The sequence below is a fragment of the Nicotiana tomentosiformis genome, chromosome 10, assembly GCF_000390325.3.
Source record: "Nicotiana tomentosiformis chromosome 10, ASM39032v3, whole genome shotgun sequence".
NCBI classification, from domain to species: domain Eukaryota; kingdom Viridiplantae; phylum Streptophyta; class Magnoliopsida; order Solanales; family Solanaceae; genus Nicotiana; species Nicotiana tomentosiformis.
In genome coordinates, this window is record NC_090821.1 from 24,915,579 (window position 1) to 24,987,667 (window position 72,089).

A 72,089-nucleotide genomic window follows, 5' to 3' on the forward strand; every position below is an offset into this window, starting at 1 on the left:
ACTCATTCGACATTCACCAGCAGTAGAACAAGATCGACTCTCAACTGACAGCAGCTACTAACTCCCAAAGTTGTTTATCCTAAAAATCGAGTAACAATTAAACTTATATTGTGGTTTTAAGAATATGTGATTTAACCTAGTACCAATTGATAAACAACGAATTAAATAAATAAATTGGACAATAAAATAAATCAAACCGGTCTGCAAACAATGCCTCGACCTCGATTCGAGATAGTCTCAAGATTAGTTAATAAGAACAGTAGAGGATAGAACAAACAGCGATGAATAATGATGAACAAAGAAAACATTGTATATGTATATTCTTATCAATGAATAATGATCCCCCTTACAAGTGAATGGGATCCCTCTTTATATAACAGAGGAATCCTAAATAAGTGACAACTCTAATAACGGAAGTAGATCCCATGATTGATACTAATAACCGCTTTGATTTGATCTGTTCCAGGATTTTCGCCGTGAATTTCGATCGGACACTGATATCTCGCCATTCTGTTATTATGCCTTACTCAAAGTCAGTCATGCTTGATCTCGATTGTTGCTGGCCTCGATCTCAATGAACACTTCGATCTCCAAGCGTGATGTTCTATCTTTGAGCTCGAGCTCGAGCCCGATCTATTATGAGGTTACCCTCGAGGCAACTCCCCTGCCAATGAAATTGGGTATGCCAGATTTTTGACCGTATACAGATAGTCCCCTCATTTTTTGGAGTGTAACGAGAAGAAACGAATTTGATACTTTGATTTAAAACCTCGATCAATTATGACGTCAACATCGTGACGTAAGCGATATAAGCGTCGTGTCTGAACAGTTCCCAAGGTCATTAATTAATGCCAGTTGATGGTCGGCCACCATTGCTTTCAAACCATCAAAGTGGCTATTATAAATAGACCACCTTCATAATCTTCTCAAACTTTAATTTCAAACTTCTTCCAATCTTCAAAAGCTCTTCTATTCTCTTCAAGTTCATCAACTTTGCTTGCTTCCGTTTTCCAATCCCTTATTAAAACATAAATTTCGCCTTCTTCTTCCTTAAACATTATATAGCAATGGCAAAAACATCAAAGACCGTTCCTCAAGAAGAAAAGGCCTACTCATCGCGGTCGGCCGGTGATAAAACACCGGTGGAGCCACGTATCGAAGAGTGCATCCCCGGGCCATGTGAACTTACTTCTGACTTTAAAGTCAAAAAATCCTCTTCGGTTCCTGGCCGATGCGAGCTCATGTCTAGGTACATATGTTCGATGTCCGAAGGCGATCTCGAGTAGGTGAAAAAAGACTGCCACTGGGAGAATAAGAGGTGGTGATTCCTACCCCCGAGGAGAACATCACCACTCATGTGAAATGGTTCTTAAGTGTGTATACTTACCCTTTCACACAAGGTTCCGTCGATCCTGTCATAATCGACTTATGCCGCTAATACCAGGCAACCCTAAGCCAGATCTACCCCTTTTTGGCGAATTGTCATTTTGCTCAGATTCTTCTCGAGCAAGGTCGAGGGTATGTCTTTCACCCTTGATCATCTCATTAGGCTATACAACCCCCGTCTATATCGGGGAAGACTGATAAGGCTTCAGTGCCGGGCCACGAAGATGTTGTTCTCGAGCATCGACGAGGACAAGGACCGGGGATGGATAGGCCGATTTGTCCGAGTCAGGACCTCCGACTTAATCCCTGCCGAGAAGATTCCATTCCCCGAAGAATGGAATATGAAGCATAAGTAGAATCTCATCGATAACGTTTGATTACTTGTTATGTTTCCTTTACATCTTCTCATCTATATTCTTCTTTATGGTGCAGCTTCCCCCTGGTTTCCTGGTGCAGTCCCGGATCTTGCAGGTTGGGTTCGACAACTGGTTTCAACCTCTTCGTATGCTGAGCGCTCGTGGCGCGATTTGGCCAAGGGCCGATGGGAGGCCAAAAATCATGGTAAGTTCCCTGTCCGTGTTTAATGCTTCCCTGTGAAATACTTTTTTAACTAAATTTCTTCTCATACAGGTCTTAGAGATAATATCGTCATGAGGTCTCCTCCCCTCGGGGAAGGGGAGGCCCCGAAGCCGACCAAAGACAACAGAAGGAGAAGGGCCTCGACTCTAGATACCCCAAAGCCCAAGAAAAGCAGGGCTCGAAAGTCGAAGACTGATCCCTCCGACCTGTCTGCCGATGTAGTCCAAACGCTACGAAATGAATACCAGGAGGGAGAAGATGCCGACTGCCTGCTGGTGGCTAGGAAGAGGGAAAGCATCGAAGCTTTGAGAATTGCTAAGCCGGTGACGGTCGAGGAGGTTGAGCCACAGATCGAGGTAATCTCGAGGGAAGGTCCGAGCAGGGTCCCCGAGTGTGTTGATAATGCCTCCCGCCGTGATGAGCAATCGGCGGGTGTGCCCGCCCCAAGTGACCCACTCGGGGAAATTAACATTGATGATTCACCGCCCAGCCCCACATTCTCTGAGGGGCAGTTTCGGGATGCCCGATCCATGGGGACCTCCGATGTAGGGACGACCCCCCGAAGGGGAGTATATATTTCACGACTACTTCGCGGGGGTCGATGATGTCCTTGAACTCGACATGTCACTCATTTTTAATGAGGCTCAGCGGCTTCTGAACCAAGTGAGTTTTAGCCCATGTTACCATGTTTGCATTTATTCTTTCTGTATAGGCTACGACGCTCTATCGAGAAACGTCCTCCAAATATCGAGCTGAGCTGGCCCGATGTGAGGCTGATCTCAAAAAGCTTACGGGGGAGAGAAACGCCCTCAAACTCCTCTATGTGCTCAAAGAAGAGGAGATCATGAGTATTCGAGCCGAACTGACAAGAGCTCATCAAGATTAGACCGAGCTCATTGAATGGGTAATGTAAATTTTTATGAGCTTGTTATGTATTAATTTGATATTGGTGACTAACACGTTGATCCTGCAGGTTCAGCAAAAGGCCAAATTGGTTAAGCAGCTTCGTGAGGAGGCCAAGATGAATGAGGCAGAGACTTTGGGGTGGAAGCAGAACATGGACCGTCTCGCCTCGAAGAAAGAAGTGGTTCGAGCCCAACTATCTTCAGCTGAGCGTCAACTCCAAAGTGTGAAGGAAGAGAACTTGGCCTAAGCCCAGAAGGTGGAAGAGCTCGAGACTCGGTTGGCCGCTGAGCTTGCATGGGCCACATCCGAGGTAGAGGTGCTCGTGGCCTCCTGCCGAGCTGATGCCGAAGCCGCTAACACTCGGACAAAGGAATTTTCTGACGCTGTTGAAGTTAGATTGTCCCATGTTGCCGAGCATGCTAGGCGCCAGTCTTGAAGAGAGACGTTTGAAGAGGTACATGCTCGTGGCTTCGACCTCATGACTGATATCGAGAATGCGAAGGTTTTGGAGGAGGGGGCCGGAGCTTTGCTTTCCGATGAAGAAGACTCTGCGAGTGGATCCGAGAGCGGAGGAGATAAAGATGAAGCTCTCGAAGATGCAGCTCCCGAGGTGGACTAGGCACTTAAAAAATTTTCTCCTTTTTTTTGTGTAATACCCTGTGTGGTCTTTGTAAATATTTTGCATAGATGAAAGATTCCTTTTCTTTTCGTTTCGTCTTTGATTTCTTATTTATGATTAATTCTGTTTTGCCTTTGCCTTGTGAAAACTTTGTTGCAATCGGGTTGTTGTAGCCTCCATATTCGAGTGAGCAATAGCTCGAACTCAGAGTAGAACAAACCCTTAGGTTTTTTAGTTAAGCGAGGGTGAGTCCCCGAGCTTAACAATATGTTCGAGATTTCGATTTCGGACGGCTTGATCGAAGCCATAATTGTACTGTTTTTATAGCCGAGTTCGAGTAAGTTTTGAACTCAAAGTAACAGACCCCTTAAGGTTTTATATCAAATAATGATGAATCCTCGAGCTATATTCAAGTCAGTTTTATTTGAGCTTGGAATAGTGGAACCCTTAGATCCAAATTGAGTGAGAACAAAATCTCGAACTCTAAGTGTATTGGCCCTTAGGCTCTTTAGATTGCTGGCCTCAATCTCAATGAACACTTCAATCTCCAGGCGTGATGTTATATCTTCGAGCTCGAGCCCGATCTATTATGAGATTACCCTCGAGGCAACTCCCTGCCAATGAAATCGGGTATGCCGATTTCGACCGTATACAAAAGTCAACTGAGAATTTCCAAAAATCAGAGATGAAGCACAGTTTTAAACTTCAAGGAAACAAACCTAAATAGTGGCGACGAAGTATTTGTGTGGATACGCTCGGCTCCAAATTTCAATCCATACATCACCAAACGAGTCCAAGTTTGAAATATCAATTCTAATCTTCCCTAAGATCAAACCCTAATGTTTAATTTGAGCAAACAATCCCTGAATCAAAAGATCCTAGTCTTCTTCTTCTTTGCACAAAATAGGTTCGAAATTCGAACGTATACCATAGAAATTCCGTTCAAATCGATCCCACACTTCAGATTTGAGCTTAACAATGATGTTTCCAACCAGAATTATGAACACCCAATCGAATTCGAACTCAAATCCTCAACGAAAATCAAATATGAGCTAAGCCAAGAAACGTTGAAGTCGCAAATGGAGATCTAGGGATGGAATTTGACGTTCAACCCAATATAATCCAACTATTTCAATTGATATTGATCACGTCCAACTCTAGTCCTAAAAAGATAAGTGCTGCAAATAGTCCGGAGTGCAATCCAATAGTTCAGTATGGCTAAGAAATACAATTTCAAAATTTTCTAGTTATAAAGATCGTAATTTTTATTTTAAACTAATTAATTAACAAATACTAAAAGCAGTAAAATTATCAACTAAAAAGACTAAGGGTTAGAGACAAGATTAAGGAGGTGTAGAGTTATGATTTCCCTAATTGTCGGAATCCTACCCACTACGCCTTCTATAATTGCGCCTAAATATTCTCTACCGATCGTGAGTACTTCGGGTGTCGTAATTCTCTTTCGAGCAACTACCACAATTTACTAGACATATTCTTACTTCCATCCAAGAGGTTGTGAGTTCGAGTTACCCCAAGAGCAAGGTGGGGAGTTCTTAGAGGGAAGAATGCCGAGGGTCTATTGGAAACAGCCTCTCTACCCCAGGGTAGGGTTAAGGTCTACGTATACACTACCTTACCCAGACCCTACTAGTAGGATTATACTGGGTTGTTGTTGTTGTTGTTGTTGTTGTTGTTGTATTCTTCCGAATTACGCTAGCTGGCAGTAATTCACCGCTCACTAAGATCGCACCAAGGTTTCATTATTCCTAATCCCACCTTTAAAACCTCCGTATTAATTGCTCACATACGTTAGGAGTGATGTTGTTCAACAACTATCCAAATATGTACCCTTTTTCCAAGCAATACACACTAAATAAGCACAGTCAATTACGGGCACTTCAATTAACTAAGATAATCATGTAGTTGAATAAGAAGAGAAAATCCAATGGCAAAATCATATTAAATGCAAAAGAAAATCATCTTTCAAAAGGTTCCATCAAACCCTAGATAAAAGAGTTTAGCTACTCATAACCATACTAATAATTATGATAATAATTGAAAGCATTAAAATACAGATTAAGAAAGAACGGAAGAGAAAACTCTTATGATTCGTTGCTTCCAAGTTTTCTCATAGCCTTCTTGCCTCTCCAATAATGTCCGCCCCTCCCTCAACTCGTTTGGGGAGTATTTATATGTTAGAGCCAAAATCCCTCAGTCCAAATTCGGGTTGGAGTCTTTTAACCTGTGACTTTTCATTACCGGATTATAGATCTCGTGAGGCCAGGCTTATAGCGCGGTCAGCCTGGCTACAGAGCTGGCTACGCCTGGCCTGTAGCACGGTCAAGCTGGCTATAGAGCTGGCTTTACTTGGTCTGTATCATGGTAAGGCAAGCTATAGAGCTGGATTTACTTGGTCTGTAGCATGGTTTGGGTACTTGATGCTTTTGTGCTCTTTTCTTGTATTTTTGTCCTCTTTTTGTACAATTCATTCGACTCTTTCTTCCGATGCTCCTACACACAAAAAAATACAATGTATCTCAAATGTCGCACAATTAATCACTAAACTAATAAAATATAGGGAGAGTAATGTACTAAAAGTATAGCATTTTTCGGACTTAAAATATCAAGCACAGACAGACAAATACGATTAAACAATGAAGAACAAATATGATTTCTATTTTAGAACATTGATGAACAGTAATCTTACTATTATTTGAAATTTTTGATTTTTTTTATTTTCTGATTTGATGATAATCAAAACAAAGACCCAAGAATTGATACAATAATCCTTAATATCCACTCTAATACCAAGATGATACGGGATCGTATCGAAACACGGATAATGCAAAATACACAGAATCAAAAAGATAGGAGATTAGAGTTTAAAATAGAGAAAGGCAAGAACCTAACTATGAACTAGTTATACCCCTTAAATTCATATAATATACACTAATCTAGGAAAATAAGAATAACTAACACGGATTAAATAACTAACACGGATTAAACTAAGTAAAGAATGCAATTCAAAGCCCTAGAAGATATGTCAAATAGAGCAACGAATTAACATTCAAATATAAAAGATAATCCGAGAGTATGAACAAGAACTCACACATGATAAACCTTACATAGATAATCTAGAAAATATGGTAAATAAAGAGAAATAAAAGATATCCTAAACCTTGAGAGGTTTGGTCTTTGTTTATCAATCCATCATTAAAGCTTCCTTTCAAAATGAGAGGAAGGACTATTTATACTAGAGTGCTAATTAGGCTAAATAACCAAAATACCCTTAGCTAGTAAAGGAAGCTAGGTCTAACCTAAATAGCTAAATTGTAAATATAGCATTCTTGATCTTGACTCTTTTAAAGCACTCCAATGCTATGATGTTGACTTTCAAATCATCCTCATTAAGCATAGTAATTCGGCATGTATCATCAACCCATCTCTATTCCACCATATCGCATGGCACCAACAGAGTTGAAGGAATTGAAGGAACATTTACAGGAATTACTTGATAAATGTTTCATTAGGCCGAGTATTTCACCTTGGGGTTCCGCAGTACTATTTGTGAAGAATAAAGATGGTTCTATGAGTATGTGTATCGACTGCAGATAATTAAACAAGGTTACCACAAAGAACAAGTACCCATTACCGCATATTGATGATTTATTTGATCAGCTTCAGGGTGCTAGAGTATTCGCAAAGATTGAATTGAGATAGGGGTACCATCAGTTGAAGATCAAGGCTTCAGATATTCCTAAGACGGCTTTCAAGACCAATTGTGGGCATTATCTTGGTGATATTTTTTGGGCTGACAAATGCTCCAACAACTTTCATGCACTTGATGAACAATGTGTTCAGCCTTATCTGAATTCATTCATCATTGTGTTCATTGATGATATATTGGTGCATTCTCGCAGTCGGGAGGACCTTGAGCAGCATTTGAGGATCGTGCTCCAGACTTTAAGGGAGAAGAATATAAATTTTAAGTTCTCTAAGTGTGAGTTTTGGTTAGACTCAGTCGCATTCTTGGTTCATGTGGTGTCCAGTGAGGGGATTAAGGTTGATCCGAAGAAGATTGAGGCAGTTCAGAGTTGGCCCATACCTTCTACCGCTACAAAGATCCGGAGTTTCCTAGGGTTGGTTAGGTATTATCGCCACTTTTTGGAGGGGTTTTCATCTATTGTAGCCTAATTGACTAAGTTGACTCAGAAAGGTGCCCCGTTCAGGTGGTCTGACGAGTGTGAGGAGAGCTTTCAGAAGCTCAAGACTACATTAACGGGATCGGGTTCATATACAATATATTGTGATGCTTCACGGGTTAGAATTGGGTATGTGTTGATCCGTGATGGTAGAGTGATTGCCTATACTTCGCATCAATGGAAGCTCCATGATAAGAACTACCCAGTGCATGATTTGGAGTTAAGATCTATTGTACACGTGATCAAGATTTGGAGGCATTATCTTTATGGCGTGTCTTGTGAGGTATATACGGATCACCGGAGTATCCAGCATCTATTAAAGCAAAATGATTTGAGCTTGAGGCAATGGAGGTGGTTGGAGATATTGAAAGATTATGATATCACCATTCTTTACCATCTGAGGAAGGAAAATATGGTGGCTGACTCCTTGAGTAGGAAGGCGGAGAACATGGGGAGTCTTGCTTTTATTCCAGCTAGAGAGGAAACTTTTGTGTGATTTGAGATTTTGAGTAGGTCTGTGTGATATTTTGAGACTTATTGGTATGCTCAGGCAGGATCCCCAAGGGCTCAGGTGGGCTTTGGACATCCCAGAAGGTGGTTGAGCATGGCTAGTTGGTGGCAGGTTATTACACCCTATGTTTTTGTATGTGAGAGTATGCCGTAAGTCAATAAATGTAAGCTCAGAAATGAGATTATATTTGGAAGCATATAAAGTAAGTTAATCGTGTTACCGTGGAGGCTACAAATATTTAAGGCCATGAATAACAAGTACCAAGAGTGCTGGAAGGCTTAGAAGCTAAACGAATTGAAAAACATAAGTTTCGTTGAAAGTCGACAAGTTGAGAAGGTTATAACATATACCTTTGGGATGATACTAGGGTGATTAACATGATAAGGAGGTTATGTTATGAATTATTTTAGTCGTATGATAGTCATGTGTTATGTTTTGAAGTCAAGCGAGTTGTGGAACAAAAGTTGGCAAAGGTCATCACAAGTTACATTCATAATGTGCTAAACATTAGGTCAAATGTAGCTTTGATTTTCTCCCAATATAATTGGATTTAAGCGATTATCCACATACAAAATTGAAGGTCTACGAGTCTAGTTTCCAATGCATTAAACCGTTTGTCACTATGAAGTCGGAGTAGAGAGATATTTGGATTTTTGCGAGACTACGCAAGAAGCTCCCATGGGACCCACTTAGGCGGTGTGTTATTCTCCAACCTTTAAAGATCGGGGCAAGGCACATTTGGGGTCATGTTTCAACCCAAGAAGACCATATAATCTACCAAAACACTCTCAAATCAGTCTCTATGATTCTAGAGTGAAAACCAAAGAGAAAACCATGACTCCAATGCTAGAGATCCTGTGGTGTTTGCTAGATCGTAGTCCTTCTTCTTGTGGCTGTTTTGGAGGATTCTTCAAGTGAAAAACCCTCAGATTTCATGTTGTTCTTGTGGATTAAGGTAATAATTAGTCCCTCCCTCATATATATTAGAGTTTCAAGGATAAATACAAGTGTTTACACACCAACTTGAACACAAAAGTTGATTCAAGAAGAGAATACAACTCCTATAGTGTTGTGGTGTGATCGAGGGTTGTTGTGAGCTACACCAGCTGGGGATTTCAAGTTATATCTGTTGCCTAAGATAATTAAATTATGTTATTGGTTGTGCTTAAGGTTAATCACGTGTTGGTTGAGTTGTTTGAGAGGAAATCTACAAGATAGTAATTGACATGGCATAAGGAATTGTTCTCTCATTTTATGGGTTGTGTTGAGGCTATATATATAGTTTGTTGTGGCTGGAAATTGGTATAAATAGTTCGATTATGTTATGGCTTCTGGTGTTAAGATTATCTATGTGCTAATTAAGCTGATTGAAGAAGATAACATGAAATATAAGAGGTTGACGATATAGGGAAAGGTGCTAGGCGTGTAGACTAGTTTTGAAGATTATTCTTATGATATTTTGGGTTGTAAATGATATGGTAAGAATAAGTATGATTTTATATATGTTGTAGGTAGATTCATAGAAAAGGAATTAGATTCAAACTATATTTTGTTAATCATAAATCGAGCTTGCCGCTCAAAATAGTTGTTGAAGTAATCGAAGAGCTTATTGTGAATTATGTTATTGTTGTTTGGGATGTTTGGTGACTTTTAGTAACTTATAAGATATAGTAAAAATAGGGGAGGTGCTGTCCATTTTCTTGTAGAATATTTATTTTGAAATATCAGAGTTACAATGCTTATATGATGACGACAAAGTCAGTTTACTTATTGTAGACGTAAGAAGATCATATTGAGCTGGGTTGACGATTGGGGAGAAGATTGAATAGTTATGTTAAGGATATCCCTTCTTTACTTTTGGTATGATTCATATGATACAAACAAAATGAGCAAATGCGGAACTTTTACAAATGCCTATGTTCTTGATTCCCCATGTGTCATATTATTATATCGTCTGTTCATGGGTTTTAGAAAATACGTAAGTTGATAAAGTTTATCTGAATGCATAATGAACTTATGACATTCCGAGAAATCTTATTGACTTACTTCTTATGCATTGCATTCATTTATACATGTACAATGACCCATGACCAGATGGCGTTATATACGTGATGTTCCGCCAAAATGCATATATTTAACCATTATTGCCTCATATTATAGCACTTTTAATCATCTTTTGAGTATTAATTATATTAATTTGTGCTTAATATTATCTTTTAACTGTGTATGAATAAAGCAGTGTGAAGATAAAGAGATTTGGAGAAAAATTGAATAAAATGCGAAATAAAAAGAAAGAAAATTAAAAGAATAAAAAAAAGGAGGGACACCCTTGTCCCCTTAAGTTGGTGTCATGCCCCGACCTTGGGGAGCGCGACCGGTGATCAACCGAGATACCCCGACCGAGCAAGCCTGTACAATACCTTCTACCCAACTCGCCCATGAATAAAGAGATGATAAGTTTATATCATTAATTAAACATTAAGAGTCATGTGAATAACACTAGTTCTCTTCCATTACGTCATTAACAAGTCCCCAAAACAGTACACTATATATTCGTAGTTAAAGTGGGACACATAATCAATTATAACAAGTTTAGTTCAACCTTCCCAAAATAGGATACAACTCACACTATGTATACGGACCCTCTAACAAAAATAAAAGAGTACTACGACAGTGCCGACAACAAGGCCCCGGCTATACCTCAAAATACTATGTGCATGGAACAAGGGATATAGGACTCCAGAATGAAGTGGGGCTCACCAAGTCAGCTGAGGAGAGGGTGTGCTGCTATCACTGATCAATACCACTTGCTATGGAACCACTTGCATCCATTAAAGATGCAGTACTCCCGTCAAAAGGGACGTTAGTACATGTCGATTAGTACTAGTACGAAAACCAAACACGTATGCAAGGACTTGGAAATACAACATGAATATGATGAATCATGGTAATAATAAAAAACTTAGTTAGTCGTTAAAACCATAGAAAATTTATTAAGAGCTTTCAATAACATTTATAAATTCACAAGTCGGGGATCCTCTACAACTACCTTTACACAAAGCGGCTCTGCCGCCTCACCCCAACGTATGCGGGTGGATGTGCAATCAGAATACTAGAAATTCTACACAAAGTGGCCCTGTCGCCTCACCCCAATGTATGCGGGTGGAGGTGCATTCACCATGCCACAAACTCTACACAAAGCGGCCTTGTCCCCTCACCCCGATGTATGCGGGTGGAGGTGTATTCACAATACCACAACTCTACACAAAGCGGACCTGCCGCCTCACCCAATGTATGCGGGTGGAGGTATATTCACATTGCCACACTTCGGTTTCCCAAAATGATAATAGTTTGTACAAGAGAGTTCCCTTTTAAATCAACCATTTGGCACCTTTGGCCTTAGCATGTGTAAGTTCACAAAGTCTCATCATATGAGAAATGAGTATTTAATCACATTGAGTTCATACAAGATCTTCTTCCCAAAAATAGGGTATAACATAATTAAGTCAAAAATAGAGAATAATTAACACACGACGGTTCTAATACGTTATGCCAATCGGGAATCAATTTTTACTAGTTTGAATACCGCACATCAATAGCATTTCAAGTTCGACTACACATGATAGAATTTTACAAGGATTCGGGAATTCCGATACTAGAAGAAGAATTTAGTCTTCATACCTCGCTTTAAGCTTTCCTTAATTAACTACAGTGTTCTGGAAATCCTAGCAACTTCAATCTATTTTGAGACATAATAAAATTGAACACAAATTAGAAAGATATTTACGGTTTCAGCTCATTTGAGCATTTTATCAAATACTAGATGTGCAAATTTGATTACAAGGTTCTACCACAAGATTTCCTTCACTCCACAATCCAATCTTTACCCATTTGAGCTCAACAATCTTCTCATAAATCTTATTGGTACATGCATGTATAAATAATACTCTCACACCCAAGAATCACACTCCCTATTTACCCATCTTCTACCCAAATTCAAAATTGGAGAATTCGGGAAGAAATTCTTATCTTTTAGAAACCCTAGCAAATTCCTCTTGATGAAATTCCAAGGCTTGATCCAAGTTGAGTAGTGAAATCCTCGAATCCTCCCCTTCCTCTCTCTAGGATAGCCCTATCCTCTCTCTAAAATATCAGATAATCCCTCAAAAATGACCCCTATGGCTAGATAAAATGAAACGGGATTGAGTTATTAAATTAGAAAAATAATGGGTCGCATAATAGCCCTCCAGAATTGGGCACCCCTGCCTCACTCTGCGATGGTCTGCGGTCCGCAAACCTATTCAGCGGTCGCATAATGCACCGCGGAACTGTCCTTCGAAAATATTTGTGTTGGGTCTGCGATGGGTTATGCGGACCGCAAAATAATTATGCGGCCGCATAATAGACTGCATACTGGTCAAAAAATTGCCCATATTTTTGCCTCTGTCTGCGGTCCGCAGATCAGTTCTGCGACCGCAGAATGGGCCGCTAAAAATACCCCGCACTTCCAATAATATTTTTCAACTCCTCAACGCACTGTTCAACCCAAAAACCCCGGGTTTTAGAAAAAAAAAATTTATGGAGCCTTAAACTTGAAGACAAGAAGAAATAAGAAATACAATTCAAAGAGAAATACAAATAGTGAAAGAAGGCAAAAAAACGTACCCGGTGTCACGCCCTAAAACTACGTGACCGACACTCGGTACTCTACCCAACCCGAGTGCACCATCCCATAAATTAATACTCATCTATATGCCTAATAGGGGGATGCAAAAGCCTTTACAAGTATAATCATTTTAAGATATAAAATAAAACATAAATAATGTCTTTAAGTAACTAGTTTCCTTTGAAAGAAAACTTCATAAAGATAAAAGGAAGTTTCATTCGTGCATGCCATATGAGTAACCATAGGATTACAACCCAAAAATAAATATTACTATTTTCTATGGAATCTCTATGACATGGAATAAAATAATCAACCAAGGCGTAAATCGGTGGCTCAAAAGAATAATAATAAAACAAAGTCCTCCACGAGTAAAAGTGTGGAGTCTCACAAAAAAGTGACAACCGAAAATGTAGAGTTGTACTAACCATGTGGCCCAAGATGCTCAGGTCCAGTCCCTGAAAACATAAATGAAAATGTGGCCGAAAGGCCTAAGCTCCATATGCCTAGTATGAATCATGAACCGCTCTCCAAAAAAAAAAAAATAGGATAAGACTTAAGAAGATATAAGATATGCAATAACAATTGATATAAGAAAGAAGCATTTATATCAATTAACAATTTAGCAAATAAAATAAAATAATAAGGTAAAACATATTTCAAAATCTTCCTATAACATTAATCTTTACAAATCATGTTAGATTTTTCATTTACCGGGAGCACTATACCATCACCAGCACGGAAGAAAGTCAACTAGGTTATGTATCTGGCGGCAAGTATTATATACCCTACTTGCTCAGGTTGTCTCATTGTTGTGCCGCATGAATCGACTCATCAATGCTAATAAAGTAGCACAATAGTATGCCCTCATGGGAAGTACTCTGTCATAGTTCCCAACTATAAGATAGGTTCTACGCCTACACCGGCACGTGTAGTTTCATGACCTAATGAGGAAAAGTATCCAAGGCCAATCTCGGTGAACTTAAGTAACTCCCAAAACCTTTACATTTATCAATGATGATATTCATAGCCAAATCAACTATTTGAGAATAGTTAAATCCATGATATTTCACAACTCATGTATTTTCATTTCACAAAATACTACAAGTGCTATTCTTCATTTACTTAGTTTTAAAATTAAAATAAAATATTTCAAGAAAATAATATTTATAGTACTTAAATCTTTTATGATGCAAGAAATGTTACAATCCCAACTCGCTCGTCCCCACAAGCTAGGACTCACAATTAGAATTTTTATTTAATCGTGTTTCGATATGAGTTTGGAGAAAAACTCCGAGGGTAGTAAGTTTTAACGTACCTCAAATTGCTTCGAACCTTACCCCAAATGATCCAATAATGCCAACGAGTTACAATCTACATATATGAACTCACATAATTCAATAACGCGTCACAACAATACCAACTACATCAACTAAGTGTCTAACACTTAGATCCGATTTCACAAGTTAGCGAAAATACTCATTTCATTATGTAAAGGCTAACCCTTGAATTTTAACTCCAAATCCTTCGTTAAACATTACATGGTACCTAATTGTTCTATTAGAATCTCAAAACGATATCGTTCAAGTATGACCCAACACTATTCATCATCCCTACCAATCATCTCTTCTAGGATTTCATGAATAGATGTTTAAATACAAATCTATCTTTATAAATATACTCTACTATGTCCATGAAGTATAATACATAAGTTTGGAGTGAAGAGATTACCTCTTTATCAAACCCTAGAAAATTCAAGATTTGAGTTCTTGAAGTGTTCTTGAGATTTTCTTCAAAAATTTATAATTTTCATGCAGTTGAAGAGTTAAGAGATATATTTAATGAACTAAATCCACCAAGAAAAAATTAAATTCTTACCTTAAAGATGTATTAATAGTAGAGAGCTCTCTTCTCTCTAAACTTTTAAGTACCAACCCCAAAATAATTGAATAATATATCCCGTAACTGCCTTTAAAGGTCTTAGCAGACGCAAGTTGCATGGGACGCGTCGCATGCACTATCGCGTGCGTTCCAGCTCTATGAAGCTTGGGGAACGCCACGATTGGCGCGATGGGCATGGTTCACTGCCCACGTTCTTGGCAAATGGGGAATTGAGGGACTATCGGGATGCGACGCGTCACCCATAGCGTCGATCTCTGTAGATTACAATTGATCCTCCTAACTTCCTCTTTGATTAACCCCATGCCCTTAATCTAAAATTGAATCCAGATGTGTTCGCTTTGCTTAACCATTCTTTTCATTCAATTGCCTTTTGTCCCCTTGTTCCCTAGCTAGTAACCACGTTACCTAACTCTTATTCCATCCATCATCACCTTTATCTTGATCCCTTCATTTTTCATTTATATTTCCTTGTTCCTTAATTAATTTTCTTTGTCTTCTTGTCTCCTCAGTAACTTGCCAAACTTTGCATTTCAATTTCAGTTTTTTTTTTATTATAACTTTTTTTTTTTGTTCCAATCAATCCAAACATGTGATTGATTAAAGATCATATCGATCATATCCAATAAATTCCACACTTGATATCTCAATTCCCTTTGTAATATAAAATATCTTTCTAAGAGTGCTAACGGCCTGTTACCATTAATCCAAATTCAGTCATTGATAAAATAATTATTCTCAAGTATTCTAATAACTTTGTTCCATTCAAATAACTATGTAGCTCGAGTTTAATTACGCTGCATTCTTAAACTCAAAATTAGTCCGATTAATTATAGAAATTTACGGGGCTTTACATTTTCCCTCACTTAAAAATATTCGTCCTCGAATGTAAATCCTTGATCGTGTTAAAGTCCAAAAAGCATGATCTCCAAGCATCTCCAAGTCTTTCCTTACTCCCCAATTCTTAAAGCTTCGAAATTTGACTAACTCTCCAAATTTCTAAAAATTACGCCAGAGTTTTCTTTGTTTATAGGCCTATCCAAAATTTTCAACCTGACAGCGAGCCACAAGAGTACAATATAAAAGGCTCTACATGGCTCCACTCATCATGACTACATCAATAAATGCCTTCATGGCTTTATATACCTCCAAACACCATAAGTAAGCCTCTATCGGCATCACAACAATAAAATCTATTACCATGAGACAAGTCTAACAACCATGAGCAATAAATGAATCAATTATATCCTAAAATCGTACCGAATCCTAGATCATAAGTACGATAAGTAAATTACTCACTTGCTCCACGGAATTAATGCATGATAAACTCCAAACTCAAATTTGTTGAAAATAGTCATACTTGAAGTCGCGAACAAGTGGGGTTATTGAATTTTTATATTTTTCTCGACCTCCCAAATAGCCTCTTCGATGCCATGATTACGCCATAACACTTTAACTTAAGTTATGTCTTTATTCCTCAACCTACGGACTTGCCTATCAAGAATTTTAATTGATTCTTCCTCGTAAGTCAAGCCGTCATTTACAATTGATCCTCCTAACTTCCTCTTTGATTAACCCCATGCCCTTAATCTAAAATTGTATCCAGATGTGTTCACTTTGCTTAACCATTCTTTTCTTTCAATTGCCTTTTGACCCCTTGTTCCCTAGCTAGTAACCACGTCACCTAACTCTTATTCCATCCATCATCACCTTTGTTCCAATCAATCCAAACATGTGATTGATTAAAGATCATATCAATCATATCCAATAAATTCCACACTTGATATCTCAATTCCCTTTGTAATATAAAATATCTTTCTAAGAGTGCTAACAGCCTGTTACCATTAATCCAAACTCAGTCATTGATAAAATAATTATTCTTAAGTATTTTAATAACTTTGTTCCATTCAAATAACCATATAGCTCGAGTTTAATTATACTACATTCTCAAACTCAAAATTAGTCCGATTAATTATAGAAATTCACAGGGCATTACACCTAGCATTTGTAGGATTCAAGAGTGAAATCGCAAAACTCACTGGATTTAGCGCTAGGGCAGCGCCTCGCGCAGGTCTGGACGCTATGGTGCGCGATTTTTTCTATTTCGTCCTGAACAAGGTTTTTTCGGCCCTACACGGTCCCAACTCGTATAAAAGAGGTTCTAAACCTAACTTGGAGAGGATCTAACATATTTTGGAGGCAGGGAGCACACACCACGCTTGGAGGAGGCTTCTAACTAGTTTTTCTTTTCTTTTCTCTTCCCTTAATTTCATACTTTATTAATTCTAGAGTTGTGGGTGCTACACCAACGTTGTAGTTTGAAGCTTGAATTGTTCTTATTATTTTATCATATTGGTTTATTTATTCAATCTTGCGCTAAATTATTTGATTGCTTGATCACCAATTAAATACTATCTACGAATCTAGGATTGAACTCAGGAGAGGGAATTCTAGATTCCATAAGATTAGGTAGAGCAAGATCTTGAATTTGAGTATCGGGAACAAATTTGCTATTAGGATAGGGATATACCTAATCGCCTTGTTGGGTTATTATACAGGAATTATTAATGCGTTCTTGTTAATCCTAATTCCATAGGAATATAGGCGTTAGGTTAACTTGAATAGGCGAGTAGTAGTTCGGGAGAAGGCTACAAATAATATTAACCATGTCAACCATTAAACCAGTTAAATTAATTAGAAAATTTAAGTGAATGACTCAACGAGATTGTTAGCTAACCCATAGCTCTAGAATATCGGCTCCCATTGATTTCGTGTCTAATTTCGCCAATTTATTTTCTTTAATCTCTTAGTTTGTTACTCTAGATTAATTTTAGTTAAATATTCATAATTAGATATTCGCTTGGATAGATTAATTATGTTAGTTTAATTTAGTAAATAGTTAATCACAAGTCCCTGTGGGTACGATATCTGGACTTACAATCCTATATTACTTGTGCGACCACGTATACTTACGTGTGCGTTTGGGAGCAACAAGTTTTTAGCGTCATTGCCGGGGACTTAGAAATTAGCTATTTTTCTAGATTAGACTTTTACTTTTACTTTTAAAAGTTTTATTTTTTCTGTAAATATTTTAATTTTTATAATTATTTGATATTTTCTCTTAGTGTGTTTCTAGTTCTCTGATCATGACATCTGGTGATGAAATATACGGAGATATGATGATTGATGAAGAAGCTTGGTTGACAGAAGACTTTTATGGCCCGTATATTTGGGCTTGTCATGACCTGACCTCTTGGAAGTCTGAATTTGAATATGGGAGTAAGGGTTGGTATTGTGAAGAATATTATCGATTAAGGGAATATGTGAAACTACGTTGTTTACTAATAACGTTGGTGAATGATTGGTCTAAGGAGAAAGTTGATCTTGCACAAGAAATTGACACATTTGGCTTAGATGTGCATAACTTGGATGCAGATTTGAGTGCAAAGCTTGATGCGTGTAACGCCCAACAATTTAGTGATGAGTTGTGTGAAGCTGAAAAAGATCTTCTATGCTAAATTGAGGAGCTAAAACGATAATACCAACCATTAGACCATGATTTTGTTGATGATGCCGAGGTTGAGGGAGTATATATTATTGAGGATGTCAAAAATAATGCAGTTTTGGAGTTGGGGCATGTTGGTCCTTGTTCTAATCATTTTTCTACATTATTTTTGGATGGAGAAATGGAGATCGAGCCTTTAGAGAGATGTATAGATGAAGAACAAGACCCTTATATTCTAAAATTTGCAACACCAAAAAGGCAAAACAATATTCCTCACTTAAGGGCCAAGAAGTGTAAGATGTGATATCTATTACTTGGTTCCTTTATTTTCATACCACCGCCCCATGAACGTGACAGAAAAATTGATGCAAAATTAGAGGCGCAATTCATATCCTCAAAGTGGAAGAAAAAGTGGTGAAAGTGATAACGTCATGCTGCGACGTTAAATCCAGCGCTTGTTGGGAGGCAACCCAATTTAATTTTTTTTATTTTTGTTTATTTTTTATTTTTTTAATTATGTCATCTTTGTAGTGCTGTTTTGTGTTTTGTAGGAGTAGGAGCATAGAGCCAAAGCCAATAGGCATGTGCAAAAGCGAGCTGGTAGTTGGAACTAATTGTGGGATACCCGCACAAAGGACCATACCTGGGAGAAGTTTGAGTATCCCGTGAGCTGTAAATGCTTCGGCCTTTTGGCCTACCAGGGAGTCTCTTCTACCCTCTTGTTATTTATTGTATGCATTGAGAATATTGTACAATTTCAAGTGTGGGGTGAGGAGATCGTCTGAGTGATTTTCTATGCTATCTTAGCTTAGTTGTAGTATTCTTTCTTAATGTAGTGATTTTTATTCAAAAACAAAATAAAAAAAAATGAAAAAGAAAGAAAATTTCAGAAAAGTTTGAACTTGTCCCGACGATGGATTTTGTGGACAGCTTTCTTGAGGGATTAAGGTCCAATAAATAATGCAAATTTTTTTTTTGTTTCTAGTTAGTTTTGGTTAGGTAATAGTCCCCTTTGATTTTTCTTTGTGCATTAATTTTTTTCAGGGAATGTAACTTGAACCAGGTAATTCTTTTAGAAGTAGAAAAAGAGGGAGAAGAAAAACTTTTGTGACTTGTTTGATACTATCATATTTAGGCCTGAGCTTGAGTAGTACTTTTCTATGAGTGCTTGAGTAATGAATAAAATTGCAGACTTTCTGACACCTAGGCTCAAGGTTGTGACTCTGTATATAGCTTATTCTTATTTTGTTGTTCGCTACGATCATGTCTGTCTTAGAGTAGAATTGATCCATCTTGATTGATACTTGTGCCATGTGTGGTGAGAATTTCTTACATTTATTTCATATTTTGCATTTTAGTCTAGAACATCCCCTGCATGTTATTGAAGCGAAATAAAAGTGTTGCTAAATTTAGAAGAAGATAATAGGCTTTCTTTGATATGTCTTGTGAAATTTAGCCTTTTCAGATATTTTACCACTAGTAGCCCTTTGAGCCTGCAAGCTTTCGTTTGGAAGCCTATTTTTGCCTTGATTCTTTTGTTGAATCTTTAGTTTTTGCATTCTGTTTCCTTGAGCACTGTTGCTTAGACTGTGATATTAATTGATAAATTTGAAGAAAGGGATGATTAGGTAAAAAATGGTGACCAACAATAGCTGAAAAGTGATAAAAAAGTATTGAAAATAATGTGATATGAAAAAAAGAAAATGAAAATTTTTTAAAAATAGCTTTGAAAAAATGAAACGTTCTTGATATGAGGGAAATACTTGTAATACAATTGATGAAGAGAGGGCTAAAAAATAAAATTAAGAGATGAAAATTGTTACATCTCGCATTTTTCGCACGTTAAAGTTTCGTCTTCAGTTAAGTGACATAAACTCGGGGATGAGATTATCTTGAGGTTAGCATATTTTTGCTATTTATAACAAGCAATAAGTAAGCACCATGAAGGAAAAGGTAGACGAATTAAAGAAAATGAGTTTCGTTGAAGGTTGTCGATTTGGGATAAAATACGGGCCGAGCGATAATAACCGATATTTATGCACTAGTACCATGCAAGGTACCATATGACCATGATAGTATGATGTATAAAGTGTATTAAAAATAAGTAGAATTTTAAGTAATTGGAGATAATTCTTAATTATGCGGGTAATTAGTTAATTATCGGGTAGCGAAATATTATCTAATTAGTTAATTAATTATTGGATAAGATCATAATCCCCACCCCACCCACCCACGTGGCAGCAAGCCCCTAAATCAAACAAATGACTCTTAGTCATTGTTGATTAGGTGGCAACTTAGTATGATAGTGTAACGACCCGGCCGGTCGTTTCGAGAGTTATAGCCCTGTTATCCCCATTTCTACTTCTTTTTATGTTATTCAGCTATATTATATTATATCGGGTTAGTTGGTTCGGGACCAGAGTAGTTTCAGAGTGAATCGAGACACTTAGTCTCTTAAGTAGAAACTTAAGTTGGAAAAGTCAACCGGATATTGACCTATGTGTAAACGATCTCGGATTCGAATTCTAATGGTTCTGTTAGATCCGTTAGGTGATTTTGGACTTAGGAGTGCGTCCGGAATATAATTTAGAGGTCCGTGGTAGAATTAAGCTTGAATTGGCAAAATTAAAAATGTGGCGATTCCGGTCGACAATGAAAAATTTGATATCGGGGTCGGAATGGAATTCTGAAAGTTGGAGTAGTTCGTAGCGTCATTTGTGATGCGCGTGCAAAATTTGAGGTCTTTTGGACATGGTTTGGTTGGTTTCGGCATCGGTCGCCGAATTTAAAAATTTAGAAGTTCTTAGGCTTGAATCCGAGGGTAATTTGATGATTTGATGTTGTTTTGAGTGATTCGAAGGTTCGACTAAGTTGGTATGTTGGTATATGACTTGTTGGTATTTTTGGTTGAGGTCCCGAAGGGCATGGGATGATTTCGGATGGGTATCGAGGAGTTTGGAAGTTGGAAAATGCAGCTGGAAGCTGCTGGTGTAAGGCTACTGGTGTGGCCGCACCTGCGGATGGTGAGCCGTAGGTGTGATGATCGCAGGTGCGGATGGCATGTCGCGGATGCGGAAAATGGAGGCCTGGCATTGAGCGCAGGTGCAGAAGAGAGGATCGCATCTGCGAGCCCGCATGTGCGAAGAGGCAGCCGCAGGTGCGAAGTTTGGTGTCTAAGTGACTTTCGCAGATGCGCACCTGGGACCGCAGATGCGAATCCGTAGGTGCGAGAAAGGGTCCGCAGGTGCGGAATCCCTGGGGCAGATCCTATATATCACACTTCGCGAATTGTGGTGCATTCTTCACAATTTCTATCCGGTTTAGGAGCTTTTGGGAGAGATTTGAAGAGGGAATCAAGGGGGTTTCGTTGAGGTAAGTTACTTGAGCCCTAATACTTGTATATATGGTGATTTTCTGTTGTTTAATCATGGTAATTAGTGAAAATGAGGGTTAGAGCTTGGAATTTTTGGAGAGTAATTTAAGGATTTGAAGGACCAAACGATATCGGATTTTGATGAATTTGGTATGGTTAGACTCGGGAGAGGTCAAGGTTTATTATTCTGCCATTTTTGACTGATTTTGAGACGTGGGCCCGGGGGTCAGATTTTGGTCGGTTTCGGATTTTTGGCATAATTTGATAGTTTTTCTTGTGGAATTCATTCCACTAGCGTATATTGATGGTATTGTACTGAATGTGAATAGATTCAGAGCAATTGGAAACCGAGTCGAGAGACGAGGGCATCCCGGAGTAGGATCTTTATGCTGTTAAGGTAAATAACAGTTTTAACTCTGGCTTTGAGGGTATAAACTCGGAGATTTGACATCACGTGATTGTTTGGAAGTGATACCCACGCTAGGTGACGAGTGTGTGGGTGTGCACCGTGAGGGATTGAGACTTGGTCCGTCCCGTGAGGCTGTAAGGCCTAATGGCTATTATTTGTGGTTATGTGTTTATTTGTTGTTGAACTTGTTTGCCTTCATGTTAGAGATCATGCTGAGGCTTTATTCATGCTCACATTATTTGTACTCAGTCATAGAAATTATTGTACTTGTTTACCTCAGTCTCTATTATTTGCTAATATGCGATGATATTTGTTGTGGGCTGTGTTCCCTTATTTGTTGGTGATGATGAGGCTAGTGAGGTACATGATTGAGAAAGGCCGAGGGCCTGGTTGTGAGGATACTAATATCATAGCGCGTGAGTTTTTCGCGTAGCTCGTGAGTTGACCATGCGGGTCTAGGTATTGATACCATAGCGCGTGAGTTATCCGCGTAGCACGTGAGTTGACCATGCGGATCAAGGTATTGATATGATGGCACATGAGTTGTCTGTACTTAGCGCTAAGGCTTTGGGAGCCCCTCCGGAGTCTGTACACACCCCCAGTGAGCGCAGAATGTTGAGTGTTTTGAGTATTTAGTGCCGAGTGCGAGTGATGAGTGATGGAGTGACACTGCTGTGAGGTGGTATTTATTTGTATTGTTGCTGCATTTATTTGTTAAACTTCTTTGTGGCATTTACTGAGTTATGGAATTTACCTGTTGATTTCTGTTTATTTTTAAAATTGTGAAAATAAATAATTGGACTATTTTACTTAGCTCGTCACTATTGCTCAGTTCCTTAGTTATTTCTGTTACTTGCTGAGGTGGTTGTACTCATGCTACACCCTGCACTTTATGTGTAGATTCAGGTGAGTTACAACGCGGCGATCGTTGAGTTCAGGCCGGCTATCTGTGGAGATTGCAAGGTAACTGCTAGCGTCCGCAGGACCTTGTCACTCCTTTTATCATTTTTTCTTTTGGATTGTATTGACAGTTAGACAGCTTCATTTCTTAGTTCATAGATTTAGACGCTCATGACTTAGTGACACCCTGATGTTTGGGGCTCGTTTCCGTATTTCTAAAATTATATTTAAAGTTGATTTAGTTTATGAGAAATTCAAATGTTGAAATGTTGTATTAAATTCTTATAATCGGTTTAGTAGTAATATTTTGGAGAATAGGCTTGCCTTGTAATATGATAGGCGCCATCACGACCATGGTGAGATTTTGGGTCGTGACAAGTTGGTATCAGAGCCTAGGTTACCTAGGTCTCACGAGTCATGAGCGGATTTAGTAGAGTCTTGCGGATCTATACAGAGACGTCTGTACTTATCTTTGAGAGGCAGCAGAACCTTTAGGAAAATTTCACATTCTTGGATTCTTATCATGCTTTCTGTGTATTCTAGTAACTAAACATCTGTATTTCATTCTCTCACAGATGGTGAGGACTCGTGCTACCGGTGAAGAGGGTCAGCCACTAGTTCGGGTCGCGAGAGGCCGAGGCCGCGGTAGAGGCCATGGTAGGTGCAGAGGTACAACCCGTATAGTAGCTGAGGCAGTACCTGCAGATCCACCGGTTGTCCTAAATCAGGAGCAGGTTCCAGTTGTTGATGCACCAACTCAGGCACCACCTGTGCCTATTGTGATTCCAGGCCTTCAGGAGGCCCTAGCTCAGATTCTGACAGCGTGTACCGGCCTTGCTCAGGCGGTCTCTATTTCGACGGCCGCAGCCACTTCTCAGGCTGGGGGAGGCACTCAGACTCCCGTCGCTTGCACACTAGAGTAGGTTATTCAGGGACTTCAGACACCGGAGGCACCACCAGCCCAGCCGATTATAGCTGCATAGGATTATGTGGTTCCTGCTATTCCTGAGGATGATCAGCGTAGGTTGGAGAGGTTTGGGAGACTCCAGCCGCCACCTTTCAGTGGCACAGAGAGAGAGGATGCTAAGGACTTCTTGGACAGGTGTTAGAGGATACTCCGTACTGCTGGTATTCTAGAGACTTATGGGGTCTCATTCACTACCTTTCAGTTTTCTGGGGCTGCACTCAGATGGTGGGAGACTTACGAGAGGCGTAGGCCTGTTGGCGCAGCACCCCTTACTTGGCAATAGTTCTCTGTTCTCTTTCTGGAGAAGTTTGTACCCGAGTCCCGCAGAGAGGAGCTGCGTAGGTAGTATGAGAAGCTTTGCCAGGATGAGATGTCTGTTACACAGCATGAGATGCGGTTCTCCGAGTTAGCTCGTCATACGGTCAGGTTGGTTCCCACAGGACGAGAGAGGATCAGGAGGTTTATAGATGGCCTCAGTTTTCAGCTTCGATTGCTTATGACCATGGAGAGAGTATCTGTGGTTACCTTTTATGAGGTTGTCGACATTGCTCGACAGATTGAGATGGTTCAAGGTAAGGAGAGGACTAAGAGGGAGGCTAAGAGGCCTCGTGGTCAGGGTGGTTCTAGTGGTGCTCCTCAGGGAGGTCAGTTTCAGCAGGACCAGTTTCAGCAGAGTCAGTCATCATTTAGTGCATTGCTAGCACAGGGTTCTCATTATGCCCCGCCTGCTCAGTTATCGTCGGGTAATTCTTTTGGGCATCAGGAGCAGAAGTTTCGTCAGAGGAGGGGTTGTTTCGAGTGCAGGGATTTTGGTCACATTGCGAGATATTTCCCTAGGATGTTGGGTGGGACTCCAAAGCGGAGTACTCAGCCTCCAACTTCATCACCAGCTACCTCACCACCTGCCCAGCTAGCTAGGGGTGGAGTTCAGCTAGCTAGGGGCGGAGCCCAGTCAGCTATGGGTCGCCCGAGAGGGGGAGGCAGATCGGGGGGTGGTTAGGCCCGTTTCTATGCCCTCCCAGCCAGGCCAGATGCTATTGCTTCAGATGCTGTGATTTTAGCTATGTTCTTCTGTTAGACTCGTTCGAGGACGAACGTTTGTTTAAGAGGGGGAGAATGTAACGACCCGGCCGGTCGTTTCGAGAGTTATAGCCCCGTTTTCCCTATTTTTACTTCTTTTTGTATTATTTAGCTATATTATGTTATATCAGGTTAGTTGGTTTGGGACCGGAGTGGTTTCAGAGTGAATCGAGACACTTAGTCTCTTAAGTAGAAACTTAAATTGGAAAAGTCAACCGGATATTGATCTATGTGTAAACGATCTCAGATTTGAATTCTGATGGTTCTGTTAGCTTTCTTAGGTGATTTTGGACTTAGGAGTGCGTCCGGAATGTGATTTGGAGGTCCGTGGTAGAATTAGGCTTGAATTGGCGAAATTAGAAATTTGGCGATTCCGATCGGTAGTGGAAAATTTGATATCGGGGATGGAATGGAATTCTGGAAGTTGGAGTAGGTTTGTAGTATCATTTGTGATGTGTGTGCAAAATTTGATGTCTTTCGGACGTGGTTTGGTTGGTTTCGGCAACGGTTGCCGAATTTGGAAATTTAGAAGTTCTTAGGCTTGATTCCGAGGGTAATTTGATGATTTGATGTTGTTTTGAGTGATTCGAAGGTTCGACTAAGTTGGTATGTTGGTATATGACTTGTTGGTATTTTTGGTAGAGGTCCCGAGGGGCTCGGGATGATTTCGGATGGGTATCGGGGAGTTTGGAAGTTGGAAAATGCAGCTGGAAGCTGCTGGTGTAAGGCTACTGGTGTGGCCGTACCTACGGATGGTGAGCCGCAGGTGCAGATGGCATGTCGCGGATGCGAAAAATGGAGGCCTGGCATTGAGCGCAGGTGCAGAAGAGAGGATCACACCTGCGAGCCCGCAGGTGCGAAGCGGCAGCCGCAGCTGTGAAGCTTGGCGTCTAAGTGACTTTCGCAGATGCGCACCTGGACCGCATATGTGAGTCCGCAGATGCGAAAAAGGGTCCGTAGGTGCGGAATCCCTGGGGCAGATCCTATATATCACACCGCGAATTGTGGTGCATTCTTCACCATTTCTATCCGGCTTTGGTACTTTTGGGAGAGATTTGAAGTGGGAATCAAGGGGTTTTCATTGATGTAAGTTACTTGAGCCCTAATACTTGTATATATGGTGATTTTCCATTGTTTAATCATAGTAATTAGTGAAAATGAGGGGTTAGGGCTTGGAAATTTTGGAGAGTAATTTAAGGATTTGAAGGAACAAACGATGTCGGATTTTGATGAATTTGGTATGGTTAGACTCGGGAGAGGTCAAGGTTTATTATTCTGCCATTTTTGACTGATTTCGATACATGGGCACGGGGGTCGGGTTTTGGTCGGTTTCAGATTTTTGGCATAATTTGATAGTTTTTCTTGTGGAACTCATTCCATTAGCGTATATTGATGGTATTGTGCTGAATGTGAATAGATTCAGAGTATTTGGAGGCCAAGTCCAGAGACGAGGGCATCCCGGTGTAGGATCTTTATGCTGTTAAGGTAAGTAACAGTTTTAACTCTGTCTTTGAGGGTATAAACCCGGAGATTTGACATCACGTGATTGTTTGAAAGTGATACCTGCGCTAGGTGACGAGCGTGTGGGTGTGCACCGTGAGGGATTGAGACTTGGTCCGTCCCGTGAGGCTGTGAGGCCTAATGGCTATTATCTATGGTTATGTGTTTATTTGTTGTTGAACTTGTTTGCCTTCATGTTAGAGATCATGCTTAGGCTTTATTCATGCTCACATTATTTGTACTCAGTCATAGAAATTATTGTACCTGTTTACCTCAGTATCTATTATTTGCTAATATGCGGTGATACTTGATGTGGGCTGGGTTCCCTTATTTGTTGGTGATGATGAGGCTAGTGAGGTACATGAGTGAGTGAGATTGAGGGCCTGGTTGTGAGGATATTAATACCATAGCGCGTGAGTTGTCCGCGTAGCACGTGAGTTGACCGTGCGGGTCCAGGTATTGATACCATAGCGCGTGAGTTGTCCACGTAGCATGTGAGTTGACCGTGTGGATCCAGGTATTGATATGATGGCACGTGAGTTGTCCGTGCTTAGCGCTTGGGCTTTGTGAGCCCCTCCGGAGTCTGTACACACCCCCCAGTGAGCGCAGAGTGTTGAGTGTTTTGAGTATTGAGTGATGAGTGCAAGTGATGAGTGATGGAGTGACACTGCTGTGAGGTGGTATTTATTTGTGTTGTTGCTGCATTTATCTGTTAAACTTTTTTGTAGCATTTACTGATTTATGGAATTTACCTGTTGATTTCTGTTTATTTTTAAAATTGTGAAAATAAATAATTGGACTGTTTTACTTAGCTCGTCACTATTGCTCAGTTCCTTAGTTATTTCTGTTACTTGCTGAGGTGGTTGTACTCATGCTACACCCTGCACCTTATGTGCAGATTCAGGTGAGTTACAACGCGGCGATCGTTGAGTTCAGGCCGGCTATCTGTGGAGATTGCAAGGTAGCTGCTAGCGTCCGCAGGACCTTGTCACTCCTTTTATCATTTCTTCTTTTGGATTGTATTGACAGTTAGACAGTTTTATTTCTTAGTTCATAGATTTAGACGCTCATGACTTAGTGACACCCCGATGTTTGGGGCTCGTTTCCGTATTTCTAAAATAATATTTAAAGTTGATTTAGTTTATGAGAAATTCAAATGTTGAAATGTTTTACTAAATTCTTATAATCGGTTTAGTAGTAATATTTTGGAGAATAGGCTTGCCTTGTAATACAATAGGCGCCATCACGACCATGGGTAGATTTTGGGTCGTGACAGATAGTTTAAAGGCATTTCATTTCTAAAGTCTTGAATACAAGAACACTACAACAAACGTTAGCAAATCCTAAGCTTTCAACTTTTCATTTTCAACCACTTGAATCAGATTCTAAATGTTACATTAAGCAGTGTGATTCTTCAACCAATCCAACGAAAATTATTAAAACTTTAGCAACATAAAGTTTTGCAATTATAAAGGAGTACGGTGCAACCTTTTCCAAGAACGTCATACGGACTTTTCCCTAATTCAGGTATGTTAAGGCTAAGCCGTTTCTTCATTTTGTCATGATCTCGTAATTACACGAGTTTGATAACGAGGCATAAAGAAAAATTCATATCCCACAATATACGTATATTTTCCTAGTTTTGTAATCTACAATATTCTCCTTATCGGGACTTCATATTCAATTGAGTATTTCCTTCTTCCAGTCAAGAGAGAAGAGAGTATAAATATACAGTATTACAGTATTTTCATTACCATCGAGCTATACTCGATGGGCAGGCCCCTATTGGGAAACCTCTGATCAGATAGTAAGTTATATACCGAGCCTAATGTGGCCGATCGCCTATGAGCGAGCCCAGTTGGCCGAGATACAGAGCCTAGTATGGCCAAGCGCCTATGAGCGAGCTTACTACGTCAGAGCAGTTATATATATATACCGAGCCTTATAGGGCCGGATATCTATTTTACTTACTATAATAGATTCAGTATCACCAGGTGAGCATATCTTTAGATTATCTTTGACCCACAGTTGCTTTCAGTTATTATATTATCAGCTCATTTTCAGCTTTCAGTATATTGCCTTACACACTTGGTACATAATTTCGCACTAACGTCCCTTCCTGGGGGCGCTGTATTTCATGCATGCAGGTTCAGACAGACAGACGAGTAGACCTCCTCAGTAGGTGTTGCCCGAGTTCAGCTTTATCGGTAAGCTCCCCGTCCTTCGGAATTTCCGAGTCTAGAAGTTTTGTGTACATATTGTGTATATATGTAGATAGGTTATGGGTAGGTTGAGGACCTGTTCCGATTACAGTACATCTATCAGTAGAGTCTTGTAGACATATCCTGTCACTTAGTGCAGTAACTTGAGCTTGTAGGCCCTGCACGTAAATTTTTGTTGGCTTGTCAGTTGTAGTAATTATGACGGCCTTGCCGGCCCAGCTTTATGTTGACATTTAGTCAGCGTTAGTCTCTATTCAGTTTTATATTTTGCATCGCACATTATCTTGTAATGTGACCCATAGACAAAGTATGACATTACATGTTCAGAGTCTCTTAGTCGCAAGTGGTACGCAAGGATAGGTGAGGCACTGGGTGCTGGTCTCGCCCCTAGGCTCGGGGCGTAACAAAAGTAGTATCAGAGCAGTTCTATCCTAGGGAGTCTACAAGTCGTGTGTAGTAGGGTCTTATTTATAGATGTGTGGTGCACCACATTATATAAGTAGTGGACTACAGGGCATTTAGGAGTTGGTTACCCTTCTTTCAAATCTAAATCGTGTTGTAGAACTGAGTTATAGGAAATTTGAGTTAAACTTATGTGTTGGCGTTTGCATGCAAAGATGACGGTAACTAGGAAAACTACAGCTAGTCAGGGAAGAGAGACAGCAGTAGGTGAGGGGACTAGCAGGGTACCCCCAGTAGATGAGGACCAATCGGAGGCCCAGGGAGAGACCCCTACTCAGCCATTACCTGCTCCTCCGCCACCTGAGGAGATTCCTAGGGAGACCGCACATCCAGTTCCCCCTCCGCCTCCATCAGATCGGGACTTAAGGAGTGCGGTGCATTTGTTAGCACAGTTGGTAGCTACCCAACAATAGTCTAAGGCATCCGCTAGTGCAGGACCTTCTGAGGGTTCTGGGAGTTCAAGGGTCCGAGAGTTTACTGCTTTGAGTCCCACAGAGTTCACGAGGACAGATCAGAGGGAGGAACCGCAAGATTTCATAGATCAACTTTACATGATCTTTCGGGTTATGCATGCCACGGAGAAAGAGGAAGTCGAGCTAGAAGCTTTTCGACTCCGAGATATAGCCATCCTTTGGTACGAGGGATGGGAAAGGTCCAAGGGATGCGATGCACCTCCTGCAATTTGGGAGAATTTTTCAGATGCCTTCCTTGACAAGTACTTACCGCGAGAGATCCGACAGGCCCGAGTCAATCAGTTTCTAGCCCTCAAGCAGGGCAATATGAGTGTTCGAGTGTATAGTCTCCGTTTTGACTCATTGGCCAGATATGCACCATCCATAGTTGCTACTATGCAGGATAGAATCCACGGGTTTATAGCAGGGTTGGCCCCAGAGTTGACCGGGGCATGTGCCACCGCTGCATTATAGGATAATATGGATATCTCCCGGATTCAGGCATTTGCCCAGAATATAGAAAGGGGTAGGCATCGACAGCAGGGTACAGAGAGGACTGACTCAGGGCAGCGTAAGAGGATGAGATTTGCCAGGTCTCAGGAGCAGTCTCAAGGTAGTTATAGGACTCAGTACTTCGAACGACCACCTAGACCTCCGCCACCTAAGCTATAGGGTTACAGGTATGACCAGTATACTCAGTTAGGACCAGGTGAAACATCTCAGGCGTCAAGTTTGCAGCGACAACAAGGTTTGGGGCAGACATGGCCATTTCCGCCGAGGCATGTCATCTGCGGTAGAGGACACTTGGGCCAATGCCGAACCGGTTCCGATGCTTGTTATACATGTGGACGTTCGAGGCATATGATATGAGATTGCCCAAATAGAGATTCTCAGGGTATGGCGCAACCAGCGAATTCAGCAACAGGATCATCTATGCCCGTGCATCCTTCAGGGCGCGAGTCTCAGTCTTTGGCTGGTATAGGTCGAGGCAGAGGTAGATGGTTCAGTTCAGGTAGTAACCAGAATCATAGCTATGCGTTAGCGGGTCGACAGGACTAGGAATCCTCACCAGAAGTTGTGACAGGTATGTTAACCATTTGCTCTCACGATGCTTATACCTTGATAGACCCAGGATCTACTTTATCATGTATTACCCCATTTGTCATGGGGAAGTTTGGTATAGTGCCTGAAATACTAAGTGATCCTTTTGTAGTATCTATACCGGTGGGAGAATCGATTATTGCTAGACGGGTTTACCGAGGTTGTACGATATCAGTTTGTGGTCGTCAGACCTCAGCCGACCTAGTTGAGCTAGAGATGTTAGATTTTGATGCTATCATGGGCATGGAATGGTTGGTAGCTTGCTATGCCACAGTTGATTGTCGAGCAAAGATAGCTAGATTTCATTTTCTGGGTGAGCCAGTCCTTGAGTGGGTAGGTAATACAGCGACACCCAGAGGTAGGTTTATTTCCTATCTGAAGGCTAGGAAAATGATCGCAAAAGGGTGCATTTATCATATTGTGCGAGTTAGAGATATAGATACTGAGGTACCTACACTTCAGTCTATTCCAGTAGTAAAAGAGTACGCGGATGTATTTCCAGATGAACTTCCAAGTATTCCCCCAGAGCGAGAGATTGATTTTGGCATCGATTTGCTTTCGGGAACTCAACCAATATCCATCCCTCCGTATAGAATGGCACCTGCTGAATTGAAGGAGTTGAAGGAGCAGTTAAATGATTTGCTGGAGAAAGGTTTCATCAGGCCTAGTACTTCACCTTGGGGTGTACCGGTACTGTTTGTGCGGAAGAAAGACGGCTCGCTGAGGATGTGTATTGATTATAGGCAATTGAACAAGGTAACTATTAAGAATAAGTATCCACTTCCAAGGATAGACGACTTGTTTGATCAGTTGCAGGGAGCTAGATGCTTTTTCAAAGATCGGGGTACCACCTGGTTAGAGTTCGGGAGAGAGATATCCCCAAGACAGCTTTCAGGACCCGATATGGCCACTTCGAGTTTCTTGTCATGTCCTTCGGGTTGACGAATGCACTTGCTGTATTTATGGACTTGATGAACAGCCTATTTCGGCCATATTTAGATCTATTTGTGATAGTCTTTATTGATGATATTTTGGTTTATTCACGTTCAGAGGATGAGCATGCGGACCACCTGCGAGCGGTACTCCAAACCTTCCGTGATAGTAAATTATATGCTAAGCTTTCTAAATGCAAGTTCTAGTTGAAGTCTATAGTATTCTTGGGGCACGTTGTATCCGATGGAGGTATAAAGGTAGAGACTTAGAAGATTGAGGCTGTGAAATCCTGCCCTAGACCTACCACTCCAACAGAGGTTCGTAGCTTTCTAGGCTTAGCAGGATACTACCGGAGGTTCGTAGAGGGTTTTCTTCTCTTTCGGCACCATTAATGAAGTTGACGCAGAAAGAAACTAAGTTTCAGTGGACGGAGGCTTGCGAGCGGAGTTTCCAGGAGCTTAAAAATAGGTTGAATTCAGCGCCAGTTCTAGCACTTTTAGAGGGTCCAGATGGTTATGCCATGTATTGTGATGCCTCAGGTGTCGGGTTAGGATGTGTCCTGATGCAACATGGGAAAGTAATTGCGTATGTTTTCAAGGAAGTTAAGGAAGTATGGGCAGAATTATCCGACCCACGACCTCGAATTAGCTGCGGTTATCCATGCACTTAAGATATGGCGGCATTATTTATATGGTGTTCATGTTGATGTATTCACAGATCATAAAAGCCTGCAATACGTCTTCAAGCAAAAAGAGTTGAATTTGTGACAGAGGCGATGGCTTGAGTTATTGAAAGATTACGATGTTAACATTCTCTACCATCCAGGGAAAGCTAATGTTGTAGCAGACGCATTAAGTCGTCAATCTATGGGTAGCTTAGCACATGTAGAGGCCGAAAAAAGACAATTAACTAGAGAGATTCATCAATTGGCTTGTTTGGGGGGTCGGTTAGTAGACTCTGGCAATGGTGGAGTTGTACTCCAAAATATTGAAAAATCATCTCTCATAGTTGAAGTAAAGGAGAAGCAGTACGAGGACCCAGAATTGGTCGATTTGAAAGAGCGAGTTCCGCAGCAGAAGAAGCTTTTGTTAGAACTCAAGGGAGATGGGGTTCTCAGATACAGGGGTCGTTTGTGTGTTCCATATGTAGCAGGGCTACGAGATAGGATTATGTCAGAGGCACATTATTCGTGGTACTCCATTCACCCTGGGTCGACCAAGATGTTTCATGACACTAAGGATGTGTATTGGTGGAATGATATGAAGAAGAACATTGTGGAATATGTCGCTTAATGCCCTAGTTACCAGCAGGTGAAGATAGAGCACCAGAAGCCCGGAGGGCTAATGCAGACTATAGAGATCTCGACATGGAAATGGGAGGCTATAAACTTGGACTTTATCACGGGTTTACCTCATTCTCATCATAAGTTCGATTCCATATGGGTGATAGTCGATAGGCTCACTAAATCAGCTCATTTCCTACCGGTCAGATCTACATGTACGTAAGAAGATTATGAAAAATTATATATTAAGGAGATAGTGCGACTACACGGAGCACATTTTTGGAGGTCATTTCAGAGAGGTCTAGGAACTCAGGTGAATCTCAGCATAGATTTTCATCCACAAACTGATGGATAAGCCGAGCGCACAATTCAGACGCTCGAGGATATGTAACAAGCATATGTGTTGGATTTTAAAAGAAGTTGGGATGAACATCTACCTCGTATCGAGTTTGCATATAATAATAGTTACCACTCCAGTATCCAGATGGCTCCGTACGAGGCTTTGTATGGGCGTAAGTGCAGATTTCTTATAGGGTGGTTTGATATTGGAGAATCTGGATTACATGGGCCAGACTTGTTTCAACAGGCCATAGAAAAAGTAAAGCTTATCTGGGGGTGACTGTTGACAGCTCAGAGTTGTCAGAAGTCATATTCTGATGTGCGACGATGAGACTTAGAGTTCGGGGTTAATGACTGGGTATTCTTAAAGGTTTCACCTATGAAGGGTGTGATGAGGTTTGGCATGAAGGGGAAGCTTAGCCTACGGTATATTGGGCCTTATAGGATCATTCAGAGAGTGGTCCAAGTAGCTTACGAGTTAGAAATGCCCACAGAATTAGAGTTTGTCCATCCGGCTTTTCACGTGTCCATGCTACAGAAGTGCATTGGCGATCCTACCCGAGTGGTGCCCACAGATGATGTACAAATTATGGAGGACTTTTCATACGAGGAAATTCCGGTTGCCATCCTAGACCGACAAATACGCAAGTTACGGAATAAGGAAATAGCCTCCGTGAAGGTTTTATCGAGGAGCAAGAATGTGGAAGAGATGGCGTGGGAAGCGGAGGAAAAAATAAAGTCTAAATATCCCCACCTATTTCAAACTGAAGATATGGCTCGAGGTGGGATACCTCAGCACAGCTCTATTCAAGCCAGTAGATCATCGGTTAAGCTCTCATTTTTTACTCTTAGAACTTATAATGGACAGTTGTTTAAAGCCAAGTGTTGCTATTTATAGACAGTGGCCATATGTGACATGTATAATATGTTTTCTGGTTGCGTACAGGTTGGTTTTAGTCTAGTGTACGGAAGAGACTCTGGTAAAAATTTTCCCAAAGTATCTAATAGAAGACATTCGAGGACGAATGTTTCTAGGGGGGAAGGATGTTACATCTCGCATTTTTCGTATGTTAAAGTTTCGTCTTCAGTTAATTGACATAATCTCGAGGATGAGATTATCTTGAGGTTAGCATATTTATGCTATTTATAACAAGAAATAAGTAAGTGCCATGAAGGAAAGGGTACACAAATTAAAGAAAATGAGTTTCGCTGAAGGTTGTCGATTTAGGATAAAATACGGGCCGAGAGATAATAACCGATATTTATGTACTAGTACCAAGCAAGGTATCATATGACCGTGATAGTATGATGTATAAAGTGTATTAAAAATAAGTAGAATTTTAAGTAATTTGAGATAATTTTTAATTATGCGGGTAATTGGTTAATTACCGGATAGCGGGATATTACCTAATTAGTTAATTAATTACTGGATAAGATCAAAATCCCCACCCCACCCCCACATAGCAGCAAGCCCCTAAATCAAACAAATGACTCTTAGTCATTGTTGATTAGGTGGCAACTTAGTATGATAGTCAAAAGGCATTTCATTTCTAAAGTCTTGAATACAAGAACACTACAACAAACGTTAGCAATTCCTAATCTTTCAACAAAAATTTCTTGCAACAATTCCTATAAGCTTTCAACATCAGACGTTAACAATTCCAACAAGACATTATAATCAGAGGATGTGAACGTTGGCCATTCTTATAAGTTTTCAACTTTTCATTTTCAAACACTTGAATCGGATTCTAAATGTTACATTAAGCAGCGTGATTCTTCAACCAATCCAACGAAAATTATTAAAACTTTAGCAACGTAAAGTTTTGCGATTCTAAAGGAGTACGGTGCAATCTTGTCCAAGAACATCATACAGACTTTTTCTTAATCCAGGTATGTTATGGCTAAGCCCTTTCTTCATTTTGGCATGATCTCATAATTATACAAGTTTGATAACGAGACATAAAGAAAAATTTATATCCCGAAATTTACGTATATTTTCCTAGTTTTGTAAGCTACAATATTCTCCTTATCGGGACTTCATATTCAATTGAGTATTACCTTTTTCCAGTGAAGAGAGCAGAGAGTGTATATATATATATATATATATATATATATATATATATATATATATATATATATATAGTATTACAGTATTTTCATTATCATCGAGATATAATCGATAGGCAAGCCCCTATTGGGCAACCTCTGATCAGATAGTAAGTTATATACCGAGCCTACTATGGTCGAGCGCCTATGAGCTAGCCCAGTTGGTCGAGATACAGAGCCTAGTATGGCCGAGTGCCTATGAGTGAGCCTACTACGGTAGAGAGGATATATATATATATATATATATATATATATATATATATATATATACCGAGCCTTATAAGGCCGGACAACTATTTTACTTACTATAATAGAGTCAGTATCAATAGGTGAGCATATCTTCAAATTATCTTTGACCCCCAGTTGCTTTCAGTTATTATATTATCAGTTCAGTTTCAGCTTTCAGTATATTACCTTACATACTCGGTACATTATTTCGTACTGACGTCCCTTCCTGGGGGCGTTGCATTTCATGCGTTCAGGTTCAGACAGGCAGACGGGTAGACCTCCTCAGTAGGTGTTGCCCGAGTTCAGCTTTATCGGTAAGCTCTCCGTCCTTCGAGGTTGCCGAGTGTAGATGTTTTGTGTACATCTTGTGTATATATGTAGATAGGTTATGGGTAGGTCGGGACCCTATTCTAATCACAGTACATCTATCAGTAGAGGCTTGTAGACATATCCTGTCAGTTAGTGCAGTATATTGAGCTTGTAGGCCCTGCACGTATATTTTTGTTGGCTTGTCAGTTGTAGTAATTATGACGGCCTTGCCGGCCCAACATTATGTTGACATTTAGTCAGCGTTAGTCTCTATTCAATTTTATATTTTGCATCGCACATTATCTTGTAATGTGGCCCATGGCTAATGTATGACATTACATGTTCAGAGTCTCTTAGTCGCAAGTGGTATGCAAGGATAGGTGAGGCACTGGGTGCCGGTCTCGCCCCCAGACTCAGGGCGTCACAAAAATAATGGGTGATGAAGTCTAAAAGTGCACAATGCTTAGGGAAGTGCAAGCCACTATTATATAGTTCTCCTACCCATCCCCTAGCCAACACTACAACCCGTTAAAGTCCTATTTAATTCTGTTCGAGCATACTTAATTAGTAGAGATGTATATAATGGGCAAGCATATGGTTTATTTTGCATACATGTGAATTCTTTGTGAGTGAGAGAGTTGTTCTTTGATGCTAAGTCCTTAAATTATATTCATTCTTTGATTTGAGTGTATGGACTATTTATTCTTCTGAGGGCACTTATTTCATGATAGATAGGTGATGTTATTTTTATTTGACAGAGTAGGAGAGCGAGCTTAAATTTGGCGAGTTAGAGTCCCTCTCTGAGGTTAGGAGGTTAGAAATTTGTTGTTTGTTTGTGACTTGTATATCTTGCATGATGATCAGGAAGTGTATATCTGATGGTTTGAGTTGCTACAGGGACTAATTGTTACTATCAACCGAAGTGGTTGTGTTACTAGGCTTGATTTATTGAGAGTGATTTTAATGCTTACTCGAGAACGAGCAAGAGTCTAAGTGTGGGGTGTTGATATTCCGCCAAAAATGCATATATTTAACCATTATTGCCTCACATTGTAGCACTTTTAATCATCTTTTGAGTATTAATTACATTACTTTATGCTTAATAATATATTTTAACTGTGTAGGAATAAAATAGTGTGAAGATGAAGAGATTTGGAACAAAAATTGAATAAATCGCAGAAGAAAAAGAAAGAAAATTAAAAGAATAAAAAAGGGGGGGACACCCTTGTCCCCCCAAGTTGAAGACAAGAAGAAATGAGAAATACAATTCAAAGAGAAATACAAATAGTGAGAGAAGTCAAAAAACCGTACCTGGCATCCGTAGGATTCAAGAGCAAAATCGCAAAACTCACTGGATTTAGCGCTAGGCCAGCGCCTCGCGCTAGTCTGGATGCTGTGGTGCGCGTTTTTTTCTATTTCATCCGGGACAAGGTTATTTCAGCCCTACATGGTCCCAACTCGTATAAAAGGGGCTCTAAACCTAATTTGGAGAGGATCTAACATATTTTGGAGACAGGAAACACATACCACACTTGGAGGAGGCTTCAAACTAATTTTATTTTCTCTTCTCTTCACTTAATTTCATAGTTTATTAATTCTAGAGTTGTGGGTGCTACATGAATATTGTAGTTTAAAGCTTGAATTGTTCTTATTATTTTATCATATTAGTTTATTTATTCAATCTTGCGCTTAATTATTTAATTGCTTGATCACCAATTAAATACTATCTACGAATCTAGGATTGAACTCGGGAGAGGGAATTCTAGATTTCATATAAGATTGGGTAGAGCAAGATCTTGAACCTGAGTATCAGGAACAGATTTGCAGTTAGGATAGGGATATACCTAATCGCGTTGCTTGGTTATTGTACGGTAATTATTAATGCGTTCTTGTTAATACTAATTTCATTGGAATATAGGCGTTAGGTTAACTTTAATAGGCGAGTAGTACTTCGGGAGAAGGCTACGAGTAATATCAACCTTGTCAACCAATAAACCAGATAAATTAATTAGATAATTTAAGTGGAAGACTCAACGGGATTGTTAGGTAACCCATAGCTTTAGAATATCGGCTCCCATTGAATTCGTGTCTAATTTTGCCAACTTGTTTCCTTTAATCTCTTAGTTTGTTACTCTAGATTAGTTTTAGTTAATAATTCATAGTTAGATATTTGCTTGGATAGATTAATAGTGCTAGTTTAATTTAGTACATAGTTAATCACAAGTCCCTATGGGTATAATATTTGGACTTACAATCCTATATTACTTGTACGACCACGTATACTTGCGTGTGTGTTTGGGAGCAACAATACAGGTATATTATATGTATATAGGGTATGGGAAAAGGTTATGGCGTTACACCACCACCTGATCAGCTGGTATACGTTGATGATTTCGCCCACAGAGGCCGAGATGATATGATGGGATGCCCTTAGAAGCTTGATGATGTTATGTATTCATATAACTATGCATGATATGACATTTATACGCATATGCATGACATTGCAAATGTTTCATGAGTGACAGAGCTATTCAGACTTACAAGTTGAGTTCTTTACTCCATGTTTCTTTCATGTCTTTTATATACTGCTTTCATGTCTGACATACTCGGTACTTTATTTGTATTGACGTCCCTTTTGCATGGGGATGCTGCGTTTCATGCCCGCAGGTCCCGATAGACAGGTTGATAGTCCTCCTAATAGGCTATTAGCTCAGGGGAAGGTGTTGGTACACTCCACTTGCTCCAGAGTTACTTATTTGGTCAATATATTTTGGACATGTATTGATTGGTATGACAGGGCCATGTCCCGGCCTTTATGATATTTATGTACTCTTTAAGGCTTGTAGATAGATGTCATGTATATGGAAGATTGTATGGCGTTGTCGGCCTATGTTTAGTGTACAAGTGATCATTTTTGTCTTATAGGCTCGTATGTCACATGTATAAGTTTCTATTCCATGTTGGGTCGTCCTATGTCGAGTATTCCCTTATATTTTATTTTGGATATATCATGATGGCCTTCTAGCCCATTTATCCATGATAGTATGATAAGAAGGATACTTTACATTGATACTCGGTTGAGTTAGGCACCAGGTGCCCGTCGGGGCCCTCCAGTTTGGGTCGTGACAAAAGTGGTATCAGAGCAGTTCTATCCGAGGGAGTCTATAAGTTGTATCTAGTAGAGTCTTATTTATGGGTGTGTTGTGCACCACACATATAAGCAGGAGGCTACAACGCATTTAAGACTGTCACTCTTTTTTCTTACTCTAGATCGTGTGGTAAAACTCAATTGTAAGAATTCAAACTCCTAAATTCAACTTTATTCATAATACAATGATACCTACATACACAAAGACAGTTGATAAGAGATTGAATATGGCTGTGGAAGAGTTGAGTTAGAGGAACTCGATTTTGCATCATGCTTATGATGAGTAAATGTAAGGTCTTCAGTAGATTATGTGTGTACTAAGACGTGTAAGCTTCTTGCTAAGGAGCCCTAAGGCATTAATATCTATCCACCCATATGGTTTAAAAGCAAAAAGAGAATCAGAAGGTAGATACAAGTTTCAACAAGTAAAAGAAGCAAGGTGAAGAAGGGTACGAGATACCCACTTAGTGAAGATTATCAGTTTTTACAATTCAGGAAGAAAAATATAAGTATTCTGAGTTACCTTCAATAGTAATAGAGGTATGTACAATTGGCCACACCCATCTTAGTTATGCCCTATGGAAGCTAATAAATATTGTTTAATAGAAGGATAGGATATCAGGATCCATCTGGGGTTAGAGTAAACCAAAATGGTGGATGGATTGTTAGCATTAGGTGACATTTTCGAAGGATATTGCAAATGTGGTAATAGTTCTCCTTGTGAGACACCTCGATGGTGCACTCTAGAATAGTACATTTAGATATGAAATACTAGAATGCCTAGAAAAATTTAGAAGATTGACACTGGAATTCTAAAAGGGATAAATATTCACCTTAGTATGGCTCCCGTCCCTAGTCAAGAGAGAATGTTCGGCGACCCGAAGTGTCAGTAGATGGAGCAAGGGGAGCTAAAAAGAAAAGAATATTTTGTTGAAGTTTTCACAATAAAATGATAGACAGAAATATTAGCAGGAGAATAAGAAGAGAGTAAATGATGCATTATGAGTAAGATGTAAATGGGTGATAATGGTAAATCAAAATATGACACGATGACATAGTCTATAGTCAAGTGAAGGAAAAGACAAGAGGTGACAGGCCTTGAGACAATAAAAGAGTATAGGCCAAAGGTCATATTTTCATTTCGAGAAATGAGTTGGTGACTCCAGCGTGATTACCAGAAGGCTAAGTTAGACCCCCTGTAGTAACATAAATTAGTATGGTCTAGTAAACAAGATAAAACCGAACATGAATTAGGGACCAGAATATTTGATAATAGTCGACATCGTGACAATTGATTACATTTAAAGACAACTGAGAAGGCACCAAAGGAAATCTATGCTGCTACCAAGTTAAAGGAAGGTTACGAGTAGTATAAATAGATATGTGTAGGTCGCAAGATGAAGTATCATAGAGCGATAAGGTTTTAGGTAGATAGGAATAAGGATAAGAAAATATGAGTGAGAAGGTAACGAGAATAGGTAAGTCCTCAGGATCAAACCCATCAAAACAAGAGAGCTGATGGTTTCCATAAGTTATAGAAAGCTTAGTATAGCCTTAATGAATGAAAAAGAGTCTAAGACTAGGAGCATTTAGAAGAGATGAAATGCTTCCCTAGTAGTAGAATAAGGGTGTAATTGTGATAGATAAGAGGATGACGTTTGGGCTTTTGATTGAGTAATGATTTAAAGAAAATGGATTTCATGGATGGCACGAGATTAGAATACCCCCCATAAGATGAATCACGTTGGGATGCTATGAAATACAGTTATTGAAGTATAGTATCATCCCTAGGTGGATCAGGAAAATCACTTCAGATGATCCCCGATGAGATGTGAGCCCTAGGGACAATGTATTATGTAATAGGTTTCAAGTTATCAGTGGTATATTATAGATCAACATTAAGGTGAATCAACAATAGATGCATAAAAATTCAAAAGTATGAGAGGAGATTATGATGCCATTCTTAATTTGAACAGTAATAAGGAAGCATTAAAGGACTTAGATTTATACATATGGGATAAGCAGTGAGATAGTAACCTGGAGTTGGGTAGCATACCTCGGTAATAATAAACCGAAGTAAGAGTTAGGGTATAGTATGACCTACCTAGATTTAGTAAAGCCATAAGTATAGATAACTGAGGCTATGAAGCAATGTATATCAATATTCGTAAGTTCGACAAAGTACTAAGAGAAGAACTTCAGTACACCTATAGATGCCTAGAGGGATAGCTTGTCATAGTTCTTTAAATTTTCACAAAGTGAGGCCTAGAGATTGGCTAAAAGCTGGAGGAAAAAGGAGAGAAGAGTCACATAGGTGCACATACAAGGATAGAGTCGTACAGGATCCATGACATAGAGTAGCAACAGTTACGAGATTGGAAGAATTCCGACCACAAATCGTGGTGTGAGAAAGAGGCCTAAAGGGGGGAATGCCTTGGCGTTTTGATTTATTCACCGAACAGTTGCCTAGATGGCAAGGATAATATTAAAGTATTTGTAAGAGCTATAGGTTATGACACTTATAAGCGCATTAGCTAACATTCGAGGATGAATGTTTCAAAGAGGGAATGATGTTACACCCCATATTTTCGTACGTGAGAGTACATCGTAAGTCAATTGATGTAAGATCAGAAATGAGATTATATTTTGAAGCATATAAAGTAAGTTAATCATGTTACCATGGAGGTTACAAATATTTAAGATCATGAATAACAAGTACCAAGAGTGTTGGATGGCTTAGAAGCTAAACGAATTGAAGAAAATAAGTTTCGTCGAAAGTCGACAAGTTGGGAAGGTTATAACGTGTACTTTTGGGATGAGAATAGGGTGATTAACATGATAATAAGGTTATTTTATGAGTTATTTTAGTTGTATAATAGCCGTGTGTTATGTTTTGAAGTCAAGCGAGTTGTGGAACAAAAGTTATCAAAGGTCATCATAAGTTACATTCATAATTTGCTGAAACTTAGGTCAAATTTAGCTGATATTGTCTCCCAATATACTTGGAATTAAGGGATTATACACATACAAAATTGAAGGTCTACGAGTCTAGTTTCAAACGCATTAAACCATTCATTGATATGACGTCGGAGTAGAGAAATATTTGAGTTTTTGCGAGACTGTGCAAACAGCTCACATGGGACCCACTTAGGTGGTGGGTGATTCTCCAAACTTTAAATAGCAGGGCAAGGCTCATTTGGCGTACGTAAACATCATAAGGGAGGAACAGGGCCCCATCATACCCATAAGAATATGTACATAAGCATACCGACTCAAAAGGCAACTCCGGACCAAGTGGACAACACTAATACCTTTTGATGAGCTGATAACCTACTGAGGAGGATCGTCAACCTGTCTATCGTAACCTGCAGGCATGAAATGTAGCATCCCCAAGCAAAAAGGGACGTCAACACAAATAAAGTACCAAGTATGTAAGACAGGAAAGCATAAGTAAAAGCAATAATGTAAATAGAGATAAGGAAGAGACAACATGTAGCTCTAAATGTCGCTGAGGGCGTATGACATGTATGATTTCGTTTAAAACCATATACATATATATAAGCCACTATGTGGTGCTGCTAGATCATCATCAAGCTGCTCTTTGGGTCTAACATCATCATAACGTACTGTTACACCCCATGTTTTCATACGTGGAAGTACGCCATAAGTAAATTAATGTAAGCTTGGAAATGAGATGTTACATTCCACATTTTCGTACGTTAAAGCTTCATCGTAAGTTAATCGACGTAAGTTCGGGAATGAGATTATTTTGGGATTATAAGGATTATGCTATTTCAAATAAGTGATAAGTAAATTCGTGAAGGTGAGAGGGTAAGCAAATCGAAGAAAATAAATTTCGTTGAAGTTTGACATTTTGGGATAAAATACGGCCCGAGTTACAATACCCGGTATTTATGGACTAGTGTCATACAAGGTACCACATGGCCATGATAGTAAGGTGTATAAAGTATGCTAAAAGTGAGTAGTATTTTAAGTAATTTGAGATAATTCCTAATTATGTGGATTATTGGTTAGTGGAAGATTAACAAGTTAATTAAGGATTTCTGGATAAGCTTAATTAAGTTATTGGATAATTTTTATAAAGCCAAAAACGTGGCAACCCACAAAGCCATGGATTGTGACTCTTAAGTACATAAAATAGGTGGCACATTTGGAGGATTTTGTGGCTTAAACATCACAAATGGGTGGGGGCCATAAATCTCAAAGATAAGAGATTAATATACATAAGTTAAGAGGGAAATATATAAACTTGAAGCTTACGGAGGAAAAAGCTTCAAAGCAAAGATCATATTCTTCAAAACATGAGCCACATATCTATTTTTTTTAAGAAAGAGTCACTCACATATCCACTCTTAAAGAAAGGTCTTATATCAGAATGTTAGGCAACAGATATTCACGCAAGAGTTCAAGAATTCAAGAATATCATACGGATTTTTTCCTACTTTGATCCGCCATTACGTGTTGTCGCAAGACGTGTGTTAGAAGAAAAGAATCGGTCCAGATATGTTAATGCTATCCTTTATTTCCTTTTGGCATGATACATACGATACAAACAAAACGAGTAAATGCACAACTTTCATAAATGACCCTATTCATAGAAATGCTAGCGATGCTTATGTTCTTGATTCCCCATGTATCCTATTATTCTATCATCTATTCATGGATCTCAGAAAATACGTAAGTTGATAAACATTACTTCATGATATTAATCAAAGGTATAATGGTCTTATGACACTCTGAAAGATTTTATTGACGTACTTCTTATGCATTGCATTCATTTATATTGACCCATGACCAGATAGCATTATATACACATATATATGTATATTATATGTATATGGGATATGGAAAAGGTTACGGCGTTATATACGCACCACTACCTGATCAGCTGGTATACGTTGATGATTTGCTCACAGTGGCCGAAATGATATGATGGGATGCCCTCAGAGGCTTGATGATGTTATGAACGTATATACCCATGCTTGGTATGATATTTATACGCATATGCATGACATTGTAAATATTAATGATTCAAAGAGTTATTCAGACACACATGTCGAGTCTTTTACTCCATATTTTTCTCATGCCTATGGTTTACTGATTTTTATTCCTTACATACTCGGTATATTATTTGTACTGATGTCTCTTTTGCCTAGGGACACTGCATTTCATGCCCACAGGTCCCGATAGACAGGTCGAGAGTCCTCCAAGTAGGCTATCATCTCAGCGGAAGATGCCGGTGCGCTCCATTTGCTCCGGAGTTGCTATTTGGTCAGTATGATTAGGTCATGTGTTGATTGGTATGGCGGGGCTCTGTCCCGACCTTTATGATATTTTTGTACTCTTAGAGGCTTGTAGATAGATGTTATTTACGGATACTTGTACGGCCTTGTCGGCCTATGTTTTAAGTATATAATGGATCACATTGGTCTTATAGGCTCGTATGTATTATGTAAAAGTTGGTATTTCGTGTTGTATTCTACTTATCTCACGGCAGCCTCTCCGGCTCAGTTATCTATGGTAGTATGATATGAAGAGATACATTATATTTGTACTCGGTTGAGTAAGGTACCAGGTGCCCATGGCGGCCCATCGATTTGGGTTGTGACAAAAGTGGTATCAGAGCAGTTCTGTCCTAGGGAGTCTACAAGTCATGTCTAGTAGAGTCTTATTTATAGGTGTGTTGTGCACTTCACTTATAAGCAGGAGGCTATAGGGAATTAAGGGTTGTCATTCTTTCTTCTTACTCTAGATCGTGTGGTAGAGCTTAGTTGTAAGAACTTAATTTCCTAAACTCTATCTTATTCATAATACGACGATGCCTACATCTAGAAAGATGGTTGGTAAGAGATTGCATATGGCTGTGAAAGAGTTGAGTCAGAGGGACTCGATTTTGCATGATGCTTATGATGAGTAAATGTAAGGTCTTCAATAGATCATATGTGTACTAAGACGTGTAAGCCTTTTGATAAGGATCCCTAAGGCAAGAATGCCTATCCACTCTTACGGTAAAAAGGAATAAGAGAATCGGAAGGTAGACACAAGTTTCAGCAAGTAAAAGAAGCAAGGTGAAGAAGGGTACGAGGTACCCAGTTAATGAAGATTAACAGTATTTATAATTCAAGTAGAGAAATATAAGCATTATGAGTTACCTCCAACAGTAACAGAGGTATGTACAATTGGCCACACTGATCTAAGTTATGCCCTATGGGAGCTAACAAATATGGTTTAAGAGAAGGACGGGATATCAGGATCCGGATGGTATTAAAGTAACCCAAAATGATGGATGGATTATTTGTGTTAGTTGACATTTCCAAAGGATATTGCAAATGTGGTAATAGATCTCCTTGTGAGACACCCAGATGGTGCACTCTAAAATAGTACAGCTAGATATGAGTACTACAAAGATAGGAACTGGAAGCCTTGAAGGGATAAATATTACCTTAGTATGGCTCCCGTCCCTAGTAGAGAAAGAATGTTAGGCAAACCGAAGATCCAGTAGATGGAGCAAGGGGAGCTAAAAGCAAAAGAATGTCTTGTTCGTTTTTTCAGAATAAAGTGATAGACATCAATGTTAGCGGGAAATAAGAAGAGAGTTAATGAAGCATTATAAGTAAGATGTGATACATGGATGACAACGGTAGACAAAAAAAATGACAGTATTACAGAGTCTATAGCCAAGTGAAGGAAAAGACGAGAGGTGACTGGCCTTGAGGCAACAAAAGAATATAGGCCATAAAGTCATATACTCATTTCGAGAAATACGTTTGCGACTCCTACCCGACTTCTAGAAAGAAACGTTAGACCCCAAAGTAATAGAAATCAGTATGGACTAGTGAACAAGGTAAACTAAACATGTACTCGGACTGAGTGATTTGATAATGGTCGGCATCATGAGAATTTTAGATTGCGTTTCGGCGATAATAGAATGGACAACAGAAGAAGATTCACGGGAAATTCAAAGAATGGTCATTCAGGAAGACGCTTCCCTAGAGCAAGCAAGGCGAGCAAAGTTAAGCTTAAGGGACTCTATGTGCCAGTTACACTAAGTTTCGCCCTCGCGAGTAAGGAATTTCGTTATCCATGGTACAGAAGGATTATCGCGAGGCGAGTAAGGATCATCGGTGATGTGGAAATACACCAAAGATGAAGAGGTAAAAACATGTATACGTAGATCATCGTAGCACTAAATCTTAGTACTCCCCTAAAGGGGGGAATATGGAGTGATATGGTATTAAGTCAGAATTAAGCGGTTCTGGTAGCTATGGAATGGTAAAGGAAGAATGCGATAAAAATGAGAAAAGGGATGAGATTGCACTGATTCAAATCCTACAGATATTTTACGATTCCAGAATATTATGCAAACACGATTTCAAGGAAAGGAAGTAAGGGTTCCTACCCGAGATGTTATTGATAAATAAGGAGCCAGTGCGAGACATAAGTTAAGACAAAGGGAATAACCGAAGAGGGATTACGTGGAATACAGATATAAGAATGGACCAACGAGCAGTTAGTAGTTGATTCAAGAAGAGTCTAGTTATGGCTAGAGGTTACAGACAAATCAACAGATCGTGCAAGATAAACATAGTGAACCCCCACATGGAAATTCAGTCTTGCAGATACGACATCGTGACCCTTGAGAAATATTCAGAAAAAAGTTGAGGTAGTTAAAGGTACCGTATAAATGTTATGGAAATAAAAGTTAGTCTCAATGGGAAGACAGTCAAAACTTCAGTTCAGAAGCTACCCTACAAGCACAAGGGCGTGGAAATAAGTAACTACGGATAATTATAGGTGAGGAAGAACATCAAAAAAAATTCTGTCAAGTATACGATGTAATAAGGTCGCAACTTTACAAGAGTCAGAAGGTCTTCCCTAAGTACTACAACAAAAGACTAGTTGAGGAAATAAGGAAGAAGGCTTCAACCTAAGCATAGTGACCTAAAGAGGAAATAATGGTCATGTAAAAACAGTCTCACTACAACATTGTATGCACTCCATGAGAAAGTGGTACCTACCGTGGCTGAGGAACAGGAAGAAAAATCAAAAGTAATATTCGAGATCATATGAGTTGCACAAAAATTTCGGCATGCATGGGAACTAAGATAAGCTAAGTATGCATGCAACAAGTGGCAAAACGATCAGGAAAAGTAATTGCTTACATTTAAAGAAAGTTGAGAAGGAACGAAAGGAATTATTCGATCAGTGATCCAGAGTGAGTTACGTTATGGAAGCACTTAAGATTTTGGAGTATTATCCATGCAGCATATATGTTGACAATCATACAGCTGTAGAAGACTCTCGTACAAGTTAAAAGAAATAATTGAGTCTGGGTCATAGACAAGTGATTGAATTGTTAGATGATGGTATCACGGATATTCCATAGCATATATGAAAAGCTAAAGTAATAACTAATACCAAGAGCCACAGATCAGAAGATAGCTTAAGCCTACATAAAGGCTAATCAGAAGGAAGAGGAAACTAAAGAGTTACATCAACGAAGTAAATCAGAAGTCTGATTATTAGACCCAGAAAATTATAGAAATCATGATTGAGAATATTGCAGGATCACTCTTAAATATCAGAGGTACAAGAGGAATAATACAATATGCATATTCTATAACGGCTCTACGATAAAGCCAGTCAGAAGAGTACCAGCCTCATAAGAAGTCAGTATGAAGCTCTCACCTGATTGTGTATGCACCAGAGGTGCAAGTATTATAATAGAGCTTCAAATTGTGGATGTGAATTATACCCATGTTAAAGCGAGGTCATAAAAACATAGAAGACGTGATGTGAGATTTTAAGGTAAGTAAGGTAAAGGTGAATAACGTACGAGATACTCAAATGCAGAAGGTTGTGAACAGTTCATGCTTCGGATAGAAGGCTAGAAGCGCGGGGATTCAGTATCCAGGAATGATAGCGGTATCGTTAGTGGCATATCTTCCAGCCTATGGTTTCTAAGTACTGAGAGGCCTAGTTAAGAGAATAAAGAAGAGATTGAGATGATGTGATGTATCACTTGATGTTCCAGAATAACATAAGGAAATCTATGGTGCAGGCAAGTTGAAGGAAGGTTGCGAGTAGCATTAATAGATATATGTAGGTCGAAAGCTAAAGTATGGTAGAGCAACAAGGTTTTAGGAAGACAGGAGTAAGGATAAGAAAAGGCAAGTGAGAAGGTCACGAAAATGGATAAGTCCTCGGGATTAAGCCCATGAAAACAAGAGAGCTGATGGTCTCTCTAAGTTGTAGAAAGCCCAGTATAGCCTGAATGAACTAAGAGGAGTCTAAGACTAGTAGCATTTAGAAGAGATAGAATGCTGCCATAGTAGTAGAATGAAGGTGTAATTGCAATAAAGGAAGGATGACGTTTGGGCCTGCGATTGAGTAATCATTTCATGAATTGTACAGGATTAAAATACCCACGTAAGGAGAATCACATTGGGATACTATGAAATACGGTTACAGAAGCATGGTATCGCCTCTAGGTGGATCAGTATAATCACTTTAGATGTTCCCCAATGAGACGTGAGCCTTAGCGGCAATGTTACAGAAAAGGTCAAGTTATCAATGGTAGATTATAGATCAATATTGAGGTGAATCAACAATAGATGGATAAAAGTTACAAAGTATGAGACGAGATTAGACCATCATTCTTAAGATGAACAGTAATGAAGAAGCATTAAAAGATTTAGATTTATGCATATAGGATAAACAACGAGAGTAACCTGGAGTTTGGTAGCAGACCTCAGTAACAATAAATCAAAGTAAGAGTTATGGCAGTAAATTTGTACGGATGGATAAATGGATCTAGGAAATAAGGTATAACAATATTCGTGAGTTCAACAAAGTACCAAGCGAAGAACTTCTATGTACCCATAGATGCCTAGAGGGACATCTTATCAAGATCTGTATATGTTTACAAAGTGAGGCCTAGAAATTGGTTAAAAGCCAGAGAAAAAAGGAGAGAAGAGTCGCATAGGCACACTTATAAGGTCAGAGTCATACAGGCTGCATGACAGAAGGTAGAAACAGCTATGAGATTGGAAGGATTCCGATCAAAAGTCATGGTGTACGAAAGAGGCCTAAAGGGAAAAATGCCCTGGCCTTTGAATTTATTCATAGCACAGTTACCTAGATGGCAAGGAGAGTACTAAAGTATTCACAAGAGCTATAGGTTATGATAATGATAAGTGCATCAGTCAACATTCGAGGACGAATATTCCAAAGGGAGGAATGATGTTACACCCCATATTTTCGTACGTGGAAGTACTCCATAAGTAAATTAATGTAAGCTTGGAAATGAGATGTTACATTTTGCATTTTCGTATGTTAAAGCTTCGTCTTAAGTTAATCGATGTAAGTTCGGGAATGAGATTATTTTGGGATTATAAGGATTATGCTATTTCAAACAAGTGATAAGTAAATTCGTGAAGGTGAGAGGGTAAGCAAATCGAAGAAAATAAATTTCGTCGAAGTTTAACATTTTGGGATAAAATACGGCCCGAGCTAAAATATCGGTATTTATGGACTAGTGCCATACAAGGTACCACATGGCCATGATAGTAAGGTGTATAAAGTATGCTAAAAGTGAGTAGTATTTTAAGTAATTTAAGATAATTTCTAATTATTTGTATTATTGGTTAGTGGGAGATTAATAAGTTAATTAAAAATTTGTGGATAAGCTTAATTAAGTTATAGGATAATCTTTATAAAGCCAAAATCGTGGCAGCCCACAAAGCCATGGATTGTGACTCTTAAGTCCATAAAATAGGTGGCACATTTGGAGGATTTTGTGGCTTAAACATCACAAAAGGGTGGGCCCCTATAAATCTCAAAGATAAGAGATTAATATACATAAGTTAAGAGGAAAATACATAAGCTTGAAGCTTACGGAGGAAAAAGCTTCAAAGCAAAGATCATATTCTTCAAAACGTGAGCCACATATCTATTTTTTTTAAGAATGAGTCACTCACATATCCACTCTTAAAGAAAGGTCTTATATCAGAATGTTAGGAAACAGATATTCACCCAAGAATTCAAGAATTCAAGAATATCATACGGATTTTTCCCTACTACGATCCGCCATTACGTGTTGTCGCAAGACGTGTGTGAGAGGAATTATCAAGAGAATCGATTCAGGTATGTTAAGGCTATCCTTTCTTTACTTTTGGCATGATACATACGATATAAATGAGTAAATGCACAACATCCATAAATGACTCTATTCATAAAAATGCTAGCGATGCTTAAGTTCTTGATTTCCCATGTGTCCTATTATTCTATTATCTATTCATGGGTCTCAAAATATACTTAAGTTAATAAAGTTTACTTCATGATATTAATCAAAGATATAATGGTCTTATGACACTCTGAAAAATTTTATTGACATACTTCTCATGCATTATATTCATTTACATTGAGCCATGACCAGATGACGTTATATACGCGTATATATGTATATTATATGTATATGCGATATGAAAAAGGTTACGGCGTTATATATACACCACCACCTGATCAGCTGGTATACGTTGATGATTTACCCACAGTGGCCGAAATGATATGATGGGATGCCCTCAGAGGCTTGATGATGTTATGAACGCATATACCCATGCTTGGTATGACATTTATGCGCATATGCATGACATTGTAAATATTAATGATTCACAAAGTTATTTAGACATACATGTCGAGTTTTTTACTCCATATTTTTCTCATGCCTATGGTTTACTGATTTTCATTCCTTACATACTTAGTACATTATTTGTACTGACGTCCCTTTTGCCTGGGGACACTGCGTTTCATGCCCGCAGATCCCGATAGACAGGTCGAGAGTCCTCCAAGTAGGCTATTAGCTCAGCGGAAGATGCTGGTGCGCTCTATTTGATCCGGAGTTGCTATTTGGTCAGTATGATTAGGACATGTGTTGATTGGTATGGCGGGGCTCTGTCCCTACCTTTATGATATTTATGTAATCTTAGAGGCTTGTAGACAGATGTCATTTACGGATACTTATACGGCCTTGTCAGCCTATGTTTTAAGTATATAATAGATCACATTGGTCTTATAGGCTCGTATGTCTTATGTATAAGTTGGTATTTCCTGTTGTATTCTACTTATCTCACGGCAGCCTCTCCAGCTCAGTTATCTATGATAGTATGATACGAAGAGATACGTTATATTGTCACTCGGTTGAGTAAGGTACCGAGTGCCCGTGACGGCCCATCGGTTTGGGTCATGACACGTACCCGACTTAGTGTCATAAAATAAATACCTATATGTATATATATTTATATATATGTATATATAATGCATGAGTGACACATGAAAAGACATCTTGAACCTTTCAGAGTGATTTATGGTTGGTAAACCTCCGAATAGGTTATGGGACTAACATCATCAATATACGTTTCATTAAGAGTCAAAGATAAATACAATAGATCAGAAATACATCATGGAAGACAAAGACATAAGCTTCTAAACTACTAAGAGCAGATTCGGTATAAGTAACATTCGTTTATGGTTCGTTCTTTTAGAATCATGCAAAAAGAAAGAACGAAAGTGCCTTAACCTACCTTGGCCAATCTTGCCTCAACAATCATAATTCCAACAGATTGCAACGCACCTCAATCTACATGGTAACATGTACATAAACTTTACTAGGGAATTAATAGCTAACACGATGAGCGACAAGATCGGACTGAACACAACTTAAACCCTTTTACCCTTCTTAAGCCTTTACTTCAATACAATAACATATCCAGCATAAAGACAAGTTTATGTAAAGGTTTTCCAACCTTATATCTATTTTCACAACAACACTAAACAGCCCCAACAAGAGGTAACAACAATATGAACAACTTCCAAATATTATGTGGCCATTTCTTCTTCTAGCTTATAACCTCATCCATACAACCAACAAATAGATAAGCATAATGATAAAAGCAATATCACAACCAAGCTAATTCCCATAATTTCCTATCACAAGAAGCCATATATACCACTCCAAAAAAGTCCAACAAGAGACAATAATATCTTATACCAATTCAAGTATTATCTTATAGTTTTTCATCCAAACAACTTAACCAACATATACATAAGCTTAAGCACAAGAAAGAGGATATTATAATTACCTCAACCAGTAAGAACAACCTGGAACCCAAGCTTTATTTAACTTACAATACCCCTTAATCACACTACAACATTATAGAGATATTATTCTCCATCTTAGCTAACTTTTGATGTTGGATTTGGATATAACCACTTGGTTTTCACCTTGAACCCTTAGGGAACTGTTGAGAAGTCTTAGGAGAGTGAGAGGATGAATTTTGGTTGAAATATAACCAGAAATGAACCTTCCAACCACTTTAAAATATTCAAAGGTCGGTCACTACCTAAGTGGGTCCTAAAAAGGGACTGCCTGTGCAGTCTCGCAAGCGAATATCTCCCTACTCCGATGTTGTATCGATGAATGGTTTAATGATTTAGAAACTAGACTCGTATACCTTTAATTTGGTGGGTTGATCACCCCGTAACTATAAGTGTATTGGGTGAAAAGCTCAGTGATATTAGACCCAAATTTCAGTTAAATTATGAACATAACTTGCAATAACTTTTACAGACTTTTGTTTTACAACTTGTTTGACTTCAAAACTTAACATACGAATATTATATGATTCAAGTAACTTAAAATACCACCTTCTTAGCATATTAAGCACTCCTAGTTTTACTCCAAAAGTACGGGTTATAACATCTTTGATTCATTTAGTCCCAACCCTCCCGATACTTCCCTAACACTTGTTTTAACCCATCATTATCTTTGTAAAGGTCCTTAAAATATCCGGATTATATTGATTCACTTAAGAAGCATTCTAACATGAAAGTACAGGTTGTGACACCTTTTCTTTGTAAGTACATCCGAGATTTCTTCAATAGCTTTAATTTGAGTTGGATTCATGTTGATCCCTCTGTTAGAAACAAGGAAGCCTAAAAACTTACCTGACGCAACACCGAATGCACATTTCTCTTGATTCAATTTCATGTTGTAATTTCGAAGAATTGCAAATATTTCTTTGAAATGCTCAAGATGATCTTCTGGTTGTGTTGATTTCACTAACATGTCGATGTGTACTTTCATAGTCTTCCCTAAATATTCTTGGAATATTTTGGTTACTAATTTTTGATATGTGGCTCTAGCATTCTTTAGACCAAATGGCATAACCTTGTAGCAATACGTCTCCCTGTCTGTAATAAAAGAGGTTTTTTCCTCGTCTTCGCGATCTATTTTAATTTGATTTTATCCAGAATAAACATCTAAAAAACTTAAAAGCTCATGGCCAGAAATAGAATCAATATATTGATCAATATGTGGTAAAAAAATGAATCTTTAGGACATGCTTTGTAAAGTCAGTATAGTCTACATGTACTCGTAATTTACCTTCGTTTGTGGAACTATGACAATATTTGGTAGACAATCAGGATATAACTTCACGAATTGAACCGATTTTTAAGAGTTTACTTACCTCTTCCTGTATTACCTGATTTTTTAAAGCACCTTGTTTCCTCTTGTTTTGCTTTTCGGTAGGGTGAGATTGGTCTTCATTAAGTTAGTGAGTCATTACTTCCAGTGATATTCCTGTCATCTCTGAATGTGACCAAGCAAAGCAGTTAGAGTTAGCTCGTAATAATTTAATTAACTTACGTTTTAGCTCCGAGCTAAGATTTGTTTCAATGTAAACTTTTCTCTCAGGCCAATGGACGAATAGGATTACAATTTCGAGCTCCTCCGTTGTTATTTTGATTATATCATTTTTCTCTGATTCTTGGATTACATTAGGCCTTCCGTCTGTATCAGCTGCAATACCCGTGTCTAATACTACGATTACTGAGGGCTCAACAGTTTCCTCAACTTGGCATTATAATTACTATTTTTCTTCTCCATCCTTGGTTGTTCCACTTGAAACAACCACCATATTTGTTTCACGTGATGCTCGTTGATCTCCCCTAATATGTCGAACTCCCCACTGTGATGAGAATTTGATAACTTGATACAACGTTGAGGGTATTGCATCCATCTCATGAATCCATGGTCTACCTAAAATTATGTTATAAGCCATATCGGCTTGCACCACTTGCAATTTAGTGTCTTTCACCCGTCCTTCTACAAAAGTTGATTACATAATTTCTCCTTTGATTATTACACTTGAATTGTCGAACCCCGACAGAGATTAAGCCTTGGGTATTATCTGATCCATTGCCTGCATTTCATTAACCATCTATAGCAGTATAATATTTACTGAACTACCTATATTAATCAAAACTCATTTCGCATTAGTATCATGAATAAGTAAAGAAATTACCAATGCATCATTGTAGAGTATGAACAAGCCATCTATGTCTTCATTGTCAAATGTTATGCTCTTCGCCTCTAGGATTTGTTGAATGCGTTTTCCATGCATCACAGATAATTTAGATATTCTCTTTGCCGCCGTGTATGTTACCCCATTGACATCTTCACCTCCGATTATGACGTTCACTGTCCTTTTTGGTGATGGAGGCTTTGATGGTTCCTCTCTATTCTTCATGTAAGCATGTTTACCCTTTTCACTAAAGATATCAGTAAGGAAATCGATCTTCAATAAGTAATTAACTTCTCCTTGTAAAAGCCCACAATCTGCAATTCTATGCCTATGATCATTACGAATTCACATCAAAACTCCTGACTTCTTTTGCTTGGGTCTGACCTCATCTCTTTTGGCTACCGTACCTTATCTCTCATTCTTCATAATACTGCTACTAATTCAGAAGTACTTACATTAAAACTGTAATCTACTAGTTTTGTTCTGCGACTATGGTCGTTATATCTCGTTACTTCTCGTTCCTTTCCAGCCCGTGAAGAAGAACTTATCTCTCTTACCTTGACCTTTGGTCAAATCATGCGTGTTCTAGTTTCTGATCTCGCTCTGCACGTTCGATATAGGGTTCATACCTATTTTTGTATTTCATTGCTCTGACTCTGATCTTCTAGGCCCGAACCTATCTTCCACCTTTGGTTGAGTCACTATCTCTTCCTCTATTCGAAGCTTCGTGTTATACATGTTATAGACATCATTCCAAGTGGTTGGTGAGAATTCTCGAAAACTTTACTTTAACCTTCTCGTAGCTTCTGAACTTCTTTTATTTAAGTTTCTTGCAAAAGCTATTACTGCTCAATTATCAGGTACAAGAGGTAGCAATATTCTTTCTCACTGGAAATGTTTCACAAATATTTTGATAATTATGTGCTTCCTTGTTGTATTTTTAAAATGTCCTCCATTCGTTTCTCTACTTTTTGGGCTCCCGAATGTGCATTAATAAATAAATCTGCAATCTCAGCAAACGAGTCAATTGAATTTTCATGTAAGAGAAAATACCATGTTAATGCCTCTTTTGTAAGGGTTTCATCGAATTTTTTCACCAGCACCAACTATATTTCTTGCTTAGTTACATCATTGCCTTTGACTCCTGTTAAAAATGCGGTCACATAGTCTCGTGGATCACAGTTCCATCGTATTTCGGAATATCTGGTATCTTGAATTTGTTTTTGTATGGGAAATGGTGCTGCGCTAGGTTTCCATGATTGTTGTGAATATTTTTCCATCTCTTCATCTTTTATTATTGGCAATACTCTCGATATTTGTTTTATCCACTAATTTTATTTCTTGAGCTGTTTTTGCAAGGTTAGAACTAAATTTTATAAATCAAGATTACTTGGCGTAGCTTAATCTCCTGCTCCTGAACTGTTTGGAATTTTCTGTGGTTGTGTTAACTGACGGTGGAACTGGAACTGCTTGGTGCATTTCCATTCAAGGCTTGCAATACCTCTCCAATATGCTGAGTAATGAATTGCTTCAACTCATCCTACAAACCTAATTATCTTTCATTTCACTGCTCGATACTATGATTAGTAGATCTGACTGGTGAGTTATCACGTGGACATTGTAGAGAATGTGTAGGTAAATTTCTTGGAGGAGATCCCCTTGTCCATTCCTCTGCTGAGTAAGAGACCAAACTGTTAATCCAAAAAATAGTTTTTGTAGTCAAAGCAATTAAATAAAATATTTCGGGTTCTAACAACCGATTTATTTCACCTTTTCAAGTACAATTGAAATGAGAAGTGAACAAATAATAATAAAGAAATAAATTGAGAGAATAAAAAAAATATAAATCTTATTGATGATTGTAGCATTTCTCTAGTAGGAAAGAAATAGTCTTCCAATAATAGAGAACATTAGGAGAATTCTATAATTGATAATATGACTTAGTAGAATTTCGATGGGGATACAAAATATGGAAGAGAGATATAAATAGTACTACTATTATTTGTAACCATTTGCCATGTTTAACTCGTTCCTGTCACAATCATTTATTCCAGTAATTGTACGTACGTGATTGATTTGTAACAATTGAGATAATAATAGCAAATTGTGTGTAATCCGGGATTGACTTATTTTTTTCATATTCATAGCTATTAATGACTTTAATCATCAGCAGTGGCGGATCTACATAGGAACTTGTGGGTGTTAAGCACCCATTACCTTTGACCATATTTAGTAAATTTGCATAGGCAATTATAAAAATATTTAGATAAATATTGAGTGAGCACCCATAACTTAACTATTTTTTCCTCTTCTTTTGAAATTTTAATTGACGAGCACCCATGAGTTTAAAATCCTGAATCTGCCACTGATCATCAGTCTCGTGGCTATTCTCTTATGTTTAACCCCGAAGCTAATAGACACACGAACAAACCCGAGAATGTTGTTTACATCTTCTGAATGCGTCATTCTTCTTTGTCGTAATAACTCCAATGACATCTGTCGTCATGATATAAATTTACGTGGTGAGTTTGTTTTTCACTAATACATAATTCCCATTTATGACATTATTAGGTGACTTTTTAATATAGAATAGGGATATAAAATAATTTAAAACTAGAAACAAGCTCAGGAAAAGAAAAATCTAGGTGGAGAGAAATTTCCTCTGCACCGTAGAAGTGCGAAATGGGACAATGAATGCATGCATTGGCTTCCCACCCTATAAAACCTCTGTATTCCTAAACTTTTCGTTCCCACCTTCTCTCTCAGTCTCTGATCTCTCCCTATCTGACCATCCTCTCCTCTCTCCTCTTTCTCTCTCTTCTCGGGGTTCAGTTTTCTCTCAGAGCAAAGAAAAAAGAAAACATCTTTAGAGAGGGAAAGAATGGGCGCCTGTGCTAGCAAGCCTAATGTGTTGAATGGTGAAGCCCCAGAAGTCGCACCAGAAAATGTCTCTGCCAAGGATGTTACGGTTGCGGCTGAAGAAGAGGTGAAGAAGGAAGAGGGTGTCATTGCGGATGATGATGCCAACAAAATTCCATCTCTAAGTAACTTGCTCAAAGTAAGTATTCATATTTCAATGCCCAATCTATTTATGCTTCTCTTTATTTCTCTTCGTTTCTGTTGTATAATACCAGAAATGTATACTCTCTCTATTTCATTTATATAGAGGTGTTTGAGAATATATACATATACAACAAACAATTAGAATGTGGTTTTAAATATGATATGTTATAATAGATAAGAAATTTAAAGTACTAGAGTTTTTAAATACAAAAATATAATCATTTTTTTTAACAAAATAAAACGGAAAGATTCTGATATAAATAAAAAGTATGAGTGATAAGTTTCTATCTCCCTTTTTTAATTCATATTTTCGACGTCTAATATTTTGTTAATTAACTTATATCCTGCGGTGCAATTCATATCACCGTGATTATTGATGATCATTGACCTTTCACATATTTAGTAAGGGAAGTTTATATGAATTGAATAATTTTTTATTTATTTAATACTTCGGAATATTACTTAATTTCTGTTAAACAAAACATCATTTGAAACGTAAAATTATAAGTAGACAAAAAACATCATTTGAACATAACTTCAATATTCTTATAGAATACAAATATGATCTTATATGAAATGTTGAAAAAGTTATATAAAGACTTTCTATTGGGTCTTTTTTTCAATAATTTCTAACGGGTTTGGTTTATAAAATTTTGGTTGTGGAGTTCCTTTATGCCACATGGAAGACGTGAAACTTTCATGCCCAAGACTACTTTTGTTTGATCTAAATATAAAGAGATCTGATCATGATAGAGGTGATTTTTGTGCATTGACCATATACCACCTTATTTTGGCCTTGCGATAATCCTTGAGAAGAAAGGCTCTGTTAGTTCTTGTTAGTAATGGCCTGAATGAAGTTACATTAAAAAAAAATGAAATAGTGCTTTTAAACATACCTAAAGTATTTTTCGACCTTCTGGTCGTAAATATGATAAGACTGTTTCTATAATTATAAGATCATATCATTAAAGATATATGATAAATGTATAACATGAAAAGGTTTTAAAACATGATAAGATGTAACCCTTAAGAAGTAAAAAGAGTGACATATAAAATAGAATGGATGTAATACAATTTGTGATACGTCTAACCGTATTAATGGTCCAGAATGAAGAGGGGAAGGGGTCGGCAGAAGAGAAAGAGGATACATCAGTACCATCGGAGGCCAAGAAAGAATTAGAATTAGTTGAGAAGGTTGTCGATGATGCTGCGACAGCTGATGCTACTTGTGTTGATGAGAAGAAAATAGAGGAAGTAAAATCAGAAACTCCGGTCGAGCAGAATGTGGAGGAAGTAGTAAAACCATCATTGGAGGGCATTCCATCTCCTGTAGAGAATAAAGCAGATGAAGAGAAAGTAGCAGCCGCAGAAGAAGCTCCTGCAGAGACAACAGTAGAGGAAGTAAAACCAGAAACAGAGACTACTCCTGCAGATGAAAAAACAGCCACTGAAGAGAAGAAAATTGAAGAGAAATTAACTCCGGAGGATCCAAAACCTGAAGCTTCTTCTGTGGAGATCAAAAAAACACAAGAGAAACCAGCTACAAAGAAAGGCAAGTTTTGGTGGGATAAGTGAACTAAAATGCGGAACGATTAAAATTCACAAGTCATGAGTACTGATATTATCTTGAACAAGTTGTCATGAGCATGATTTATTTCATTTTTACTCTTGAATATCATTTGATGAAATTGGTAACGTTGTATTTTCATCTTGTTCACTAGCACACCTTCATATTCAAATACTCCATCGTTTTTCCATTCTATACAAATTTGTTTGATCAATAACCGTTACTAATATCTCTTTATGTTGATTAAATAGATTCTAATTAGAGACCTCCATTTCTTTGAGTTCAAACCGAATAGGAAAAATGGAAAACTTTGTGTGTTACTTCAAATAATACATACATTAATTATGTGCTTAGTTGTCTAGTTGTCTTTCGATTAAGACTTTTAGATCATCAACAATATGGATGAGTCCACTGATGAAAACCAGAAGAGCCAATGTTTCCATAAGCTATAAAATAAGAGTCCCAGAGAAAAAATGAACGAGGAGATGAATCGACGAGGCAACTGTTCTCGAGGAGAAAATCATAATAAAAAAAGTTGAGAAGAATTCTAAACTCAAAGTATTAGAAGGTGTACGATCAATAGGTGTGTATACGGTCAAAACCGAGTTTTGTCTTTCGTATAATTAATCGAGATTGGAACATGATGTTCCGAGGTTCATCATTATAATATCGAGCCATGGTGTGAAGTATATGTTGTCGAGCTCGAAACCCAGAGACTGATCAAGATCGAGGTCGGCCAAGATCGAGCTCGAAGACCCAGAGACCGATCAAGATCGAGATTGGCCAGGATCAAGATCGAGCCAAGAAACAAAAAAGCCGTTATAGCCGCAATTAGGGGGAGAATCTCGGCGAAAATCACGGCACAAATCAAGGAGAGATTAATTAGCCAATCATGAGATTTCTTATTGTATTTAGAATTGTACCATAAGTAGGACTCCCCTACTATATAAAGGGAGTCTAATAATTTGTAAAGGAGGATATTGACGCAATACAAAGCAATATAATATTCTTTTCTTTAGGTTCTCAATACTCTGTTACTCTGCTCATACCTCATTTGCTATTTCATTTGGTTCGAGGGTAACTTAGCTCGAGGGCCAAAGCTGCACATCTCATTTGGTTTGCTTTTATTTTTTTTTACATTCAATTTCAATATCAATTTGCATATTTTCTCAGTTTGTGCCAAGTAAAATCACGTGTCCTTAAAACCACATATAAATTCAAATGTTATCCGTTTTTAGGGTAAACAGTTTGGTGCCCACCGTGGGGCTAAGGATAATAGTGATTGCCTGGTGCTAATTTCATAACACACACTGCTTTACACTTGTTCTTGTATGCGTTTTTGATTCCAGGATCAGCATGTCAAACTCTCAAGCAGTATCCACACACATCGACAACGACCTTAGTTTTCATGGCGAAACCGACAACGTAGCCGCCCCAGGAAACGAAGTGCTTCCAGTTGACCTCAAGGGTGTTCGTTCAAAAATGTGACAAATGCCAAAGGCATGCGCCCATGATTCATCAACCCGGAGAACTACTCCACTCGGTCTGTCCCCATGGCCTTTCATGAAATGGGGAATGGACATCGTTGGCCCTCTCCCATCGGCCCCAGGTAAAGATTAGTTTATTTTTTTATGACTGATTATTTCTCTAAATGGGTTGAAGCACAGGCTTTCGAGAAAGTCAGCGAAAAGGAAGTCATAGACTTCATTTGGGACCACATCATATGTCGATTCGGGATGCCCTCCGAGATTGTATGTGATGATGGAAAACAATTTATCGGAAGCAAAGTAACTAAATTTCTCGAGGATCACAAGATCAAAAGGATCCTATCAACACCTTATCTTCCCAGCGGGAACGGACAAGCCGAATCAACCAATAAAACCATCATCCAAAATCTTAAGAAGAGATTGACCGACGCCAAAGGAAAATGGAGAGAAATATTACCCGAGGTTCTATGAGCATACCGCACAACATCGAAATGCAGTAGCGGAGCAACACTGTTCTCGTTAGTTTATGGCGCTGAAGCTCTGATCCCGGTCGAGGTCGGAGAACCTAGAATCAAGTTTCAATATGCAACAGAGGAGTCGAATAACGAGACCATGAATATGAGCCTGGAATTGTTGGACGAAAGACGCGAAGCCTCTCTCGTCCGATTGGCCACCTAAAAATAGCGGACCGAAAGGTACTACAATCGAAGAGCCAATTTTCGACATTTTAACATCGGGGACTTGGTGTTAAGAAAAGTCACCCTCAACACCCAAAATTCGAATGAAGGAAAACTGGGTCCGAACTGGGAAGGACCGTACCAGGTACTCAAAATCATCGGAAAAGGATCCTACAAGCTCGGCATGATGAATGGCGAATAACTGCCGAGCAATTGGAACGTATCGCACCTAAAACGATACTACTGCTAAGGTACGGCCCCTTCCATTTTTATTTATATTTTAAACTAACCCTTGCAGGTGTTCGACCAGAAATAATGATGGATTCTTCGACACGAAGCCTTTAGGTCTGAAAGCATGCGTTGCACTCTTTTTTTCTTAGACCGATTTTGTCCCAAATGGGTTTTTCGGTGAGGTTTTTAATAAGGCAACCATCGATCGTGCTAACTTAGAACAATTCGACAGTATCCGAGGTTTCTTTACAATCAACTTCGAACACTGGGAGGGCATTTCCCTCGAATGTCAACTTTGATGCGCGGAAGTTACTTCATGGCAGCAATGTCTCGATAGGAAAAACTTATAAAGGCCAAATAGTCAAACGAACCGTGCCCGCGTAGTTTCCTCGAGCCATGGCACAGAACATGTACGCATGTATAATCATTTATAAAGAGAAGTATTTTTCTTTACCGATATCTCATGCCTTAGAAATTTTTTCTACTTTACAATTTTGTACTCTCGAACTATTATGTAAGCCGGCTTAAGGGCCGACCATAACCAGAATTCGAACAATTACCCCCACGCTCGGGGACTGCCGTTTGAAAAATAAATGAGATCAAATTATTAAAATTTCGATATCATAAGACCTTTTAGGAAACCCTCGATTTTTATAGGACACGACCAACCCACTCAGGGACTGACACTTCAGGCAAGCTTGAAGTAAAACGGGAAAATAAGCCCAAGGGAAAAATCCCGAACTAAAGAGGCTACGACCGAAATAACATGAGTCGGAAATGTCCAAATCCCGCAACAAAACAGGCCTTCGAATTCTTTCATAAACCGGTCAAGCCTCGAAAACTCTAATGAGTAAAAAATTGTTCGAACTCTTGAATGATTCCTCATTTTGAGTTAAGTCTTTACGAGTTTTTTGCAAATACAAATGACAAAAAACATTTTCTAGCCGAAAAGGGGAGAAAGCCATAAACAACCTTTCTTACAAAAGCCTAAGGGCTACATTACTTCAAGTTCGAGCAAGCACTCACTCGATCGAAAAACCTAAGGGCTATACTAGTTCGGTTCCAATCAAATTGTCTAAACCTCAGACACAATTTTATTCTTAGGCATTTTCGAAAGAGCAAGAAAAGCCTTATATATATATTCAAAAGTTTTTTACAAAAGGCCGAATCGACCCTAGAAAAGATACAAAAGAAAAACAAGAAACCTAATATCCTAAGTGGCGTGGTCTTCAAAGGAGGCTGCATCCTCGGGATTTTCTCCGTCCTCATATTCGGTCGAGTTCTTGGAGTCTTCCTCAGGGAAGGCCAGCCTTCGGGCTCTGGTTTCCTCCGCCTTGGCATTTTCAATTTCGGCCGCAACATCGAAGCCCTGAGCACTGACCTCCTCGTGAGCTTACCTTCGACCCTTCCATTTAGCTTGTTCAACTATGCTCTTGGCCTTGGCCTGGTTGACCTCAACATCGATCCTAAACTGGGCCACTTTAGAATCAAATCTTTTATTAGGCTCGGCCACCTCGGATCTGGCTACGACCACTTCATATCTGGCTACGGCCACCTCGGATCTCGCCATTTCGAGTTCATCGGCCAAGCCTGCCTTATCAGAAGTGGCCAAATCCAATCGATGTTGAAGCTCCTTAATCTTCTCGATCTGCACCAAGGCATTTTCTTCTTCAGCCTGAAGCTGGGTCTCAACCAACTCCGATTGCGCTTGGACAACCTCCTTTTTCGAGGCAAGGACGTCCATATTCTCTTTGATTTTTTCTGCCTCGGCCAGTAGCTCATCTACCTGTTCGAGCCTCTACCGAACCTACAGAATCGGATCGTTAAGGGTTATCTCCAATTCATCTTCACTATCGTGAAGAATTCAGAATACATGCTCAGCCATTTCCTTGGGCTCATCTTGAGCCTTTTCCAAATCTGCCCGAAGTTTCTCACTAAGAAGTTTGTAGGAGTCACTCTTCTCAGTGAGGTTCTGAACTTCGGCCTCATGCTCCTTCCGGATTCGGAGGAGAGCTTTGTGATGCAACACCGAAGCCTACAAACATGGAAAAAGATGTTAGAATTATCTACAACTCTAAGTGTAAAAGAAACAGCAGAGATACCATCGAAGTTACCCGATTTAGAGAATGTTGAGCCTCGTTGAAAAGGCAAGCGGGTCCTACCGCATTCATCACGGTTTGATCCTCTTCGATCACCAAGGACCGAAGGTAACTAGCAATCCCCACAGAGGAAGAGAAAATTTAGACATCCTTCAGGACGGAGAAAACTATCTTCCATTTACGATCGGGATTAACACTCGGGGACGGGAATTGGTCCACCAGTTTTGGAACCGATGAAGACTCGGTAGAGCCCGACCATGATGCTTTCTTCGGCACCAGTAATCCACCGAACCCGATAATCTCCTCCGAGGCAGCTGACTCGAGCCCATCCAAAAAGCCGTGGATATCAGTCGACTCCTGAATACCCTCGTAAGATCGACCTTCCAACATGTTGGCCTCACGGATCATAGCATCCTAAATCTGAGGGGATCCGCTAATGTCGATTACCACGAGCTCGTCCCTCAAGATATCTTCTACTATTCGAGAAGTCTTGCCCTCGGTCTCCCCTTCAACCATCTCAGCTCGAGATAGGATAGTCTCGGCTTTTCCTTGTTCAGGAATTATGGCCAGGGTTCCCTTATGTACCTCCGCCAATTCATAGGATTGTTGTACAACAACATTAGCCCGTACACAGGATAATTCTTCTTTTCCTTCTTTGGGCTCATCCCTTAATCGGCGGATCAATTCAGAGGCATGATACTGGAGCCCCCCTTGGGCTTGCGAGATTTCTTCGCGGTTTTTTCTTTTTCGAGACCTTGGAACTCGGTGCATCTTTTCTCTTCTTCTCTTTAACCTGCCTCGGGGTAGGGACCTCTTTATCACCATATGGGGGCCTCATGGCAACATCCTTCCAAGTCTTACAAAGGGAAAAAGAGGGGGTAAGCAAGTGAAGAAGAACAAATGACAAACAAACTAAGAAAGAGACTTACCATGACTGCGGGCCTCCCATCGACCCTTTGATAGTTCCACCCAAGCGCGCTCGGAGTATGATCTCTGCAGCACGAGACCTTCAACCCATTGTTTAAGACCAGGAATCGATTCCGGCATCCGAGCCACACCTGTAACAAGAAAGAAAAAGTAGATCAAGAAAATGAAAGGCAATTAAAAATTAAAAGTCTAGAAGGGAAATAAGTACTCACAGTTCATATTCCATTTCTCAGGATACGGCATGTCATCGACAGGGATCAGGTCCGAGGTTTTGAATCGAACAAATTGGCCCATCCAACCTCGATCATGAGTCTCGTCTATACTCGTGAACGGCAGTTTGGTGGCTCGGCGAGCAAGCTTGATTAACCCTCCTCGATAGAGTTGGGGACTATAAAGGCACATAAGGTAATCGAGGGTGAAAAGACACCCCTCGATATTTCTTGAGAAGAATCAAAAAAGAATCACTATTCTCTAAAAAGAAGGGTGGATTTGGCCAAGGGTCACGACGTATCTGTTGCAAAAGGCGACGATGACAGGGTCTAATGAACACAACGTGAAAGGATAAGTATAAACACTTAAGAACCCTTCCACGTGGTTAGTAATTGATTCTTCAGACGATGGGACTACCTCGTGCTTGTCGCCCCAGTTGCATTCCTATTTTACTTTATCGAGAATTTTCTCAGTAATTGAACACTGGTACCTCGAGATCCGCTCACATCGGCCTGGTACCGAAGAAGGTTTTTCAACTTTAAAATTGATGATAGTTGAGCACCCTACCGGAATGAATTCCTCAGGGCGAGGCTCCACCGCATCCTCGCCGCCGGCGAGTCATGATGAAGAAGCGACATCTTTTTGGGGCACTGTTTTGGAGGTTTTCGCCATTGATAAACAAAGGGAACGAGAATTAGGGTTTTATGAGATGAAAAATGTATGAAGCAAAGGGATTTTTTGAAGAAGATGTAAGAGTAGAGAAAAAGCTTTTGAGTGAAAAGTTTGGATGAGGATGAAAGTGTGAATATTTGTAGCTTGGTGATGACGGTTCAGAACCGGTAGTGGCCGACCAACGACTAACAGGCCTTTAATGCCTTGGTAACAGGACCAAAGGGACGTTTGTTACATACGTCATAATCGGGCTCGTCGCTGTTATAATCATCCACCAAGTCGGAGTCCGGAAATTCATATCGTTTCTCGTATCTTCTTTCCGAGAAATGAGGGGACTATCTGTATACGGTCAAAACTGAGTTTTGCCCTTTGTATGATTAATCGAGATTGGAACATGATGGTCCGAGGTTCATCATTTTAATATCGATCCATGGTGCAAAGTATATGTTGTCGAGTTCGAGACCTATCAAGATCGAGGTCGGCCATGATCGAGCTCGAAGACCTGGAGACCGATTAAGATCGAGATCGGCCAGGATCAAGATCGAGCCAAGAAACAAAAAAGTCGTTATAGCCGCAATTAGGGGGAGAATCTTGGCGGAAATCACGGCATAAATCAAGAAGAGATTAATTAGCCAATCATGGGATTCCTTACCGTATTTAGAATTGTATCATAAGTAGGACTCCCCTACTATATAAAGGGGGTCTAATAATTTGTAAAAGAGGATATTGACGCAATACAAAGCAATATACTATTCTTTTCTTTAGGTTCTCAATACCCTGTTACTCTGTTCATATCTTATTTGCTATTTCATTTGGTTCGAGGGTAACCTAGCTCTAGGGCCAAAGCTGCACATCTCATTTGGTTTACTTTTATTTTTCTTTACAGTCAATTTCAATATTAATTTGCATATTTTCTCAGTTTGTGCCAAGTAAAATCATGTGTCCTTAAAACCACATATAAATTCAATTGTTATCCGTTTTTAGGGTATACAAGGTGCTGCGGCTCCTTTGCTACAAATGAATATAAGTCTCATGGATAGATAAAGAGATGTATATAATTCTGTATTGCAAAGTTGATTGTAGAAAATTATTATCCTAAGTCTTTCAAATGACAGTGCCAATAATGGTGAACCAGAGGGATGGTCTGTTTACATAGTAGAGGGTTAAGGTAAAATTTCTATGAAATTGTACTCAGCCCCTCCGTGGGAATTACCTTGTATATTTCACATGTGGTCGCACCCAGAGTTCACGGATTGAGTTAGGCATTTTCTCCTATGGAAAGCTCGCTACAATATTAGTGGACGTACTTATACCTAGTAGTATCCTTTTATGTGTGCTTCAATCTGTTAGAAACACCACGTACACTGCTGTATTTATGTTAAAAATATAGTATTTGTACGGGGTAAAATTGGTTAATAAGAGATGGTGAAATGGTAACATGACACGTGGAACCGAAGATAGGCGAAGGACGAATCGGGAAACAGTCAATACAATGAGTATGGCCGGTATCGGGTAGATTCCGAATGTAGTCGACAGTAGAAGTTCAAAGGTCTTCCATTGGGTAGCGTTCAATGAGGGAATATTTACTAACATTAAATGAGCGACCGTTGCAAAGAATATTTGCATTCAAGGCCTATATTTACATGTTCATCAATGACATTTGTATTATTATTTAAGAGGAGCTTGATCCTAGGATCTTGTTCTTTTAGGTAGAGCTATAAATAGCAGGTTTAACAACCATTGTAAGGACATGAAAATTTCTATACAAACTCCTCTCAAGGCAAGATCGGGTGATGATGGAGTTAAAATAAGCATTGTCATGTAAAATAATGCAAACGGAAGGGGCCCGATTCCTCCTAGTGTTCCTGTAAATCAAACGGCTCAGAGAGTCTATAACAATACCCCAAGGGGTGAAGTCGATTCTGGCAGAGCCAGAGGGACCGGTAGAGTATCTGGGAATAACAACGGGAATGATCCCTTTAAGACCGAGCTCATGAGGTTTATGAGAGAAATGAACAAATGAATGGATCAAAATGCGAAGGCGTTTCACGCTCGGATAGATGAGATTCCGGGCGCACCACCAGTACTAAAATGCCCTGATTAGAAAAAATACACGCAATTACCATTTAAGACGAGCGTAACACTAGAGTTAATTCCGAAGAGGTTCAAGATGCAAGACATACCAAAATACAATGGGACTTCGGATCCGCAAAAGCACATAACAACCTACACCGTGGCTGTGAAAGGGAACGATTTGGCTCAACATGAGATCGAGTAGGTCTTGTTGAAGAAGTTCGATGAAACCCTCACGATTTGGCTCAATTGCCTCTTTTGAGATGCTTGCAGACTCATTCATTGAGGCCCATGCTAAAGCAAGAAAGGTTCAGGCCAGAAAGGCGGACAAATTCAGGATTACGCATGGCAAATTCGAACTGCTAGGGGAATTTTTCATCCGGTTCCAAAAAGAAAGGATGCTTCTACCGGTAGTTCCAGATGAGTGGGAAGCGGAGGCATTCACAAAGGGTCTAAATTCATTGAGTTTCGATGCTTCCTGAAAGCTGAAGGGGAGCCTACTCGAGTTTTAGGCGACCACATGGGCAGATGTCCATAACCGGTAAGAGTCAAAAGTAAGAATAGAAGATGACCAGCTTGCGTCTTCGGTATCCACCAAGGTGAGATGTTGAGACAAAACCAAGGAAAAAATCAATAGAGACTTTGATACAGACCGGCGGTCCTCTAGAGGTTGCTTTCTACCGTACGAGAAGGCCTATGGGCATAGCAGCAGAAGGTTTCAGTCATCGGATAGGATTGCTCCTGATAGAACAACCGATCAGGGTCGGAATACCAGGTCTTTACAGGAGAAGGGGGTGACAGGGGCTGGAGACTCCACATACCCCTGGTTGTCATATTACAATTTAAAAATTAGTTTGGTGTTATTGGTATCGGGAATGCGAAAGATCAAAGAAGCACGGTTCCCGAAGCCAATTCGATAAGATCCTAGCAAGAGGGATCCTAGTTTATGATGTGAATACTATGGGACTCACGGCCAAAGAACAAGGACTGCCTACATCTTCGCGAAGAGACATTGTTGAAGAATGGCCATCTTAGGGACTTCTTAAGTGACCGAGCCAAGAACAACTATGGCAGAAGTCGGGATAATGCAAAGCGTTTGAAGGCAACAGAAGGATCACCTCTGATGACTATCAACATGATCTTCGGAGGAAACGAAGTCAATGGTGTGACCTTTTCAGGGACTAAGAAAATGAAGATTCCATTGACTCACAAAAAGAGGCTCTGGGAAGTAGTGGAAGATGATATCACCTTCACGGAGGAGGACATTGACGGATTTCTTCTGCCACACAATGACGCTTTGGTAATCTCTCTTAATGTTTTAGACTTCAAAATTAAGGGTATTTTTGTTGACCTAGGAAGCTTAGCCAACATCATCCAATGGAGAGTGTTGGAGCAACAAACGGGGGCATCATTCCAGCGACAAAACTCTTAGTTGGATTCAACTTGACAAGTGTGACAACCCGAGGAAAGATTTTGCTTCCCAAGCACGCCAAATGAATAACCAAGACCACTCTATTCAAGGTGGTAGATGGCGATATGGGTTACAATGTAATCCTTGGAAGGCCGTGGATACACGAGATGAAGGCCGTGCCCTCGACATATCACCAATTATTAAAATTTCTAGTGCCGGAAGGAGTCAAGCAAATAAGGGGAGATCAACTGGTGGTGAAGGAGTTGAACATGGTAATTGTTTCTAGCAGCAAGGGAAAAGAGTTCAAATAATAGCAATTACAGGAACGTATGCCTTCTCCCTTTCCGATTGAAGATGATAAAGGCGAGGAGTCCCATCAGGTTCCGCTATATTTTCAGGTATCGGAGGAGACGAATGTGACCAAGTCGACCGCAAAAGAACTCGAGCAAGTTGCCCTATTCGAAGAATTTTTAGAAAGAAAGTTTCACCTAGGGGCAGAATTAAAACTCGAGCTCAAGTTAGAACTTATAAATTTTCTTAAAGCTAACGCGGACTGCTTTGCATGGTCGCACTCGGATATGAGTGCGACCATGTTGAGCCCCCTGTTGCTGTCTAACCCTGGGGAAGGTGAGCAGTTGTTGTATCTAGAGGTCTCATAGGTAGCGGTAAGTGTCGTTTTGGTCTGAAAGGAAGAAGGTACGTAATTCCCTGCTTATTATGTTAGTAAAATACTGTCGGGAGCTGAGACTCGTTACTCGTACCTTGAGAAGCTGGCCCTAGCACTCGTAGTTGCCTCTCAAAAGCTCTGGCCTTATTTTCAGTGCCACCCGATCCACAATGAAAGAATCTCCCACAGGCGTGGATACATAAACATGAGAACTCAAATAATTACGAGATATATCTAAATATGGAGCAAAGTAAGATGACACATATGAATAAGTGGATCCCAAATCAAATAAGACCGATGTATCTCTGTGACAAATCGGAATCATACTTATGATGACTGCGTCTGATGTGACTGCCTCCGTCCTACTGAAAAAGCATAGAATCTGGATCCCCATCTAGGTCTTCCTCTACCCTCTTTCCCCCACTCCTAGCTGACTGTGCGTGTGGAGCGGCAACTGGAGCAACAACCATGGCCTATAAAATCTGTGGACCTGGTTGATTCCGTGGAGCCTGAGTAGTTTGTAGAGGTGCACCCCTCCTGAGTCTGGGGCAGTTCCTCACCATATGACGGGTATCACCACATTCAAAGCAATCTCTCGGTGGGCATGACTGCTGGTACTGGCTCGGGCCTGGTCGGCTGGACTGACCGCTGAAGGCACCCCGTGCAGGAGGTGCACTGGAAAATGGCTGAGTAAAGTGTGCAACCTGAGACCTCGGGATAGCCGAAGCACCACTACAAGCCGGAAGTGCTGAATGAACTCGATGGCTCACATAGCCCCTACAATGACGAGCTGTAGCTGCAATATGACCACCACTAAATCTCCCAGTACCTCGAGGCCTTTTGGCCTCCCTGTCCTCTCTCTCACCGCTCCGCATACCCTCCAACCTCCGTGCGATCTCTACCACCTTATGAATCGACAGACTCACTTCCTAACTGCAGAAACCAAGGTAGGTGCATGTCTTGAAAACTCACTGAATCTGATAGCATAGTCTGACACTTTCATAGCACCCTGGTGCAGCTGCTCAAACTCCGCGCGCCATGCATCCCAAAATATCTAGGGAACAAACTCTCTCAAGAACATCTCTGAAATTTGAGTCCATGTAAGTGAAGCTGCATCGATTGGGCTACCCTCCTCGTAAGCATGCCACCACTGATATGCTGCTCCTGACAGCTGGAATGTAGTAAAAGAAACTCTGCTCGTCTCCACAATACCCATGGTACGCAGAATACGATAGCACTTCTCTAGGAAACCTTGTGCATCCTCTGAAGCTAAGCCACTATAAGTAGGAGGATGATACTTCTTGAACCACTTAAGTCTAAGATGCTCCTCCTAAGATGCCACTGCCCTAACCTCAGGCTGAACCGGATCAATAAGCTGCACTGGCATAACTTTGGGACCTGATAAACATGGACCCGTTGCTCTTTAGTACGGACCGCAGGAGTCTAAGCTCCTCCCCCAGCCTGGGATGTGGCTGATGCAAGTGGAATCAACCTCGCCTGAGCTAGAGTACCGAATATGCTCAAGAACTGTGCGAGGGTCTCCTGAGGTGCAGGGGTGGCAATAGTGTCACGCCCTAAACTCGGGGAGCGTGACTGGCGCTCAACCGAGTAAACCCGGCCGAGCAAGCCTGCTAGATACTGTCTACCCCAAACTCACTCATGGAAAAAGAGGTGACATATATTCATTAATTAGACAATAGGGAGATCATGAATACAATACCAAAACCTTTCTATTAGTTTCTTCATCTTTAATATCTCAAAATACACACCTTTTTATAGGCTAAAGTGGAATAAGTGATTCATTCAAACATAAATATGAATTGTTTGACTTCCCCCAACACCCACATACAATCCACACAATGTCTACGGAGCCTCTAAAAGATAAAAATGAGTACAATGATAGTGCCAGCAACAAGGCTCCGTCTATACCTCCAAACATAATAACAAAAAGTACAAAAGATACATGACCCCAGAATGAGGTGGGGCTGACCAAGTCTGCTAGGAGGAAGGTGTACTACTATCGCTGGTCAATGCTACCTGCTGTGGAACCACCTGCATCCATTTAAAGATGCAGCGCCCCCAAAAAAAGGGACGCTAGTACTGTCGAATAGTACTAGTATGTAAAACTAAATACCATCTCAATAGAATGAATAATGATACAAGGGGGAAACAATCATGAGTTCAATAAGAGCTTCAAATAATACTAAAACATCAAGTAAGGATCACATAAGTTCTCAAGTCAATTTCCATGTTATTAGGTTGGGTGATCTTTAGAGCCGATATACCATAATTCACAATACCATCGTATTCTTACACGGAGTCCAATCACGACCCGATCGACTAGGTCATGTCATTTGAGACATCAACCATAAACATAATTTCAATTATCATTTCCAGCACAGTCACCACCATGTGTGTGGCATGGCATCCGATCACGTCCCGAACGGCTAGGCCGTCTCACCCGAGACATTACCTTTTCAATCAATCATCTCACTTTATACTTCTTTCACATCTTTTCAATTCATTGGCACAAGTGGC

The 72,089-nt window shown here is 39.6% G+C and overlaps 4 protein-coding genes across 4 annotated transcripts; all 4 read left to right on the forward strand.

Moving 5' to 3' along the window:
* The first annotated feature begins 24,289 nt into the window (after positions 1 to 24,289).
* On the forward strand, positions 24,290 to 24,919 carry LOC138899893 (uncharacterized). The gene has a single exon (XM_070186592.1). It carries the CDS (start codon positions 24,290 to 24,292, stop codon positions 24,917 to 24,919), a length of 630 nt encoding a protein of 209 aa, XP_070042693.1.
* A 4,419-nt stretch (positions 24,920 to 29,338) lies between these two features.
* Positions 29,339 to 30,109, forward strand: LOC138899894 (uncharacterized). The gene is made up of 2 exons (XM_070186593.1): positions 29,339 to 29,565; positions 29,647 to 30,109. The coding sequence occupies exons 1-2, from the start codon at positions 29,339 to 29,341 to the stop codon at positions 30,107 to 30,109; spliced, it is 690 nt and encodes a 229-aa protein (XP_070042694.1).
* Positions 30,110 to 30,532: 423 nt separating this feature from the next.
* On the forward strand, positions 30,533 to 32,961 carry LOC138899895 (uncharacterized). The gene is made up of 3 exons (XM_070186594.1): positions 30,533 to 30,629; positions 32,495 to 32,539; positions 32,624 to 32,961. The coding sequence occupies exons 1-3, from the start codon at positions 30,533 to 30,535 to the stop codon at positions 32,959 to 32,961; spliced, it is 480 nt and encodes a 159-aa protein (XP_070042695.1).
* Positions 32,962 to 57,212: 24,251 nt separating this feature from the next.
* On the forward strand, positions 57,213 to 59,314 carry LOC104091825 (uncharacterized). Its single transcript, XM_009597253.4, has 2 exons — positions 57,213 to 57,525; positions 58,638 to 59,314. The coding sequence occupies exons 1-2, from the start codon at positions 57,349 to 57,351 to the stop codon at positions 59,103 to 59,105; spliced, it is 645 nt and encodes a 214-aa protein (XP_009595548.1). The 5' UTR covers positions 57,213 to 57,348; the 3' UTR covers positions 59,106 to 59,314.
* The last annotated feature ends 12,775 nt before the right edge of the window (positions 59,315 to 72,089 follow it).

What these genes read in the sequence shown, in the direction of transcription:
- LOC138899893 (XM_070186592.1), top strand. Translation starts at nt 24,290, where the DNA reads ATGTCTGTTACACAGCATGAGATGCGGTTCTCCGAGTTAGCTCGTCAT.
- LOC138899894 (XM_070186593.1), top strand. Translation starts at nt 29,339, where the DNA reads ATGACGGTAACTAGGAAAACTACAGCTAGTCAGGGAAGAGAGACAGCA. An exon ending in TTAAGGAGTGCGGTGCATTT is followed by an intron (nt 29,566 to 29,646) that starts GTTAGCACAGTT and finishes TGGGAGTTCAAG; the next exon opens with GGTCCGAGAGTTTACTGCTT.
- LOC138899895 (XM_070186594.1), top strand. Translation starts at nt 30,533, where the DNA reads ATGGCGCAACCAGCGAATTCAGCAACAGGATCATCTATGCCCGTGCAT. An exon ending in TGGTATAGGTCGAGGCAGAG is followed by an intron (nt 30,630 to 32,494) that starts GTAGATGGTTCA and finishes TCTACCATCCAG; the next exon opens with GGAAAGCTAATGTTGTAGCA. An exon ending in ATTAAGTCGTCAATCTATGG is followed by an intron (nt 32,540 to 32,623) that starts GTAGCTTAGCAC and finishes GTCGGTTAGTAG; the next exon opens with ACTCTGGCAATGGTGGAGTT.
- LOC104091825 (XM_009597253.4), top strand. Translation starts at nt 57,349, where the DNA reads ATGGGCGCCTGTGCTAGCAAGCCTAATGTGTTGAATGGTGAAGCCCCA. An exon ending in CTCTAAGTAACTTGCTCAAA is followed by an intron (nt 57,526 to 58,637) that starts GTAAGTATTCAT and finishes TTAATGGTCCAG; the next exon opens with AATGAAGAGGGGAAGGGGTC.